The sequence below is a fragment of the Lycium barbarum genome, chromosome 12 (assembly GCF_019175385.1).
Source record: "Lycium barbarum isolate Lr01 chromosome 12, ASM1917538v2, whole genome shotgun sequence".
Lineage (NCBI taxonomy): Eukaryota > Viridiplantae > Streptophyta > Magnoliopsida > Solanales > Solanaceae > Lycium > Lycium barbarum.
In genome coordinates, this window is record NC_083348.1 from 80,895,831 (window position 1) to 80,967,919 (window position 72,089).

Sequence of the window (72,089 nt, forward strand, 5' to 3'; positions counted from 1 at the left end):
AGATCGACTGGAATAGTGTGCACTGCACGTTTATAGAGACTAATTATTATAAAAGTATGAATATAAATGTTGATTGACCAAAATATCCTTTAAATATTGAACGACTTTTTTACCCTTATTAGTTAAAATCCTTTCTAAAAAGTTCATTTCATATTGGATAAAATTGTAATATTAATTATTTCTTAATATCTAGGACTTCCAATCAAATTGAAAACCCAAAATCCTAAAACCAACGTTACTCCCTTACTTCCTTTTCTTTTCGTTTATAAATTTGAGTTAATAGGAAATAAGGACTCTACTTACTCATTATCTTTGAATTTTAAGAAATTAGCAAGTTCCAGCAAAATGAAACTAAGACAAACTTTTTCTCTAGCAATACTTACTACTGTCGTTTTTTGTTTTTTATTATATGTTTCCTTTAAATTTTTCACATGACAACCTTTTGTTTGAATAAAAACTTAAATACAATAATTGAGATCAAGTAACATACGAATGCAACTACCTTTAATTTAATTTTTGGCATTATTGTTCATTTGTTAGTATTACTTTTTCATCCTATCTTCTTATTGGGTATGATAATTTCATTCGTTAGCTTATACCAAATTGAAGTTTATGAAGTTAGATTTGTACACCTTGATACTATTTCCTAGCTCAACTATAAATATTTTCTTAATATTAATGCGATTTGTTTTTTACTATTTTTTTCACACATTTTCTAATAAATAACAATTTTTAAAGCTGACATGGCAACGCACGCCTATAGAGACTAGTTATATTAAAAGTGTGAAGGGCGTTAGAAATGTTGATTGAACATTTTGCCCTTCATTAAAAGGCTCTATAATAGATAAAATTGTCATTTACTATTTTCCTCAAATTATTATTTAATTATTTATTTTTGGAGTCCTTTTTTACTTTGACAAATATAAGTTTAAATCTATAATTAAACTTATGGAAATTAAAGCTTCCTGGTATAACTCAAACCCTAAGCCTATTGTTTTAACGTGACGGACTCCAATAAAAACCCTATTATTCCCTATTATTTAGCAAAATTATATATTTTAGGAGTCCCCAACTTCCACTAAATTATTGTCCTCATAGGATTTTGATCCCTCTTTCTTTGAAGTTCATATACTACTCTTCGTACTTTTTTTTTATTTTTAAAACTTCCAAAAGCAATGAACTGATTTCTTTTGTTGCAAAGATTACTTTTACAAAAAAAACTTGCAAAAGCAATGAACTGATTTCTTTTGTTGCAAATATTATATTACAATTGAGTTTTTACCTCTTCTTTTGATGAACTCGAGTGTTTTCTCACGTTGTAATTTGATATTACTTTGCAATGAATTTGTTGGCATCACCATTTGCTATGGATGAGATTTTGGATAAATTTTTTAGGAGCAGCAGAAGGCTCGAGAAGGTGAAGCAGGACTCCGAGAAGAAAAACAAAATTATATATCATTCAGTAAATCTTCTGGCATACATAATCGTGAGTGCTTCACTACATAAATTCTACATTCGTAGAAACTACAACTAAAATATTTATTAATGCAACTAAATATTGGCATTTATTTTATGTTAAATAAATTATTACTGTTTTTCTTCAATTCTAATTTATTTGATTTATTTTGCAGTCATATGATGGAGACAAAAGTAAGTAGAATCAATAGATTATTCTTTCTTTGTTTATAGATTTTACACTTTTATCAGTTAACAATTGATTTTTTTGCTTCCATATTTAATATTGAATATAACACTTTCATATATACATATTAATTTATCATAATTATAACTCCGCCTGTGTGAGCTCGCTCACATTGCCGGTCCCAAGCCCGGATAAAGGAGGAGGGTTGCCGAGGGTCAATCGGAAACAGCCTCCCTACCCAGGTAGGGGTAAGGCTGCGTACATCTTACCCTCCCCAGACCCCACTATTGTGGGATTACACTGGGTAGTGACCAAGACCAAGACCATATAAATTCTATGGTTTGAGAAAGATTAATGGTTGGTTGTGTTTGATTCAATCTAGAGGTATAAGTAGGGTTTGTGTTGGTGCTAACAGCATTATTTGTAGGGTTTTGGAGAGGCTTTCCCACAACCAGAGGCTGTGGAGAGACGTGGCAGCCATGGCTACCCTAAATTGCCATGGTCATGTTCGGCTTTAGATTATTCGTAATGAAAAGTGGTCAAATATTTTTGGACTTTGTTTAACTGCTGGAGCTAGATGTGGTTTGCACCTCAATTGGGTTGAAAATATTAAATTATGATATTATCTTATGTGAAATCTATTTTTAAAGGGTAAATGCGGCTTCTTCTATTTCTTCGGTTGTCTTCTTATTTTGGTTCTAATTCGAGTTGTCTTCTTGCCGTCATGGTTATCTTCCTTTTTTCCTTGCTTTATTTCTTTTAGTTAATAGCTTTTAAGATTATATATGAGTTATACATCATTAAATAATCGAATTTTTATTGATCGTTATTTGGGTTAGAACTGACGAATAAGAAAACCTTAAGATTTGTGAAGAATGTAAGAGTTCCACATCAATACTTTGAGAACATGTGTTTTCCTTTTCTGTATAAATCTTTTGACTTTTTTACCCTATAAAAATAGTACCATTAGACAAAATTGTCATTTATGTTATAAAATAATAAAGCAAGCAAGAATAATATTGTAGACAAAAAGAAAACAGAGGAATTCTTTTATTTCTCTTGTTAGGGATTCCATACAATGAAGAGAACATCTCTATTTATAGGAGAAGGTTAACTTGGTGCCAAAATTACAAACCCTAAAGTTTCTCCTAAAAATAAACATCCATAATTAAATAATATTTATAACACTCCCCCTTGGATGTCTATTTGGTAGATAATGTGCCTCGTTAAAACCTTACTAGAAAAAATCCAGTGAAAAAAAAAAGTGACAATCTTTATATGAAATCATTTCTCCTATAAAACATAGTGGTATGGTGAAGTACGCTTAATCCTTGATAAGTAGCTATCTCTTAATCCATGCTGCTATAGATATTGAGTAAATTGGTGTATATATGGATTGATGCGGTATACACACGGAACGCACGTATGCTAAAATTAGTACTATATTAAAAGCATGAAGAGCCTTAGAAATATTGTTTGAACTATTTGCCTTTCATTAAAAGACCTTACAATAGACAAAATAGTCATTTCACTATTTATATCAAATTATTATTTGACAATTTTTATAATACTTGACCTATTTTAATTTTTGAAAAAGTAAAAAAAAAAAAAAAATTACCATTATTTTTAGAGTCCTTTTTTACTTTAGCATTGGAAATCCACCTTAATTTTGGAAAAGTAATAATGTCGTGTAATTTTTCCATTACTTTCCATCTAGAATTCTTGCAGTTGGACGTTTTCTTAGGAATTAAAGCCTCTTAATATAACTCAAACCCTAAACCTATTATTTTAAGGGGGGAGTCTCCAATTAAACCCTATTAGTTCCTCTCCTCATAGATGTACCGTAAGGCCACCTCCACATTGGTCTTAGACTTAGAGGTCTGCAAAACGTGGGGTTGTCAGACTAAGACACTGCTCACTTATTTTTTTTTGCTTAATCATTAATATTATTTATTTTTTGTTGAAATTATGGAATGCATATAAGGTCATACAGTATTTGTCCAGTTTCGTTACTGCATAATTTTTTTTCATACTAACAGGTGATATGAAATTGTTAAGTTATAGTTACTCAAAAAGATCGATTATGATAGTTATTTTAGATTAATTGTAACAAGTTTGATTTTTTTTTTAAAGATCTGTTAATCAAGATAAATTCTCTTGAATCCTCATTAAGCCGTCAAGGTATGTGACTTCAACCTACTTTCAAAATTTATTTTCTATTTTCGTAGTTTAATTTTCTCAAAAGAGTTGTATTCGTCCAATTCCATTATTGCAGAATGTTTTCATATCAACAGGTGAGATGAAAGTGTTAAGTTTCAGTTGTTCAAATAGATCGTTCATTATTTTATAATTAGTCGTGACAATTCAATATTTTTTTATATCAATTGCTCAAGGCAAATTCACTTGAATCATCGTCAAGTCATCAAGCTAAGATATGTGATTTCAACCAACTTCCACTATCTATTTTTTTTTATATATCTTTTAGTGTCTCTGGATAGATTAATACTATTCTTCAATAAGTTATTTTTTATGGTGCCCTTTAAATATAGATATATGTTTTTGTTAAATTGCAGTTTATGCGATGCATCTGCTGAAAGCAAATCTTAGATAATAAGTTTCCGTAGATTTTTTAATGTAACATAATCTTCATCCTCTATGCTAGATGAGATTTCGAATCACTAAGAGGCTACAGCCTACAATTATGGTAATATTATAATAAATCTAAATTGTTGCACGGAATTATTGTAATTTTATAATAAATTGGTGCTTTGTGTTTGTCTTGTCATTTACGTCTACTAGTAAAATCTGTTTGGTGTATATAATCTATATGTGTATCTATACACACACATATATTGACGTGATACACGTGCAAGACATATACATTTAATTGAACTTTTTGTCCTTCGTTAAAAGATTCTTCAATAGACAAAATAGACATCTAATATTTTCTTCATTAAAATATACATAAACATTATTACACACACACACACACATATATATATATATAAAGTAAAATAGTCCACTGTTTTTATGGTATATTTTCGTAATATTTAGGAATTGAAAATCAATTTAAATTTGGTTACTGAACAATTCCTTATTTGAATTGATGCAAGTATCTTTTTGCTTTCATGTTTATGAGCCACTGTTATTTCTTAATGAGACATCTAATTACATTAAGAAAATCATGTATTTTCTCCCACTATGGTTCTTTTTTCTTTTGTTTGAGAAAGGTAACAGTCCTTCTCCGGTTCTCCCCCTATGATGTGAAATTTTTTATCATGATTGAGGCATAAGAAACAAAAGGTGGGTGAAGCTCATTCTTTACTTGACAAATGGAAACTGTGGGTCCCACTGTCATTTCCTCATCCACCTCTTTCTGTTTTGGCCTTTCCGAAAACATCTTTGATCTTTCTCTCTCTCTCTTTTCATGTGAAGTTCTTTTCTTCTTTATTTTATTTTGGGATAATTTTAAAGATGTTTTTCAAGTTTAGCTTCATTTCACTCACTTTCTTTCTGGTTTATGATATTACATTTATCTTTTTTTTTTAATAATTTTTTTAACCTATTTATTATTAATATAAAAAATTATGATCTGACCAATTTAACCTTTACAATGTACTTTTTTTATTAAGTTTATTTCTTAAACATATTGTTAAAAAAATTATTTCCATCGATCCCCAATTACATCACTCTGAAAGTACGTAGAAAACACCTTCCATGGCTCCGATGATTTTACCAAAAATGATGATGTGATGCTATTCCCTGGGAATCATTATTTGCTCGAGTTCCTTGATTGTTTCAGTTTCACTTGGTTTCAATATTTTTAAGAGAACTGTCAATCTGATAAAGAAATTAGAACATTGGATACTGTAATGCCAGTAGAATTTCATGGATTTGAGCTTATGACAAACACCAATGCAGGATGAAACTTTTGGAGGTTAATGGGATTACTTATCCTTTACCCTATTAATACAGCAATTTCAAGATTGGTAAATCAACTATTAACTTCTTTTTTCTTTTCAAATTTTTGTTGAATATCAATGCTAATTTTAGAGAATTCTTATTCGGCTTTTTCATTGAAAATAAAGCTGTAGAAATTTAATTGGTGTTGCTCTTGATCCTAAGCATAATGAGAAAAATCTAGCTTTTAATTAACCAAAACGGGATTGCTTTAAAACTGAATGGTGAATTTGTGAATTTTTTTTTTAATCTACCATCTAAGGAAATTTAAAAGATTGTCTACAAAGTTAATTAAACATAAAGTACATTATAAAGGGTAAATTGGTCAGATCATAATTTTTTATATTAATAATATATAAGTTGAAAGAATTGTTACAAAAAAATGAAAATAAGAGAGGTATGTGTATATCGTAAACCCCAAGAGAAGTTAGTGAAACGAAATTAAATTTAGAGGGAGGTATCTGAAATTATCCCTTTTAGTTTTTGTAAGGAGAAGGTATAAACAATCAACTTACTATTAAGAATTAAATGTTCATTGATCTTCTTCAGGTTGTAATTCCTCTCTCACATTTCTCTCTTTCATAAAATTTCTGAGAGGAGTACTGAGCTGCCATTTCTTAGCATCAACGTACTAAGATAATTTAAAAATCACAAAAGTTTAGATTGATCTTTATTAATCGTAATAATGTAAACATTACAAAATTTTAATCTCATATAACTAATACAACACAAGTTATGAATTAGTAATCTTATTAAATAGATTATATAAAAAATTTGCGTAAGAAAACTATCAAGATAATGAGCAATATTCAATAATCAATTATAGAATCGTATATAGTGACTATCTAACTTAAAGTACAATCAGATATTCCAAATATGCAACTAAAAATAATAAGAAGACATCAAGAGGTGGACAATGCAATTCGTTGCGACTTCTCTAGAACTTCCACCCTCTATAGCATTATAACAGTCAAATACTCTTTGGAATCAATTCATATATTATTATATCTCTTAATAATTTATTATAATAAAATCTATTATTTTAACACTATAATCTTTATAAAATTACTTATCTATAATAATATTACTTAAATGTTTATATGTTTATTAATTTCGTAATAACCAAAAAGGAATTTATTAATTTATATTCTATTGGAGACATAACTTTAATATATTTTTGTAAGTTTTAATTAGGAATTTGGAACATCTAAAACTTTAACTTAGAACAGAAGAAGGGATAATACATACCCCAACGTATACTCGGATTAATTATGACGCACTCAACCTTTGCGGACGACCTATTACCCTCCTGGCCTTATTTTTTCTATATATTTGGACCTTTTTCGGCCATTTTCGTGTCAACCAGAAGCAGCAGCGCGTGAGGGTATAGAAGCTGCTTAAAATCCAACCAAATACACCTCAAATCTCAACCAAACAACCCCAAATTTCAAGTTTCGAATTCCTCTCGACGTTTCAGTTCTTTTGAGATATTACCCATTCAAATCGAAGTTCGTTTGTGGCAACCCGAAGCTTCAATGGAGCTCGTCAATGGCAGACTGCTTTACTTTGAATTTTTCACCTTGCCATGGTTATTACGTTCTCTAGTTTCGACGTCCTTCTCCAATAGGTTCAATCCGACAAATGAATCCAAAAAACACTAACTCACCTTTCCGGCTTCTTCAAAATTTCAACAATGGAGGTTTTCAAAACTTTATCACTTCCAAACTTCTCTAATCAGTCACTAAAATGAGTTTTAGCTTCAATCTATCATGACAAGCTGATTTAAACAACACATGGGCAACACCCAGATTTCAATCCGTAGCTTTCAAACAATGAAGAAACCAGCAATGGCGGTTCACGTTTTCAAGCCCACATTCAGTTTTCAAATCTCAAAGTTCACGTAGGTTCAGCTCAAATTCATACTTCAAACAATAACTCCCAATCTAAATCACAAAAATCCAATAGAATTGCATAGATCTAAATCACGTTTTCAACAAAAAAAAAAAATTGAACTTTTAGATCTGTTCGTGACTAATAAAAACTCAAACAATGACACACTACTTCAAGAATTTCACCAACAACCGTGGTTTCTATTTTTAGATTTTCTGTTTTTTTTTTTTTTTTTTGTAGTAATCAATCCAAGAAGACCTGAGCAAACTGGAAAAAAAAAAAATGAAGAAGAAGACTGGGCGCGTGTATTACACCTAACAATTAAAAAGTGGAGGTCGTGTAAAAATGGCCGAAAAAGGGTACAAAAATACAGAAAAAATAAGGGCAGGGGGGTAATAGGTCGCCCGCAAAGGTGGATGCATCATAATTAATCCGAGTATACGTTTGGGGTTGGGGGGGGGGGGGGGGGTGTTTATGTATTTTTCCAACGGAAGAAATAAAAGATGAAGCTGGGAACTTTTGTACTCTGCCATTTTTTCACACGGTCCACCTTATTAATATTGTATTATCTTTTTTCAAATTCTTAATTAATAAATTATGAATATTATTTGAGATTTTAAAATTAAATACTTTTATTATCAATTATAGCATTAACAAATTAAAAAGTGAGTTTTTTTTTCTATAGCAATGAAATAAGATCTAAATATTAGATGTTTTTATTGATGTATAATCATCAATCGCTATAAAAGGCAACAAAAGAAAAGACAAACGAGATTGTTAAAATAATTGTATCACTAAACTCCTAAAGTAGTCAAAACTCTCCATTTAGGCAAGCCCCAAAATATAAGCGCATTTGAGAAACAAATGGCTCTAATAGTCATTGCATTGTTCTCTTGTAGTTAGTTTTGAACTTTTAACATTAACATTATCATTGACAAATTATGAAATCTATATCTATATCTATATAGATAAAATAGGAGAGGTACAAGCAACGTGGTTAAGCCAAGTGGCAAGCTAATAACAAGTTACTTGGAAATTTTAAGACAATAATCTAATATGCTTTGTAATAAACTTTTTTAATTGTTAAATTTGAATTGAAAAATATAATTTTTTTAAAAAAGATTTGAAATGATATGATTAGGCTAAATTAAAGGTAGTATAACCTTTATAATGAAATTTTTTACTACGGCTAAAGAGTCCCTACCTTATTGTTGTCTAATCTATCCCATTAGATATTAAATTTCAAAATGAACTGCAAGTTGAAGTGCTTACAAATTCTAAGACTTAAAAGATTTGAAGCACTCATTGTACTTATCTTATCTAATTAAGAAAAGAATCAACTTTAAAAGATCTCAGCCCATAAAATAATCTATATCTATATATATAAAAAAGGAGAGGTACAAGCAATGTGGTTAAGTCAAGTGGCAAGTTAAAAACAAGCCACTTGGCAATTTTAAGACAATGTCTACTACTATGTAATAAAAATTAATTTGAATTAAAAGATAAGTTTTTTGAATTTATATTTTTTATATAGTAAAGTGGTTAAATTTGAATTAAAATTGTATCCTATATTTTAAATTTGGTGTATGTTTTCAAAATTTGAATCGGAGGATAAGATTTCTTTTGAATTTGAACTGAAAATATCTTTCCAAATCTACATAGTTTGAAGTCAAAGATTGTTATCTTTTAAAAACAAATCATATAATTGTCCTTCATAAATTAAGAAGCAGTCAAATTTCCAAAAAGAAAAAAACTTGAAGCACTTCAAATCAATTTTTCACGTCTAGGTTATACTTCTTTTTCGTTTTTCTTTTTCCTCTGAGCATACTTAACTAGCAGAAACAAATAGACTCTTTTTAACGATTTTGTAGGACTAATATCTAATGTTTTTTTCTTTCAAAATTTTAATTTATATTTAAAATTTAAAATATTTGAATTCAGATTAGAAAAAGTAAATTTAATTAAATTATAAGATAAAAATACTTGAATTGAGATAAAAGAAATTTTAAAGAAAGATAAGAAAATCTGAATTGACATAAAAGAATTCAAATTTAAATTTTAATCCACAAATGAGATTTGATAGGATATCTTATTTAACCATAGAACTTATCAAATCTTATCCTAACTCATTAGATTAGCACAACAGGTCATTCAAATTTTAAATGCATAGCAATACACTTATATAAATACTACAATGCATAGCAATACACTTATTTAAAGTTCTTAACACTGAATTCATTATACTTTTGATATTATGATTTAGAATTTTTGAATTGCTAAATTTGACTTTTAGCTAAATCTTTCAAAGTTAATCCGACGTTCTTATCAAAATATATTCTATTTTGGAATTTGAGTTGCAACACATAATTAGTTGAATAGATAATCATCTAAATTCAAAATTAACTAGATAAGTTTTTTTTTTTAATTTAAATTGGTTTGAATGATTATCATCTGAGGCTTCTTTTAAAATAAGTTATTATTTATTTGGCTTAGTAAAATAATTAAATAAATAAAGATTAAATGGATTATCAACTTTTTAAAGTAGTTGGGTTCCCTAGCATATTTATTACTTAGTAGATTATGTATTAATTAGAGAATTGATTTTAAAAGAATCATATAAATTCTATAAGTTCCTGTTGGGTACTTTTTACCATTTTCTAAAGATAAGTATTAAAATTTATTGTGCATCAACAAAGTAATACATTTAAAACTTATTTGTTATCAGTGAAGTAAACTTTTGGTAATTTGAAAGGAATATTTATAACGTTAATAAATAAAGTTTTTGAATGCATCAATACATTTTTAGGTTTGTTAGTGTATAAGTGTGTTGATAAGTTTTTGTATGGAAATTAAATGGTTAAAAGATTAATATATCCTTGGACCTGATTTTAGGTTTGTTAGCGTATAGGTTTGATTCAAAGTTGCATATCTTTTATATATACGATATTGTGATATTTTGTTGATATTATCAATTCTTCATGATTTTTTTCTCAAAGTTACCGAATTAACACCAATAGTAGAAAATAACTATTATTATTGACAGAAATTATTCAATATATAGATGGTAAGTTAAACATTTAAAGAACGCTAAAAAAATTATTATATCTTTCGACATGTGAAATTGCTATAAATGTTATATGTTTGCTCATATATAAAGATTGTCATTAACTTCTATAATATTTGGATTAACAAGTATGGTGGTAATTATTTAAGAAAATAGTAGGACCATTAGCTTGATTCATACTTTAAAGTTTTCCATATTGGATGAGTTATTTTTCTATTTGTGGTAGAAGAAGGGTTATTTTATTTGACTCTACTCATTACTCCAGAAGCGTTGCTCAAATAAAATTTTATTTTTTGTTTCGGTGTATTTGCTATACTAATTAATTGTATGGCTATTATAAGTGCATGTATATCTTTTTTCTTTATTACTATTTTATATAAGCTTTTCTTTTTAAAAGGGTCGTATTTGTTTTGATTAATATGACATGATTTAATAAAGAAAAAGACAAAATTTGATGCAATTGAAACCTATATATTTTTTAACGCACACGAGTATGTATGATTTTTTTTTGTAATGGTGGTATTTTTTTATTAAAAAAATATATCTTGCACATATGAACACTGTGTGGATTGGCAATCAAAGTCAATGTGTAATTTTGTTTCCATACCTCATTACTCTATTAAAATTGCAAAAAAAAAAAAAGAAAAAAAAAGGATGCCAAATTAGACATGTGAAGAACGTACGGTTGATAAGTTGGTATTTTACCAACTTATTTCTTCTTTAATCTTAGATTTTTGCTATGTTTTGATTGAGAAAATAATGCATTTAATATCGTTTACTTCCATTTTATAGGTTTATGTGATTTAGAAGTGATCGGAAGAAACCAAGTGAAATAAAGTCAAAAAGAGGCCAAATTGGACAAAAACGGGACAGATTTGCAAAAAATGGGCAGAACTGCAAATACAAAAATCTGAGGCATATTTTGTCATTTTTGGAACTTAGAAAAATTAGGGAACTACAAAAGGAAGAGAAGGGAGCAATTATATTGATCTTTGCCATTTTCTTGGAGGCTAGGGTTGTTCTACACCATTGGAGGAGAAGATTAGAAGCACTTCAATGAGATATTTCTTAATCCTTTCTTCAATTCCTTGTTTTGTATTGTATATCTAAGTGTGTAGTTTTCTATTCCATTACTTGAATCTTGTTTATGCAAATATTCATATATTTGGTTTGGATAAATCTCTCATTTTCTTTATGTATTGAATGATTTTAATTTCTAATGAAGTGGGTTTATTGTTTCTCTATTAACTCTTCATGCTTAAATGTCTCTTAATGGTTGCAAACATTATTTGTGCCTAAGTACTTTTACTTTGCTTGAGAAAGAAAGTGAAAGTTAGGCAAAGAGTTTGATAGCAAGGATTTGGGTCATTAAACCCATCTAATAACTTGAGCTAGAGATAGGATAGTTAACTTGAGGTTGAATTGATTGTGTTTAACATCACACTCTAAGGCTTGAGAAAGCTTAGAGTGAAATTCATTGATTTGGTTGGAAGACTTTCAATGAAATTTTAGAAATCATTATCTATTAACATAAACCCGCTCTTAGTTGTAAAATTGTAAAATACATTGGATCGTTATTAGAGAGTAATTTCCCTTGTATCCATGCTTGTGGCTATTGATCATTTTACTTGCTTTCTAGGATAATTTATATTTCCGCATTAGTCATAAATTTCTCAAAAACCCAAAATATCATTTATCGTTTGGCTTTAGCTTAGTTGGTGAAAGTTCCTTACTTTCTTAATCGCCTAGCATATTGTTCCCTGTGGGATCGACCCCGACTCATAGTTGGGTAAATATATTGCATACGACCGTGTGCACTTTCTCTTTGAGGAGTGTATTTGGACGTTATCAACGGTCCTTTATTCGGGGAAGTGATACAAGTTAGAATTCACTACTTGGTTCATTGTTGTAAGAGAATAAGTGAAATAGTATTAGAACGTTGAGAGATCACGCATATTGGATGGTGAGGGGGGGGGGGGGGTTATATAATGTTATTTATTGAGAAAAGGATAAAAAAAAATAAAAAAAAAAGGGGGGGGGGGGGGAGGTGGGGTGGATGAGTTGTTTTTTATACTTCACTCAAAATGTTTGCCTTAGTACTTTTAACAAGTAACTTCTTAGAGTATAAAGTTTATTAGCATTTAAAATTAAAAAATATTTTAAACTACGGAGTATTATTATTATAATAAGAAAATTATATTATAAATAAGATCTTATAACAAAAGACTTAATAAATATAACCAGAATTAAAAATATCGGATATAAATAAACCCGGTACCACATTAAAAAATTGAATATATAAACTAATTTCTCATATGGATAACTCTAAAACATAGCATTCATGAGTTCTTTTGCTTTCAAAATCACATTTAGAGTGAGTTACTAATTATAGTTGTGTCAAATAAATCTTTTCTTTTGTAATGATATGACTTTTATATGTCATAGACTTAAAAATTAATCAGGATTGTATGAGAGCAAAGTTAAACCTATTAAGATTTGAATTTTTGTTAAATTAATGTAATCTGATGTGTTAAAATAAGTAAAATTAATAATTTAATATTTTACAAATTTATTTAAATATGTCAATGATAAATAATGATTTTTTAGTTATATCAAATAAATAAGATAATAATTTTTTATGATTAGTTTCATTTGATACCCGCCGCACATCACGCGGGTACGAATACTAGTCTATATATATAAAAAAGGAGAGGTACAAACAATATGGTTAAGCCAAGTGGCAAGCTAATAACAAGCCACTTGACAATTTTAAGACAAAGTTAATTAAATTATGTAATAACATTATATTCAAATTAAAGGATAAAAATTTTAAATTTAAAAAATTAAATTAGAATCCATATCAAGTATAACAGAAAATGAAATCTCTAATCTCTTAGGATATTGAGTTGAAATATAATATAATTTAATCTGTCCAGTCACCAGTCACCAACAAGTTCTTAATATACACAATTACTTTTAAAAAAATGAAACTGTATGGCAGTGAATTAAATAACACATTTCAAGCAAATGATGAAAAGAACAAAGAGAAATTAATGAAAAAAAAACATTCTTTTGGCCTTTAAAAGAAGTGATGATTATTTAAATGAAAGAAAAGTTGGATATTAAAAGTTAGTTTTTATATTTCATAAATTTATCGTTTTTAAAAATTTCATATGGAAGACTACTACTGTTGTTGTTGCTGCTGCTGCTACTGCAAATAATAATAATAATAATAATAATAATGTTTTTACATTTTCAGAGAAGAAGTAACACACCAAAATCGTTTTTTCCCCTACAAAGTAGGGTAAAGCAAGCAGCCAATAGGATAGAAATAAGTACCATTTTTCTTTTCCTGTGGGAGGAAATATTATAATTATTACTCAAATAAAAGAATTAGTAAACACGTAATATATATAAATACACACACTCCTGTAATCCCCATTCATTTTATATATATAGATTATCTAGATAGCTAGCAGCCATAATCGGATAACGATGAATGGGATTTCGGAGCCTATCTAGATAATTTTCAAATTAGTAAAGCATTATCAGTTGGTATTATCTTTGATTTCAAATTCAAACTCCTTAACCTCTTATATATATATATATATATTCTCAAGTCTCAAGTAATGCACAAGTCTAATTAGTTTTTTTTCTTTTCTTAAAGCTATTTCTCCTGCTACCATGTCTTTACTCAACGTTATTTTTTCTCCCTCTTTCCCTTTTAATAGAAGTATCTATCATTTTATCCATACATTGATTGAAAGGGTTACCATTTGTTTCAAAGTTATTTTTTGGTTTTAATTTCGTCATATTTTATGACTTTTATGTGAGAGCCGGATGAATGATTGAATGTGGTTATATCATGTGATGTAATAATTTATGCTCTAATTTGTGTTATTTTCTCCACCATTTTGTTGCATAGGTTATAACTTCTCTGTCTTGAGCTTTTCATCGATATCTCCGCTATCCGATAAATCATATAGTAAGTTCTCTTCTTTGTAAATCTTCTATTTCAATTTTCAGTGCAAGTCATATTGCTTAATTATTTCTCCTATTATACTAGCAGGAAAGAAAAAGAGACTTTATGCTTAATTTTATCCTTATTAATCCTTAATTACTATATTTAAGAAGCCTCCAATACGTAAGCTTTTAATATTCGAATTGTGTTCTAAATGCTGCTTTGAATTTGATTTATTCTGTATTTTTTAAATTGGGGTTCAAGCAGAAACTCCATAGACTTATCATCTAAGCATGTCGTCAAGAAAGCCTACGAGAATATTCATATGGTTGAAGATTTTACTTGGTTAGTTTATAAATAAAATCGTGTTATCCCTTAAATGGCTAGATCTACTTCATGACAAAGATTTAGTTCTTAAAAGATTAAAACTGATTAGAATGAACAAAAAAAAGAAGTTTTGTGATTGTGCAGCAAGGAGTATTAGATAACGTGATTGCTTTCATGTGAAGTGGCAAACTTTTAATCATAAAAACTGGATGTGTAAGATTTATTGTAATTATCCTTTATATTAAAAGGGATTACCTAATTGAAAATTAAATTGAGAAAGCTAAAAGGACAACAAATAACGATACAATTTATTACAATTGAAATTTAGATAAGACTAAAGATTCTCAAAGCTTTCTGCAATATCTACCTAATATTATTTGGAAAAAAACTCCCATTTTAGAATCATATGTTATAGCTTATCTTCTATAATTATCTAAATGTTGTAGTCTAATTATAGTGGAAACTCCAAATACAATTAATAGTTATTGTATTAAACTATTTATATTAATATTTAAAAATTAATTATACTAAAGGTAATTATTTTTGTATTTCATAAATTATTAAAAACAATTATAGAATTCCAAGTGATCAGGTAACTAAAATTTTAGAAAGCGAGCCAAAAATAAAATGTTGAATAATGAAAATAAAATGGGAATAATATAAATGTAATTACACTTTCAATTAATCTTTAAAAAAATGTGAAGAAAAATACTAAACATGTTTATTGATAAAAAATAGGCTGATATATATAGATTTTAGAACTTTCAATGTGATATTTTTTAATTTATGAAACTCATTTAAAGTATAATATTTAATCATTAAACAGTTGTTATAAATCTTTATTTATAATAATTATTCTTTTTGTATTACATGCATTAGGTATATGTTTAAAAGATTTTTGTCCTCTTTCATTCTTATTAGGAAAATAAAATTTTGAGTTTTGGTTATTATTATCAAAAAATATTTATACGAAAAAATTATTATAATTAAAATGTTAGTGTGCCCTATTATTTTATTTTTCCAACATTATATATGTTTGGAAATTGTGAGTGGTGAGGAAGGGAGAGAGGGTGTCAACTATTCAAAAAAATTATGATGTAATTCTGAGAAATGAATTAAATTAAATAATAAATATTATAAGAAGAGTAAAAGAAATTCAATATCTATTTAAGGAACTAATAAAATATTCTAGCAGTATATACAAGTCGTTTTGCATTTAATTAAGTATATTACATTAAGAAACAAGATGACAATTGAAATTTTATTAAACAACACGACTGATTACTTATATATTCTTTAATATTTTTTGAGCTTCGCGCGAATACGAAAGATAAAAGTATTTGAATTGAGATGAAAGAACTTTGAATTAAAAGATTAAAATATTCAAATTTGAGATAATGGGATAGTGTGGTTAACACTATTTAATTGGAAAAATAAAAGAGTAAAGCTCAAATCTGCATGATTTTCTTTTTCTAAATCACCATTTGAAAATACTATTGAAGCCAAAATAGTTTGTAGTTGATAAATAGGTCGCTTAAAATATTTGTTTAATAAAGTATTTAATAATAGCAATTCACAGGAGGTGAAAAGATGATTATCTACCCATAAGCTGTAATTTGACAGGTCCGATTATATTAATGTCATATGAATTTTTAGATTCTAATTACTCTTATCCCAGTTTTTTTTTCTATAGGATTGCTTATATAGCCATATCGGCTTAGGATAAGCTTTTTGAATTTGAAAAAAATATTGAATTATCTATATATATACAAATAATAGAACTGAGATTAAAAATATTTGAATTGATAATAACTATTTTTCAAATTGAGATAAAAACAAGTAACATATTTTGTTAAAATTAAACTGAAAGATAAAGTTTTTTGATTTGGATCCAGATTTTAAACTTTTTTAAATTTGAATTTCAAGATAAACGTTTTGTTTTAGAAATACAAGGAAGATATATATATGTAATTGAAGAAAAATACTGTTGTATTTATCTATTTTCTGTATTTGTTTTAATAAAAAGTAAAGAAGAAAATTAAACAAGGTTGGTAAGCCTTAGAAGTCTTTACAACTTGAAAATACACACACAATATATATATATATATATATATATATATATATATATATATATATATATATATATATATATATATATAAGAGTGTAAGTAACGTGATCCAGTCAAGTGGCAAGCTAATAATAAGTCACTTGGCAATTTTGAGACAAGGTTATCTAAAATATGTAACAAACTTTTTATAATGAAATAGAAATATTTTTAGTTGGGAGATGAGATTTGAAATTTGAATTTAGAACACAAATATTTAAATATCTAAGCAGTCCCTGCAGAGTGTTTTAGATGCTAACCGTATTATGAAACCATGTTATATAAAATACAAACCTCATCTTTAAGTTACCAACGTTATTTGCCTTCTGCAATTTGACTTTTTTTTTTTTTTAATTTCGACTTATCCAAATTCATATTAAATAGGTTTCAAATATTTATTTCAAGTCAAATATATGAAAAAAAAAGATAGGAATGTCTTAGAATCTTATCTTTTCAAATATACATTGTGTTATTTAAATTTGAGAAGTTTAGGCTGATTATCCGCTAATAAAACAATAAAATAACTTTTCAAAATCATATTCAATTTAGATTTGATCCCATCTAAATGTGCAAAGATACCACATTAGTAGAAGAGAAGTAAAGAAAAAAGAAGGGGGAAAAAGAAGTATATGGTTGCAGTTTACATAACATTTATTTCTCAATTACAATTTTGCGTGCACTTTACATAGTATTATAATAATAATACTTTAATGTGACAAGGAATATGCGATAACCATATTGATTAATTATAAGAAAATCTAATAAGTTTCATTCATATATGCGTGTGGAGTGGGTAATAATATTTAGGCAAGTGGCTTATTATAAAATACATGGCAAGTTTCGAAAAATATTAACGGCAATACGAGTGTTATTTATTTTTTAATTGAGTGTTTTTATATTTTGAATTTGACGTGAAATATAAGCTTTTAAGATTGAGTGTAGTTAGTTTTTGTTTAATTGAAAAGAATTAAAAAAAAAATCAAATTTTAGTATAAAGAAGACATAATAGGAGTAACAATTTGTAAAAACATAAATATTAATTTTTTTCAAAGAATATTAATATAGATTGGGACGGGTAAATAATTGAAAATAATATTCCTGATATAAAATCAATTTGTAAATTAGCTTTCAAAGCGTTTGTTTTTTCTAATTTAAAAACCTGACAATGAATCATTTTACCAACATTTAATTTATTTTTTCACGTAGAGGATGAATATTAGAAATTGATTTATAAGGAGTAAATAAATGAAAAAAAAATGCTAATTTGAATATTGAAGCAATTAAATGATGTGATATTTTAAATAAGATATGACTGCTAATAACGAGCCACTTGACAATTTTAAAATTGAAGAGGTACAAGCAACGTGGTTAAGCCAAGTGACAAGCTAATAACGAGCCACTTGACAATTTTAAAACAATAATCTAATATGCTTTGTAATAAACTTTTTGAATTGTTAAATTTGAATTGGAAAATATAATTTTTTTTAAAAAGATTTGAAATGATATGATTAGGCTAAATTAAAGGTAGTATAACCTTTATAATGAAAATTTTTACTACGGCTAAAGAGTCCCTACCTTATTGTTGTCTAATCTATCCCATTAGATATTAAATTTCAAAATGAACTGCAAGTTGAAGTGCTTACAAATTCTAAGACTTAAAAGATTTGAAGCACTCATTGTACTTATCTTATCTAATTAAGAAAAGAATCGACTTTAAAAGATCTCAGCCCATAAAATAAATAAATAGGCAGATCAAGCAGGCGTTGGATTCAAATATACTGTTATTTATAAGTGGATTTGAGTTGAGATAAAAGTTTATGAATTTGAATTTTGAATTGAGAGATAAATTTTGTTTGAATTAGTTTAAAAATCAAAATATATTATTCTCCTTTCTCCTATTTAATCCCCTAGATCATTGTCAAATCACACAAATTTTGCAACGTCATACTCTTTTTTTGAATTGAGCCGAAGAATTCTCTGCTTACAACTAATTAACATTTATTTTGGCTTTTTTTTGCAGGCGAATTATCGCAATCTCACTTTCAAAGAAACTTATTACGTTCGTATATTTTTCATTGCTATTAGCGGTTGGAGACTTTTCTCCCCCCCCCCCCCCCCCCCCCCAATATATGCAACCAAGCAGTAATGGTAAGTTTATCTAATTTTGAAATTATCAATTATCTATATGACTAGATGTATGTTAAATCTACTATTCCCTCTTCCTACATAAATGTATTTACTCTTCTTTTTGTTGTTTTCTTAAACTTATTTTATATAAATAATTATTTTAAGTAGAGGTATAGGGGCACAATAAAATGAAGCGAAGAGTACTCTTCTTTCAGAATAGGAGATCCAACAAAAGGAGATGAGACAAACTAAGATGATGGTATTTTCCTTTTATATATAGAATTTATTATTTATAACTATGTAATTTTTATTAACATTTGAGAAAAAAGAAATATATTGCTTCCCATGTATATTGTCTATATGGTCTTCTAATTATTTTGTTTAGATTAATTGTTGAATAAATATATGTGTATCATTAGTGATACCAGAATACTACAATGATGATTTCATGGGAATTTTCAATTCAATTTTCTCGGTATAAATCATCATAAAATTGTTGATACGTTAAACCTTTATTATGTTAATTAGTTGTTTCTAACTACTTATAAATATGTCAATTAGATATGGTAGAAAAGATTAATTTTATTCGATCAAACCGTACTTATTGTTAATATTTTATTAATTAATTATGTATAAATATATTAATGATATATGATAAACATGTTAACTTTATTATATCAAAACATCTAACGTAATTATTATCTTGATATTAAATAAGTCAATGAGATAATGATCATTGTTCAAAATTAGTGTTGGAGTCCAATTTTTTAAAGAGGGAGACTTTTCCTAATGAATACAATAATTAAAGTTTTTTGAAAAGAAATTCAGATTTAATTTTTATTTTTAAGTCCTAATCCTAAACTTTTATTATTATTAATGATAAACACATCTTCGGCTCCTTCTCTCTATAGTAATAACTCACAAATCCAAAAAGTTAATATAAAATATAGATCAAATATTATTGCAAAATGTGGCTACAAAAGACTGATTTTATCTCTTTCATTTTGCACTTGAGTACGTTTGTTTGATGTTTAGTTTCGTTTATAGACAATCAGTATGCATTACTATTTGTGCAAATTCTAATGTGTGATGCTCTAAATTATGTCCTGATGAAATTTTTTAGAGTGGATAAAGAGGTATATTGCTATTCTTTTTTTTTTTTCAAGTTTCTTAAAGTATAATACTTGTATTTTTTTGTGTTCTTCAAAAATTGATTTCATTTTAATTCTCTTAAAATTTTGGGTCGACATAAGTTGGTGTATACCGAGGAGCACAAGGTTAGATGTTCTTTTGGCACCTTTATTTCTTTTCTCATTGTTCTTAAAAGCTTCTTTTGTACTCGTGTACTCACAACAATTTTTTTCTTTTTAATCAAATTTCTTTATCTTTGAACTTCGGCTTTATTTTCATGTTTTCAGGAATTTGAGGAGCTGTTAAATAAATATAATTCAGAAAACATTCTCAATATATTATGTACTGAGATCTTTGGAATTCAAGATTAACCTTTATCATCTTCAACTCTCTTCGTAAATTCAGCACTAAAACGAACAATTAAAGAGAAGAAAATAATGTAGAAGAGTTTGAATAAGAAGTAAATTTTAGGATTTTGGCAAGAACTGCAATGATACTATCAAAGATATATGGGTAGAGAACGGGAAAATATTGTGTTGAGTTGTGAATTATTATATGAGTTAAAGAAAAAAATCACAAGTGCAACATATAAGGAAATAATTTAAGACATTGGGAATAAACATTGTCTATCTTTGATTTTTCTATCATTTTCCAATATAGAACTCATGCTCGAGTGGTAGATATGTGTAGCGGGAAATAATATTTATCCAAGTAACAAATTATTAGAAATTCACATGGCAAACTTTGGACTATATTAATAGGCAATAAAATAACATGGAATGTAGTTTATTTTTTAATCGAGTGCGCTTATATTTTGAATTTGATTTGAACTATTAACTTATTTCAGTTGAGTGTTGTTATTTTTTTTTTTAATTTAGATGAAATATCGTAAATTCATTTTTAGTATAAAGAGAATTAAGATAGGAGTAATAATTAAGAAAAACTTCAATATTAATATAATTTTTTCCAATGAATATTTAACATGAATTGGAGCGGGTAAAGAATTGCCTGAACCAAATAAATAAAAAAAAAGGTGGGGTGTTGGGTGGGGGTGGGTGATATGCTCAAATTACACCTATTAATGATGTAAAGCGGACGTTGTCAAATATAATAACTCAACAAGGTTGGGGTCGAATCCCACATGGAATATGGAGAGAAAAGAGTACTAATCGTATGCGATACCAGTCTTTAGATGCTTTAATCCTATTCCGGATAGTTTGAATTGATAGTTGAATAATGTAATTGAATACTTTGACTTAAAATGTAATTAATGTGAGAGAGAGAGACTAAGGTTGTGTTCTCCAATTTAATTAGATATTATGTTTCAGGTTTCAATGTGATATACTTCTAATGGTTGTTCTATAAATATGCACTTGGTCTCTTAAAGACTTCTTAATGTTTCCCAACAGTTAAGTCGCATTTCCTCTTTATGATTCTTCTGAACATAAAAGAGTTACAATTGAAGAGCGACCAATAATGCCAATTTAGACTTATTCTTATTCCTAAGTTAGTCTATTAAACGAGGGTTAACGCCTCGAGTTATTGTCATTCAATCTTACCAATACTAACTTTCTTTCCCAAGAACAGTTAATATAATGGCTTAGGATAATGCTTGCAATCATCACCCAACACTAAAGTATAAAAACTGAATGAATACCAACAATCATTATGCATATATCAATGATAGAAACCCATTCACATAATATCCATCATGGGTTTCACAACCTTAGCTTTAAAATTAGCTACACGTGATTTTGGATAACAAAGAAAACTTACAAGTAAACATAATGAACTTACAATGCAATTGCAAGATGGAATGAGAGTGAAGTTGTTGTCTTAAATGCTTCAACCACTTCTAAGATTAAGGACCTAGGGTTTGTGCCTCCAAAACAAAATCTGAATGATGAATTAAAACCCTACATTAAGTATTTATAGAGCCAAAAATAGTGCCAAGTTTCTGGACAAAAATACCCTTACGCCGCATTGTTACGGACCGTAACTCAGGTTACGGTCCGTCCTTCAGTTCGTCATTTGTCAGCTTTGATGTTACGGTCACCATGCGACGGACCGTAACCTGTGTTACGATCCGTCCTTCTAAGGCGTAACTTGTGACTTTACTTGACAACTCTCTGGAAATTTGGCTGATGTTACGGTGCTATGTTACGGACCGTTGATAACGTCCAAATACACTCCTCAAAGAGAAATTGTACACGGTCGTATGCAATATATTTACCCAACTATAAGTCGGGGTCGATCCCACAGGGAACAATATGCTAGGCGATTAAGAAAGTAAGGAACTTTCACCAACTAAGCTAAAGCCAAACGATAGATAATATTTTGGGGTTTTGAGAAAGATTATAGCTAATGCAGAAATGTAAACTAACCTAGAAAGCGAGTAAAATGATCAATGGCCACAATCATGGATAATAGGAGATTACACTCAAGTAACGATCCAACGTATTTTACGATTTTACAACTAAGAGCGGATTTGTGTTGATAGATAATGATATCTAAAATCTCATTGAAAGTCTTCCAACCAAATCAATGAATTTACTCTAAGCTTTTCCAAGTCTTAGAGTGTGATATTAGGTACAATCAATTTAACCTCAAGTAACTATCCTCTTCCGAGCTCAAGTTATTAGATGAGTATAATGACCCAAATTTTTGTTAATTAATCTTTCCCAACCTAGATTTCCTCTTCCAAGCTCAATCTAAGTAAATGGGTGAGTCCTAGGGTTAGCTAATCCCTTTGGAAACATTCAAGAACGAGATTAATTAAATCAACAAAGACCCACTTCAATAGCAATAAGAATCATTCAATACATAAGCATAACAAGAGTTTCAATCCAAACTTTAATCAAGAATAGTTTCACAATCAAGATTCAAGTCTAGAAATTAAATACTACACACTTAAATATTCAATACAAAACAAGGAATTGAAGAAAGGTTTAAGAATTATCTCATTAAAGTGCTCCAATCTTCTCCTCCAACAGTGTAGGTGAAACCCTAGCCTCCAAAACTTGCAAAATGACCAAAGATGATCTGATTTCCCCCCAAGTATTCCTTTTATGTTTTCCAATTTTTCCAAGTCCAAACAATGACAAAATAAACCCCAAAGTTTCAGTTTTGCAAATCTGTCCCGTTTTTGCAAAACTGTCCAGTTTTAACAGTTTTGAAAAAATGTCCAGTTTGGCCTCTTTTTGACTTTCTTTTCACTTGGTTTCTTCCGATCACTTCTAGATCACATAAAACTGGATAGAGCACCAATATCTCATAAATCACCCGAGGTGCAGCATCTGCGACACAGGATGCGACTCGCGGGTTCCACATGCGAGTCGCATGTGGGTTTGGCCTCTTTTTGACTTTCCTTTCACTTGGTTTCTTCCGATCACTTCTAGATCACATAAAACTGGATAGAGCACCAATATCTCATAAAACAGCCGAGGTGCAGCATCTGCGACACAGGATGCGACTCGCGGGTTCCACATGCGAGTCGCATATGGTGTCGCATGTGTTGTATCATTGTCTTATTTTATTTGGCCATTCTCTGTCGACAGATGCTGCACCACCTGCGACTCGCATGCAATACCTGCGATTCGCAGGTGATGCTCTGGTTCATTTCAGCTATCTTAGCTTGTTTTGCTCTATTTTGTTCCATTTTGGTCCATTTTGATCCATTTTGCTCTTTTATGCTCTCCGGGCATCTTTTCCTACAAAACAACATAAAAACACAAAAAGTAACAACAAAAGTGCTTAAAGAGTCACAAAAACTTAAGGAATTAGCATCGAATATCGCTTAATTTCACGACTCATCATTCCCCTAATATCTGCAATAGTCCACTGATAACGTCCAAATACACTCCTTAAAGAGAAAGTGTACACGGTCGTATGCAATATATTTACCCAACTATGAGTCAGGGTCGATCCCACAGGGAACAATATGCTAGGCGATTAAGAAAGTAAGGAATTTTCACCAACTACGCTAAAGCCAAACGATGGATAATATTTTGGGTTTTTGAGAGAATTATAACTAATGCGGAAATGTAAACTAACCTAGAAAGCAAGTAAAATGATCAATGGCCACAAGCATGGATAATAGGAGATTACACTCAAATAACGATCCAACGTATGTTACGATTTTACAACTAAGAGCGGGTTTGTGTTGATAGATAATGATATCTAAAATCTCATTGAAAGTCTTCCAACCAAATCAATGAATTTACTCTAAGCTTTTCCAAGCCTTAGAGTGTGATATTAGGCACAATCAATTTAACCTCAAGTAACTCTCCTCTTCCGAGCTCAAGTTATTAGATGAGTTTAATGACCCAAATTCTTGTTAATTAATCTTTCCCAACCTAGATTTCCTCTTCCAAGCTCAATCTAAGTAAATGGGTGAGTCCTAGGGTTAGCTAATCCCTTTGGAAACATTCAAGAACGAGATTAATTAAATCAACAAAGACCCACTTCAATAGCAATAAGAATCATTCAATACATAAGCATAACAAGAGTTTCAATCCAAACTTTAATCAAGAATAGTTTCACAATCAAGATTCAAGTCTAGAAATTAAATACTACACACTTAAATATTCAATACAAAACAAGGAATTGAAGAAAGGTTTAAGAATTATCTCATTAAAGTGCTCCAATCTTCTCCTCCAACAGTGTAGGTGAAACCCTAGCCTCCAAAACTTGCAAAATGACCAAAGATGATCTGATTTCCCCCCAAGTATTCCTTTTATGTTTTCCAATTTTTCCAAGTCCAAACAATGACAAAATAAACCCCAAAGTTTCAGTTTTGCAAATCTGTCCCATTTTTTGCAAAACTGTCCAGTTTTGACAGTTTTGCAAAAATGTCCAGTTTGGCCTCTTTTTGACTTTCTTTTCACTTGGTTTCTTCCGATCACTTCTAGATCACATAAAACTGGATAGAGCACCAATATCTCATAAATCAGCCGAGGTGCAGCATCTGCGACATAGGATGCGACTCGCGGGTTCCACATGCGAGTCACATGTGTTGCATCATTGTTTGGCCATTCTCTGTCAACAGATGTTGCACCACCTGCGACTCGCATGCAGTACCTGCGATTCCCAGGTGATGCTCTGGTTCATTTCATCTATCTTAGCTTGTTTTGCTCTATTTTGTTCCATTTTGATCCATTTTGCTCTTTTATGCTCTCCGGGCATCTTTTCCTACAAAACAACATAAAAACACAAAAAGTAACAATAAAAGTGCTTAAAGAGTCACAAAAACTTAAGGAATTAGCATCGAATATCGCGTAATTTCACGACTGATCATCCACCCGATGGATCTGCGATACACCCGCAATACTTCAAGCACCTTTTGAGTTTGATCCTCATTCAGCAAAGATGAAAGAATAACCGGTAAAGTATTATTTGGGCAAAGAAAAGCATACTTCAAATGAGAAGGAAGTAGCTTGAGCTCAAGTTTTGGAGGCTCAATAATCGAAGGCTTAGCTGGAGGAGTGGTTCTTTTATCAAGATCGAGAGATAATTTCTTCGGCTCATTAGAATACGAACCCCTGCCAATGAGAGAATTAACTGTTTCGATATATCCCATCATGTCATCCGCCTCAAAGTTCACCAAAATAGCTGCAAGTGTCTTATCAAAGTGCTCCTCTTCTAGGTGATGCTCCACCGCTTCGTCTATCTCATCGAATGAATCGATGATAGAAATGCTTTCATAAGCACTAGGAAACTTTAACCCTTTGCTAGCTTGGAAGGTTACTTCTTCATCATTGACCCGGAATTTTATTTCATTCCTTTCCGAGTCCATTAAGGCTCTTCCGGTAACAAGAAATGGCCCCCCAAAATAATTGGGACTTCTTTGTCAACCGCACAATCAAGGATGACAAAATCTGCGGGTAATAAGAATTTCCCCACTCTAACAAGGATATCATCAACAACCCCCACCGGTCTTTTAATTGTTCTGTCGGCCATTTGGAGACGCATGCTTGTTGGTTTAGGTGTTCCTAACTCGGATTGCTTATATATGGCTAGTGGCATCAAATTAATACTAGCTCCATTGTCACATAAAGCACGAGCAAAATTATGATGACTGATGGTGCAAGGGATCGTGAAAGCCCCAGGATCTCCCTTCTTCTCAACATTTGATGACGAAATAATAGAACTCACACGGTGGGTGACTCCCACCATATCATGCTTGACTAGCTTTTTCTTTGTCAACAAATCTTTCAAGTATTTGGCAAATCCCGGCATCTCCTGGAATGCGTCTAGGAATGGAACATTCATTGACAACCCCTTCAATTGGTCGTAGAATCGTTGGCAATTGGCATCCTCCGTTCTTTTCATCAATCTTTGTGGGAACGGAGGAGGAGACTTATAAGTTTGAGTCAAGGGTTTGATTTCCCCCGCGACCTTACTCTTTTGAAAGCTCTCTCCGGTGGCTTTTTCAACACTTTGCTCCTCGTCACCCTTTTGAACACTAAGGTGTGCTTCCTTCTCTTTTTCCACAACAAAAGGCACTTCAACTGGTGCCTCTATTTCTTCCCCAACCTTTTCTTCAATAATCTCATCAATAGTCAGCTCGACACTGATAGGTTCAACCATTTTCTATTTTACCGCATCAAGGATCTTTCCGCTTCTAGTGGAAATAGCTTTGCATGAGGCAATGTGATCGCCTCCACTACCCCTTGGGTTCGGAACTGTGTCGCTAGGAAGGCCTCCTATTTGCGGTGGATGTTGTTCACGAGACAGATCTCTCATTTGTGACTCGAGTTTATGAATCGAAGCGGTGTGAGAGCCTACCACTTCAGTCAAATTTTCCATCTTCTTGTCACTTTTGTGCTAATTTTCCAATATCTTTTCAAGCATGGTTTCCATCCGAGAGGTTCCTTGATCATTGGATGGACTTTCTATCCAATTCTGAGAGTTTGATGTACGACCTTTTGGTGGAACATAGGCATTTGAATTCTGATTACCATAATTGTTATTGTTGTAATCCCTTCTGTCCGAGCCTCCATATTCATTTCGACCATATTGATTGCTTTGTTGTTGGGGTCTCCATGGATTTTGATAACCCTCTTGAGAGTGATCGATATAATTTGCATCCTCGCGTTGTGGCTGCCCCTCTAGATAAGCTTCCTCCGAGACTTGGTACATTCCGGGAGCATGAGGTGGCATCTCCTCAATAACATTCACACTTTTTACTTCTTTCTCCATAAGCCTCTTCGATAATAAATCCACAGTAATTTGCAATTGAGCAAAAGCATGATCTCGCTCATGATTTTCTTTGGCCACCGCGGCAGCAGAGGGACTACCATAAGATAGGATTTCACTATCACTAGAATGCCAAGATTGGTTGTGGGTAGTAAGCTTGTCGAGCAACCTGGTGATGTTGACAAATGATTTGTCCATGAAGCATCCCCCAGCTGCAGTGTTGACAACAATTTGATTCATGGTATCTAACCCCTTGTAGAATTTTTCGGTGAGGATAGCATCCGGAAATCCATGAGTCGGAGATTGAGCTAGATAATATTTGAAACGCTCTCATGCTTCATATAATTGTTCCTTGTTTGAACTCAAAGATCTTGTCCCTAAGCTCAGCCTTTTTGCTTGGTGGAACCACTTTTTCAAGAATATATTGGCTAACTCGTTCCAGGTATGAATAGTATTGCTGAGGAGCTTTTCATACCATTCCCTTGCTTGGCCAGCCAAGGAATATTTGAAAACCCGTAACCGCAGTGCATCAACAGGAACAACACCTTCAGATTGTTGAGAACATACATGCACGAAATTCTTCAGGTGTCGAAGTGGACAATCCTCCGGAGAATTTTGGAAATAGCCTTCAAGTTTCAATAGCTGATAGATAGAACTATCAATTTTGAAATTATCATTTCCCGTTCTAGGAGGAACTACAGCAGAAGCATAATCAGCTTCGTCGATGAATTCCGCAAATACATTCTCATCCTCCTCTTCTTCTGGTGCAGGATGGTTCACTTGGATTCCCCCTTGGTTTCCTTGATTGCGATCGTGTCTTCCTACCATGTTCACCTAGTTCACTATAACAGCAAACAAGGTGTGATGGAATAGAAAAAGTTTTAAAGAAGAGTACACAACAATCAGTAATTTCTCAACCGTATTCCCCGGCAACGGCGCCAAAATTTGATACGCTCAAATTACACCAATTAATGATGTAAAGTGGACGTTTTCAAATATAGTAACCCAACAAGGTTAGGGTCGAATCCCACAGGGAATATGGAGAGAAAAGAGTACTAATCGTATGCGATACCAGTCTTTAAATGCTTTAATCCTATTCCGGATAGTTTGAATTGATAGTTGAATAATGTAATTGAATACTTTGACTTAAAATGTAATTAATGTGAGAGAGAGACTAAGGTTGTGTTCCCCAATTTGATTTGATATTATGCTTCAGGTTTCAATGTGATATACTTCTAATGGTTGTTCTATAAATATACACTTGGTCTCTTAAAGACTTCTTAATGTTTCCCAACAGTTAAGTCGTATTTCCTCTTTATGATTCTTCCGAATATAAAAGAGTTACAATCGAAGAGCGACCAATAATGCCAATTTAGACTTATTCTTATTTCTAAGTTAGTCTATTAAACGAGGGTTAACGCCTCGAGTTATTGTCATTCAATCTTACCAATACTAACTTTCTTTCTCAAGAACAGTTAATATAATGGCTTAGGATAATGCTTGCAATCATCACCCAACACTAAAGTATAAAAATTGAATGAATACCAACAACCATTATGCATATATCAATGATAGAAACCCATTCACATAATATCCATCATGGGTTCCACAACCTTAGCTTTAAAATTAGCTACACGTGATTTTGGATAACAAAGAAAACTTACAAGTAAACATAATGAACTTACAATGCAATTACAAGATGGAATGAGAGTGAAGTTGTTGTCTTAAATGCTTCAACCACTTCTAAGATTAAGGACCTAGGGTTTGTGCCTCCAAAATAAAATCTGAATGATGAATTAAAACCCTACATTAAGTATTTATAGAGCCAAAAGTCGCGCCAAGTTTCTGGATAAAAATGCCCTTACGCCGTATTGTTACGGACCGTAACTCAGGTTACGGTCCGTCCTTTAGTTCGTCATTTGTCAGCTTTGATGTTACGGTCACCATGCGACGGACCGTAACCTGTGTTACGGTCCGTCCTTCTGAGGCGTAACTTGTGACTTTACTTGGCAACTCTCTGTAAATTTGACTGATGATACGGTGCTATGTTACGGACGGTAACATGATTTACGGACCGTAACACTACACCGTAACACTGATGGTTTCATTGAAAACTTTCTAGAAATTTAGCCGATGTTACGGTGATATGTTACGGACCGTAACACTGATGGTTTCAATGAAAGCTTTCTGGAAATTTAGGCCCTGTTACAGTTCGATGGTACGAACCGTAACATGAGTTACTGATCCCGTTACGGTCCGTAACATATGTTACGGACCGTCATTTAGCTCCAATTTGTCCGTTTTTCAGCGTTTCATCTCATTTCCAATCCTTAGTTAATCAACCCTATAAAACACAAAAATATCATAAGAAACAATGTAAAAACACTTAAAAACACGCAACACTTCTAGTTACAAAGGCATAAAATGTGCCAAAATTCACGGCACATCAGTGGGGGTGGGGGTAGGGGGGGTTAAGCAAATTAAAATATTATGTGTAAGGGATAATTATAAAACTTAGATATCAAAACTTTCTTATTCTTTTTTTCCTTTTTAACTTAAAAGGATGTTAAAGAATTATTTTTAATCCTTTAATCAACTCTTCACGTGTAAGAGCATTAGAAATTGACTTATAAAGAGAAAATAAATGATTTGCAATTTTCACATGGATGACAGTTTATAAGTAATTAGATTTGATATGATGATATTATAAATTAGATATGATAATTTATTACTATTAGTTTCTTTTGATATTGAGCGCGTGCACCGCGCGGGTACGAAAATTAGTTAGTATATAAAATAGGAGAGGTATAAGCAATGTGGTTAAGTGAAGCGGCAAACTAATAACAAGCCATTTGACAATTTTAGGACAAAGTTAATGAGAATTAGGACAAAATTAAATTCAAACGAAAATTAATAAATTAATATTTCAAAGATGATAATATTTGAATTGAGATAAGAAAGTTTGAATTTGACTTGGAATATGTAAAATTTTGAATTGAGATAAAAGAAATTGGAACTTGGATTGAATTGAATCTCTTTTCAATTATCCTGTTATACCTAGATGGGTAGATAGTTACATAAAAATTGTAATCCCTTAGACTTCGTATTTCTTCAAAAAAGTTGTAATCTTTTCCTATGATAATTATCATCTTAAAAAAAAGATTTTTAATTTAAATAAGATGATATATGTGCATGATAAATTAAAAAACATGATATACACTCCACTTTACCAACCAAAAAAATCGTGTGCTATTATCCATTTTATAATATTAATCATGTCATAATTAAAAGATATTTTCCCAATTCAAATAGGTCTTATCCTTTTATATAGTTAATTCAAATAGGTTACCTAACGTGTATTAGCTCAATTGCTGTCATTTAACTATTTATGAAGTAACCCGCTATGAATACGTTATAGGTGTTACAAAAATTGCACCCATTAATTTGTTATTTGCTTTATACCTAGAAATACTAACGTTTTTTGTGTTGTGGGTTTTCCTTTTGCAGAGGTTTCTTCTCACTTAGGCTATGATACATTGGATGCAGTTGCCAAAGATAATATAATTTAGAGGTAAAATAAAAAAATTCATAAATTCTCTTATTTTATGGTGATTTTAGACACTGAAGAAGCTGAAGAGATTGCAATGAGTAAAGAATTGACGGAATTAGCTGCAAGACCATTTTAGTCTCTATCACCACCAATTGCAATAATCTTGGTCAGTTTTTATCAATATTGTTCACATGAATGTTGATGATTTGTTTTAATTTCATTATGCTAATTAACAATACTAGAGATTCATATGTTAGTTACTTATTTAGAAAAGCTTATTCTTTAGGTTTTATACTTCTTGCTATCAAGGGCGCATCTAGGATTTAAACTCTATGGATCTTAATTTTTTTTTAGCATTGAACCATTGTATTTTGAAGTTATAGTTTTATATCTACTATTATTATAATTTTAGTCATTTTATCCACATAAATATATGCTCCAAATTGAAAGTTATGGATTCAATTGAACCCCCACATATAATTTAAATGTGTCTCTGCTTGCTGTTTTTAAATGAAGACAAACCGAGACAATCAAATTAAACTATATATCAAGTTACTTTATCAAATTATTAACTTTGATTTCCTTCATAAATTTCAAGCTTTGCATTGTTGATTTTTACATGAATAGCAATGACAACAGTCTTGAACGTATTAGCAACAACTCAAGCTGAATCCTTTCCTGCAACAACACTAGCCAGGATTTCATACTTTGAAGTTGAAAGGGCAACTCAAGGGTTCGACCAATGCAACTTGCTAGGCTGTGCAGGTTATGGCTCTGTTTACAAGGGCATCTTTGCAAATGGGATGGTTAGGGCAATCAAAGTGTTTAATTTACAGATAGAAGGTGCATTCAAGAGTTTTGATTCTGAATGCGAAGTTCTACCCAACCTTCGCCATAGGAATCTTACCAAAGTTATCACCAGTTGTACAAACTTGGATTTTAAAGCTTTACTTCTAGAGTACATGCCCAATGAAAGCCTGGAGCAGTGGTTACATTCTGATGGTTACTTCTTGAACATGATCCAAGGATTAGACATAATGATCGATGTTGCATCTACTTTGGAATATCTCCATCATGGTTATGTAACAGTTGTTGTACATAGTGACTTAAAGCCTAGAAATGTCTTGCTAGATGAAAGACAGGTTGGACATGTGAGTGACTTTTGCCAGGCGAAGTTATTAGGAGAAGGGGAATCTATTGCTCATACTAAAACACTTGCAACGATGGGCTACATCGCACGGGGTAACTTTCTTTTTGGTCTCTCATTATCGAATATAAAGTGTTATTGTACATTAACTAGTACTTATGCGAGTTTTGATGTAATATATCACAGATTTTGCATGAAAATGATGGTGCTGAGAACATCGAAATATAACTGTCAAACTCTATATTTATGCATACGACCATAAAGAAAAAGAAACTTGCAGTAATATCGTTTCAGTTAATTTCCTTACACTTGTTTCATTCCTGTTGTACCTTCATTTATTTTATTTTTATCTATTTAAGGTAGATTCAACTGTTTTTATATCTTCCAAATATATGCCTATTATTTTCGTTTATTTATTTGGCACATTAAGAAACTAATTACTCCAGTAACATTGGATCAGAGTACGGAACAGTAGGATTAGTTTCTAGAAGATGTGATGTGTATAGCTATGGGATAATGGTCATGGAGACTTTCACAAGAAAAAAGCCATATGATGAAATGTTTAAAGAAAATTTGAGCATGAGGAGTTGGGTCTATAATTTGCTACATGCAGCACTAGAGGAGATTATTGATGTCACATTAATGGAACCAGAAGAGATTGATTTCCAGAAAAAGTTGCATTGTGTGTCCTCTATTTTGGAGTTGGCATTGCATTGTACAACTGAAACTCCCAATGAAAGATTGAACATGAAAGAAGTCCTGGCAAATATCAAGAAGACCAAACTGGAATTCCTTCGCAAATGATGTAGCAAGGTTCATGTGAAGGTAAATATCCAACTTTCTCAGATATTCGATGAATTTTTTCCTTATTTAGGAATAGAATGGATTATTGTCTTGTTTGTACCATATATAAATGTTGAACTGGGTAATTTTTTTCATACAAATATATACCCCTGAAGTAAAAAGAGAAAAGAAGAAGAAGAAGAGGAGAATTGGATTGGAGGACAACTTCTTTAAGAGTCTAGTTTAAGAAGGAGAATAAATGGAAAACAAAGACCAGTGAAATTGAAAAAGAAACTTTAGTTCAATAAATTCAAGAGTTCAAAAGAACAAGGGAAAATAAGAAAAGAAATTGAGGTCTAATGCAAATGGTGTAGGGAAATAGGTATCTTGATATATTATACTGATAGACTCAGGTCTTTTCCTATTTCTCAATTGGTCTTCTGCTCAAGGCCAACTCAAGTTTGATCCCAATTAATATTTTTAAAGGTAGGGATGCCTCTTCCACCTGGTGTTAGGAAATTTGGATGACCCCAATTGAGATGACAACCACCATTTGGTCCGAGATTTAAACTTTTATTATTTATTGTGCTCTCATCTCGTGTACGATTTCAAGTTTGAGTATATGTGTGTGTCAAATAACTTTTATATAAAGATGTGTACTAATGGTATGGCAGGATGCCTAGTATAATGTTATTAATGATCATTATTCCTAGATATCAAGTTTAGGAGTCCTTTAATTTAATACTGTGGTTCAGTATATTCGTGGATAATTCAAAAACCTAATATTCTCACTGAGAGGAGACTGCACCTCTTTTTTCTTGAAATCTTGTGACAACTAATAGTAGAAGAAGAATTGGTACTTATCTCTTGTGAATGTTTCAACTGTATATGTCTGTCAAATGAATTCAACTCATAAGGATCATATTAAAGTTTTAATTAATTAAGGAATCCCTAATATAATATTAATGATTGCAATCATGTGGATGTCAACTTCAAGAGCCTGCTAAGAGACCGGCAAAATGTTTAGCCTAGAAAACACCTTGACTTTGTTTTCTTTTTGTCCTTTTTCCTCATTGGAGACTTTAGCTCTCACATATAATGAATTACAATATGCCACCGTCTTCAAAGACAAGATCATATCAATAGATTAGAAGGTGAAATTCCAAATAAAGGAGAAGCAAAGTGCGGCGATTTGCTTTTCCAGCCTTGTATGACTATGTCTTTTCATCATTCAAGGAGAAGTAAAGTGCTTCTCATAATACTTGTCCTGTTGGGAGCTTCACTAATGGTAGTTGGATCAATCGTTGTGTTTATGTTAAGGAGACGTCGGAATAGAAATGTTCCAACTCAAGCTGAATCCTTACCTACAACAATGATATTAGCCAGGATTTCATATATTTAAATTGAAAGGGCAACTCGAGGGTTCGACCAATGCAACTTGCTAGGTCGTGGAGGTTTTGGCTCTGTTTACAAGAGCATCTTTTCAAATGGGATGACTTTGGGAATCAAAGAGTTTAATTGACAGGTTGAAGGTGCATTCAAAAGTTCTGATTTACGCAACCTTCGGCAGAGAAATATTACCAAAGTTATCAGCAGTTGTGCTAACATGGATTTTAAAGCACGACTTCTAGAGTACATGCCCAATGGAAGCCCGGAGCAATGGTCACATTCTGATGATTACTTCTTGAATATGACCCAAAGATTAGACATAATGATCGATGTTGCATTTGCTTTGGAATATCTCCACCATGGTTATGCAACAGTTGTTGTACATAGTGACTTGAAGCCTAGCAATGTCTTGCTAGACGAAAGTTGGTTGGACATGTGAGTGACTTTAGCCAGACCAAATTATTAGGAGACGGGGAATCAATTGCTCATACTAATACACTTGCTACAGTGAGCTATATTGCACCAGGTAATTTTCTTTTAGTCCTTTTATTATCGCATATGATGTGTTATTTTACATCAAATAATACTTAATAATTAGTTTACTAGATCTAATGTAATATTTCACATTAGAACTGGGTGAAAGCCTGAATGGATAGCTTAATTAAAGAAAATGTAATATATCACAAATTAAGCGTGAAAAAAATGGTATTGAAAACATACAAAAAGGAAGCAAAGAAGACAGCCAAGTTAAAGAATAAAGTTGCCTCTCTCTTCACTCAGATTCTAATGTTAGGCTTGCCAATTACATCATTCTTCAATGTGGATATAATCTTAAAAGGAAGATTTGTAGCCTCAGTAAAGAGGATAGTTATTTTGCACTGTTCGGCCAAGTTAGCAAGCATGTAAGCAGGAGTGTTACTTTTTCTTAAGGTAAGTGTGAAAGTGAAATGGCCAAGTGAGCTCATAGATTGAATCTGTCTAATATCATCATTAATCTGCAAGAAGTCATATTGTTTCAATTGATTGCCTCATTCTTGTTTCATTCCCATTATACCTTCAGTTTTTAAAGTTTTTATCTACTCAAGGTAGATTCACTATTTTTAATATCTAGCAATTATATAGTATTATTTTCATTTATTTATGGCTCGCCAAGAAATTAATTATTTGGTGGAGGTTTATAACCTCCGTTAATTGCATTTTTAACCTCCGCAAATTATCTATTTTTTTTTAGTGAATTGACATAGCTGGTGGTATGAAAATTGTTTCTGGTAAAATAAACCTTGAGATGAAATAGAACCTTGTTGCAGATTGTAGTGACAGTTGTTCTTTTGTTACCATATCTAAATGCAGACCTAGCCTTCCAAAGTTTCCAACAGATAAAAGCAGGTATAGCTTGAGTAGCAGTCCTTATAGCACCTGGAGACAATTAAAAGACCTAAGTTAGTTTTTATTTCATTTTTTATTCTTCTTTGAAATGGCTAATGCAGCCATGATGGATGCGCATATATCTTCATCTGAATTCATGGCAAAAACATCCAAGTTAGGTGTTATTTCATGATACCACATTGTGGTAGACCAAAGTTAGTTGATATATCATCTATAGGGATTTTCCCTTTTAGGAGTTCTTCATAGAAGGAAGTAAATCATAAAAGGAATTTTTTCCCTCCAAACATCAGTCCATAGATTCTGTTTTTCTCTACTTTGTCTAAGAAGATCATAAGCAGGAGACCAGCAGAAAAGACCGTAATTGGTAGTCTCCCAAATAGATTTATCATTGGTATCCCTGTTACCAATTGTGATCTTTCTGGGTTTGTGCATAACTTTCTGAGTATCCTAGGTTATTGTTACTTTCTGAGTTCGAAGAGAACTTCTTTAGTGAGTAAATAAATGAAAAATTTATAAGGAGAAGGACCAACATTCTTGCCTATTGAAATTTAATTGTGGTGAAAGTTGAAAAATATGCTTTATGTTGAAAAGTTAAGAAAGCAACTCAAGTGTCCATTACTATTATAGTATAGTATATTTTTGGGTGTGCTTAGTTTGTATTCATAATATTTGTGCCAACTTAAATTTGATCCCATTTAAACTTCTGTACAGGTAGTGCTGCCTTCTCTTCCTGGCGTTAGCAAATTTGGGTGACCCCAAGTGAGATGATAACCAACACTTGGTCCGAGATTAGGACGTTCTTGTTTCTCTTGTGCTTTTCTCTTGTGCATATTTTGAGTGTGGTGTGTGTGTGTGTCAAATAATTTTTACATATAAGATATGTACTAAAGTTGGCATGGAGAATGCCTTGTATAATATTGATGATCATTATTATGTAGATATCAGCTTCAAAAATCAATGGAGAGTAGTAGTGTAAAATGCTCAACTACCAGCTAGGCTCTTTTGGTTACCAAGATGAATGGAGGTGTCCCAGTGACTGTAGATTTAAAGCAGAACTATAATTCACATATTTCACTCACACACAAGTCACAATTGAGATGATAGTGTATATCATTATCTATACATGGATGCAAAATTTGAAAACTTGAGCAGTCAGACAAACTCTTTCGGAGGGTTTTCACTGAAGTTAGAAAAAGCATTATGGATCTTTCTTTATCTCTATAATTTGGCAGGAATTATACCCAGAGAGGTTGGGAGTCTTCAGAAATTAGAGAGACTCTATTTGCAGTATAATAAATTAAGTTCTTCCAAATCGGATGAGCTCTTCCAATATCTCTACGCTAAGATGGATGTCACTTGCTTTCAATAACCTTTAGGGAATACAAATCTCTGTATTGCCTTCCCTCCAAGTTCCATTCTCATCTTGTATTCTTTGAATTGCCAATATCCTTCTTCTCCTTTTGATCATACTGTGAAAGTATGCGATGTTTTTGTCCCCATCGTCTAGCCATTTAGCCTAAGCTTTTTGCCTCAAAACTGCATCCTGTAGCTTTTGGGAGTGAAAATACTCTGTCTTTGCTTTGTTTAGCTCAGTTTCACTTAAAAGAAGTAGGAGTACAGTAAAAAAAATCATAGACACCGTAAAGGTTCACGATCTGAACACACCCTAGCAAGGTGAAAAACTGAGGTTGATTAAGATGCTATCCAACCTCACCAACATATAGCTGAACTGAAATAAAGATAGCAATGCCCACACTAAAATTATCATAGTTTACTTAGTGAAAAGGCTTAATGGCTTGCCTCATGATGGTCTAAAATTTGTAATTGAGCCCCTATACGTATTAAGAATATTGATCAATTTTATTTGCACTTGTCACAGTTACTTGATGATATACAAGATGCATGGTGAGATTTCTAAATATTTTCTGCAATATATCTGCAATATTTAGAGGATGGAAGCATATTAGTTAAACTGCAGTTGGTGAGTTTAGACTACTTGTTAAATAAGATTGGCAAGTCAGTTTTGTCAAGTAAAGCTTTCAGCTCAAGTGTTGGTCGCATCTTGCTGTAGGTGTTATCACTCTACTCTTTTGGAATTCGAGACCATACCATAAACTCATTTGAATAAGGAACGGATTTCAATATTATTAATTTTGGGTAGAACTAAGACCATCTGCAATTTCGTGTAGAATTCCATCATCTAATTTCTCACATGTTACTCTAAATATATAAGGACCATATGCAGCCTTCTCGATATTGTATTTATTTTGCCCGCTTTTAATCTATCTTTCGCCTAACACGGAATGGTACATCTAAGGATGAGTGGAGGTGGGACTTGTGTAAGAAATGTAGATGGAGATCTTGTGTTTGTTGCTGAAAAATACATAAAATAGCCTTGGACTTGTGTTTAGCAATGATCTTTTAAGTTATTCCCTTTATTTTATACAACTGGATTTATTTTGTCATTTTAAACTGGTTTTTTGCTTCTTCGGTTAGGTGACAAAATCGCGGGGTTAATCATGCAAATGGTCATCTAATTTATACTCCCTCCGTCTATGTTACTTGTTCATCTTTGACTTAGGTACATTCTTAAAAATAATAAATAAAATGATAATTTTACTATATCAACCCTAATTATTATAAGTCATCAATGTTAGGAAATGAATTGGAGTATTTCATAATAAGGATAAAATAGGTATGAAATAGTAAATTAAATTATCTCTTAATTTTTAAAACTGGACAAGTAGAAGTGTATAGTAGATTGAGGAAGTAGCATTTTTGCAGGAAAGTCCGTTAATTGAATTTTATAACTTAAAAAATGACTGAACTTTGTCTAATTTGTTTAGAAAATGAGTTTGGCCTGAAAACCCACCGGACCATATATAACTGAAATCCTACTTGGCATTCCACTTCATTTAAGATGCCAAGTGTCTTTCCGTGTCAGCCCACGTCATAATACATCAGCATCACAAGACTTACTACCCCATAAAAAGAGAAATAATTCCCATTGACTTTAAAGTCATAAAATCAACTTATAATTATCTCCAAGACTAAAAAAAGATAAGCTGATAAATGTGGAAAAAGGACCCGACAATGAATTTGGGTTTGGGTTTCTGCCTCTCATCAAATCATTCTCAGGTAAGTGCTTCAACTCGAACCCAAGCTGCAAGTGTCAATGTGCTCTTCTTGATCAAACTTGGTTAATAGTTTTTCATCTTGATTTTTAACATCGCTATGTGTTTCTTCTGTTATAATTTAAATAATCAAAGTGATATTTATTTTGTGGACCAAGATCAGTATGCTATTGGACAACATGAGAAAAGCTTCATGATATGCCAAAGATGGACAGTCGGGTCACACATCAAAGGAAAATAAGAAAAGAACATGTTACAGACTCCATGGAATCTAACGCCGTGATTGGGGCAAACTTTCAGAAGACTTTTAAGTCAAGTCCCCATCCCTCTGGAAAATTTATAACCCCTCATCTATGGCACTGCTTTTGTAACGACTCATTTGGTCGTTTAGCATTTTTAGGCTTAATATTCCTAAAATATCTTTTTCGTGATCTAATTTTTGGTGTCTATAGCTTGCGATAACGGATGATTCAGCTATTTAATTGACGGGTAAATTTTAGAAATATTATTGGCACACATATAAGGTGTAAGTGGGTAAATATGATATTTGACGGAGTGGATAATTTTTAAATAAAACAAAATGGTTGAGTTAAAAAATTATTTTGGACAATAATTTTAGTTGGGGAGTAATAGGACAAACCCATAATTAATTGTTTGAGTAATTGATGAAGTGGTGGACATGGGCCAAATAAAGCCAAGTGTAAAGTGGATTCCATCATATTCTTTATTTCCACGTTTTTAGGCATAGTGAAAGGAAAAGTGGCCACCTTGTATTTTTTTTTTAGAGCCACAAAGTGTTGTATTTTGTTGGCAGTCTTAAGTGATTATAATTTAAGAGATTGTGGATAAGGAATTATTTAATAATTGTAGTAGGATGACAAATGACTCATATATATGTGTGGCAGCAACTAGTGGCATATGTGTCATATACATGTAGGTGACATATTTAGATGAGAGGGTTATTATTGAAGTTAATTATGGAAGTGGACCCCAAGGTCCACTATAGGAGGATTCATATTTATGAAAGTAAGGTCATTTACTTATGAAAAGAATATGCAGCAACGTTTTTGTCTTCATTTTAATGGAACAAAGTTCCACAAAGTGGGGATCACTTTCCACTAAGGTAAAGGAGAGCAACAGCAAAAAAAAAAAAAAAGGATACATGGTTGGATGATATATTTCTATCTATAGGGAAAGAATTAATATGACCTGCCAAGCCAATTGCCTATAGCAGCCACTAACGTCCTTGCTCTTTCTTTTTTTTCGAGAATTCATTTTCTTTTCTTTCTACTTCTAGGAAAAACATGGGTGCTGCACGTTGGTATTTATATATAGATACTTATACAGATTTCAAAAAATATGTAATAGGGGTTCTTTTGAATTCTCATTGCAAATAAAACAATCTGTCCCTTGAAGAGGAACAAGGGCAGTAATAGCAGCGAGCAAGCAGCCAAGGAACAACTTGCACCTTATGAATTAATTTAAGTAGTGCTTAGTAAGCGATCAAGAACACTTTATTTTTTTTTAGGAAAGTTGAGAAAAACATTTTTACACTTCATTTTGAGAAAGAAATTGGGCAGCAACGTTCAAGTGATTATGGTGAAGCTTTTGCTTCAATTGAAAAATGGAGGCAGCAACGTTCAAGTGTTGTAAGCCAACTAAAGCAGCTTGTTTTAATTTTAAGGTAAGATTCCATTTCCATCTTTGTTTTGTCTTAGTTTGTTTAGTCCTTAATCAACTAGTTGGGGACGGAAAATTATGGAAGAGAAACTCAAACTTGTGTTAAGACTTGATGATCTAGCGGGCTGCCTTGGAGCATAATATTGTGGTGCTATGCTTCATGCATTTTAACGAAGAAAGTGTATAAGGATATTGTATACAAACGTATATTGGATTGTTTTGGTATGTACTCTCATGTGATGATGATTTAAGTTCAAAAAGGATTAAAGAAGATTGTAGTTGTTTATATGAAATTGTTGAGATATGAATTGGATTTTGTAGAATTATGAGGATTGTTATGATGCTATGTTCTTATGGATTAGATGTACATAAGGTTGTTAGTGTTGTTGTTGTGATTTGGAACTAATTTGGAGTTCGCATGGGGTGAATTATTTAGAGGAGATGCCGCCCGAATTATATGATCCATAGATAATGGGTGAAATTATTTTTCAATAAAATTCCAAATCTGCCCTTGTGGGCCTAAGGCCATTTTTTGGAGTGCATTTTTGGGTTTCGAATATAGGTATAGCAATATGGGCGCCCTTAGATTCATATTCTAACGTAGATTATATATTTGATAGACTCTGTCCGTTCGGAAACACTTCAGAAGGAAAAAGCTTTGGCGTGAAAGTTCGTGACACCTGTTCGGCATTGAGGTAGGTTACGACTTACTTTATGTCTAGACTCCGGTTAGAAAAACGTATGTAGATAGTAGTGGTTAATGGGAAAAACATGATAGGTCTTCAGGCATGGTGTGGAGGTGAATTCCATCTAGGTTGGTATCGTCAGTTGTTATGTGGGCTTGTAGCCATTATTGCAATATTGTTATGTGGGCTTGTTACCATATTGTGATTGCATGTACTTGATATAATTCCCTCTCTCTTGTTATCTCACTTGTCATATGGAAGAGGAAGGTTAGTACTGAGAAATTGAATATTGAATTGCGCTTCCTAGTATGAATCTATGGAACCTATGACTGCGATGATTATTGAGGTTGATTTCATGCGAGGCATGCACCCCATATTTTATGTGCTATTTGATGTAATTATCACCTAGTTGTATCTTTATCACATACTAGCTCACTCACCTTATGAAAGGGGAGGGTAATATTGATGATGGATCCATGGACAATAATATGACTTGTACTTGTTATTGTATATTAATGATATAGTTGAAACTGATATCATGCATGACATGCTTCCATATTACTTTTATGTTGTCCTAATGGTGAGGAGAGTGATTGAGAGACTCCGAGGTCTTTTTCGGAGATTGAGAGTGACAGAGAGACTCCGAGGTCTTTGCCGGAGATTGAATATAATTGAGAGACTCCGAGGTCTTTGCCGGAGATTGAGAGTAATTGATAGCCTCCGAGGTTTCTGCCGGAGAGCATGAGTGGTACATGGACTTCGCGGGTCCCCCATAGGTCATGACTATGAGGCATTGCCATAGCATTTGTGTACGAGAATGGAGTGTGAGAGGTGACTACTGCATTGCATAACATTTACATAGCACGACATTGCATTGCATAGCACTTCATTTGAATTGTTATTCATGTCATTGCATGACACATTGTCTGATTGATTTTTGATTTGTGAATTATTGAGTTGTTGTTTGTAAGTATTTATTTTAGAGGCTTGATGGACTCGAAGTTTATAGATTTCCCCCTAGGCTTATAACCTGAGATATTGAAATCCCTTGTGACTATCGTTACTGCAAGACTTTCATATGTGCTAGAGTTGTGACTGTGTTTGATTACTTATCCGCTTACTTGTTAGTTGCTTCTTGTTTATATGCGTGAACTAACCATTGTCGGCCTATGATACCTACGAGCCTTGTGTTGTGCTCATACTACTCTTGCTACACTCCTTGTGGAGTGTAGAGTTATTTTCAGGTGATGTTCGGAGTCTCACGACCTCTTCGAGGTATTCGTCAAAGGCGTTTGGGTGAGCTATTTGAGATCTTGCAACCCAGAGTCTCTCCTTAGATTTATGTTGTTCTCTATCCTTAAACAGAAGTCGTATCCAGTTTGAGTCTGTTATCTACTTCAAATTGTAAACTTCTTAGAAGCTCTTGTATGAGTCTAGACCAGGTTTTGGGAATTTCTTGTAATAAAAGTATTTATTTCGCATGTTGTATCAAATTAAGGTAGTTACCTGAAGGGTTCGCCCACCAGAGAGGGTTAGTGTGGGTGCCCGCATGATCCATGATTTGGGTCGTGACAGCTTTGGCCCCAATAGCCTCTTTCCTTGATAATAAGGTACTCATTGCTTAACAACCTTTTATCCCTATTTATAGTGAATACTTTATTCCTTATTTAATCTACACAAATTCTAATACTACTATACCAATCACTTGTACACATGGAGAGAGCATACTATTTCTTTCTTTCAGTAGTAGTCTTGCAACTCTACTTCTTAGATACATGCATTAACAAAAACATAAGCACTGATCAATCAGCTCTTTTTGATGTCAAAGTCAGCTTTACTTTAAACTCTTCTCATCCCTTAACCCAAAATTGGTCTTCTCAAGCTTCAGTTTGCCATTAAATTGGAGTCACTTGCGCCTCTCGCCACCGTAGGGTGAGAGCGCTAAATATATCCAACATGGACATTGTTGGAACCATTCCGCCACACTTGGGAAACTTCTCATTTCTTGTTTCTCTCGATGTGAGCAGAAATCATCTATATGGTGAGATTCCCAAAGATATTGGCAACCTTCGGAATCTAAAGGAGTTGATTTTAGTCGGTAACCAGCTTACTGGCTCTATCCATTCTCCATTTTCAACATTTCCTCATTGGAGACTTTGTCTCTCGCATATAATCAATTATCAAGAAGTCTTCCAGTAGATATATGCCACCGTCTTCGAAGAATCAAGAGCATTTTAATAATTTCCAACCAATTGAGTGGTCACATTCCAATAGGTTAGTCTAACTGCACAGATCTGTATGACTTGTCATTGTCATACAATCACTTTGATGGGACCATTCCACTAGAAATTGTGAACTTGGAGAGGCTTGAGAGATTAAACCTTGGGGGAAAACACTTGCAAGGTACATACTTTTCTCAATTTCCCTTTAGCATGCTTTGTGTTAGTATTCATAAACATGTGTTCTATATTCTATATAAAATTATTGATTTTAATTCAATAAATCATGTTGCCCTCGTAATTAGAGGTGGGCGTTCGGTTCTTCCGTTCGGTTTTATCAAATTTTGGTTTGACTATTTCGGTTTCGGTTTTTTGAAGGTGGACACCGAACACCGAACCCAACTAGTTCGGTTCGGTTCTTTCAGTTTCGGTTTTTTGAAGTTTGGTTCGGTTCGGTTCGATTTCGATTTTTTCAATTCGGTTTTTTTGATATGATATTAGAAGCGATTCCATTTACACTAATTCATATTCTCAAAAGCAACAAAACATAAAACTAACAAATTAAAATCAAAATCAAAATCAAACAAACAGGATACACAAGAACAGAAAACCATAATCATAATATAGGATTACTAGGTGTTATATACCTACAGTAAGAATAATTAAGAAAACTCATAAAGGACATACATTAATCCTAAAGACACATCCTAGTCACCTTTCTTTGTTAAGGATATTTGATTTTCTCAACTGAAGTAGAAAATTAGGGATATAAAAGCAAAAGAGAGCTTATGATAATTGGGTTTTTTTTTAGCTTAAACTTAATGGATCTGGACTGTTTTAATTTTTTTTGGGTAATGTATAAATTTCGATTATTCAATTCGGTTTCATCAAAGTTCAGTTCGACTATTTCAATTTTGGTTTTTTCAAGGTGAACACCAAATACCGAACCAAACTAGTTCGGTTCGGTTCTTTCGGTTTCAGTTTCTTGAAGTTCGATTCGATTCGGTCCGGTTTTCCGATTTTCGATATTTATGCCCGCCCTACTCATAATAATAGCGCCAGCCCTGCTCTATTTACAATGCTACGTCGGCGATCAGACGTGTACATGATGTTCTATTGGATTTATTTTCTAAAAACGTTTTCGAGAAAAAAAGGAGAAATATGTTCAAAATAACCACTATGGGAGCACCAGCTTTTGCAACAACCACTCAGCCTCACAACGTCCCAAACTAGTTGAAATCAACTATATGACTCATCATTGACCATGTCAATATTAAAACTCATCTCACGTGGAATAACTTTTTCTTTTAGATTCTATGAACTTGAACCAAGGCTATGAGTGTGTTCGGTACATAGGAAAATATTTTTTAATTTTATCATGTTCAGTTGGTCAAAATTTTTGAAAAATATTTTATTTGGAAATTAAGTTCCTTGAAAATAAGGGAAAAAAATGACTTCCTTAATGGAAGTAAGGAAAACAGATCCCACAAATGATATTTCATATTAATTGTTTTCTCCCCACATTGAACTCACCCCCACCCCCCAACCACCACCCTCGAACGCACCTCATCTTCACCCACCCCCACAAACCAATCCAACCCAATTGACCCCACCACCACCCCACACAACCCCAACCCCGCCACCCATGTACCACTCCAACTCCACCAACCAACCCACTACTCCACCAACCCCACCCACCATGCCCCCCGCCCTCACAGATCTTGAATTTTCTATTTCATATATTTTATTTTACTTTTATAAAAAACAATGGTAGATATTTTCTTACCCTGCCCCCTACCCTCCCCTCCACCCTGCCCCTCTTCCCCTAAAATTTTCTAATTAGAAAGGGCCAAATATACCCCTTTACTGCGAGAAAACATTTAAATATATCCCTCGTTATACTTTGGGTCCAATATACCCCTATCATTATACTATTCATATAAATATACCCCTCCTCCGTTAAATTTGTCCAAGGTGATCATTTAATCCTACGTGACACTGACATTTGATGAGATGGATGCCACGTGACATGACACCTCAGTTCTCCTAATCTATTTTGCCCCTTTTCTCTATTTGTTCTTCCACCACTAAAATTTTCTTTCCCTTCACCACCATTGCCTCTAAAATTTAATAATCAAAGGTTGTTAAACATTTGATAAAAAATTAAAAATCACTATTCCAGGTTACTCTTGAACAAACATATAAAATTGCCAGAACATAGAGAAAATGGTCCTTCCTGTTTAATTACTGTGGAAGAAAGTCAAAAGTTTGCTAAATCTATTTGATTTAACATATCCATCGACAATATATTTATAAAAAACCTTAATATTCGATCTGCAAATTCTCTTATCCTCAAATGCTAGATGCACTATATACGTAATTGTGGCAGATGATAACTTATCTCATTGTTAATTGATTCAATTTCTCGGTAAATCATGCTGGGTGTTCGAAGAAAATTGGGCCAATTTTATAGACAAGTTGAGACGTTGTCTTGTGATTTCCCTAGTGAGACGTTGAAGAAAAAGGTTGGTGAGTCGAAGGAGAAGAAGAAACGAAAGGATCCTCGGAAGAATAAGTTATTTACAAAGTAATGGTGGAAATAGTGATGGAGGGGAAAGAAATTTTAGTGATAGAAAAACAAATAGAAAAGACAAAATGGTTAGGGGACCAAAGTATAACGAGGGTATGTTTAAACTTTTTTTCATAATACAGAGGTATATTTGGTCCTTTTCTGTTTTCTAGGTCATATATTTTATTTAACTTCTATAAAAAATGAGAATTTTTTTCCTACCCCTAGGTGGTGGGGTGGGGGTGCGGTAGGTGGGTAGTGGGAGTGGTGGGTGGGTGGTGGGGTGGTGGGGTGGAGGTGGTATTGGGGAGTATGGATGTTTTTTGAAAAATGATTTCCACCAACCAACCGAACATGAGAAAATAAATTTAAAATTCACTTATTTTTCAATAACTCATTTTCCTTGATTTTCTGCTCTCTTTGGCTTTGTTCCAAAATTAAACCTTGAACGCATGTAATCATCTACTTTATAAACCCATACTCAGCTGTTTCACTTCTTCTTCTTCTTCTATATATATATATATATATATATATATATATATATATTATTTTTTACTTTTTGGGGAATCACATTATTTTGATGCTGAACGTTAGATGTGGTATTTTACTAGTATCATAAAGAATAACAAAGAATAATGCAACACATGCACAATCTTATTATATACTCCCCATGTCTCAATTTGTGTGGGACATTTTTTTTAGTCTGTAAAAAAAGAATGTCACATTTTTATATTTATAAACAATTTAACTTTATGAGATAATTTAACATCAACACAAATATCTAAGTCTTTTGGACCACAAATTTCAATAGTCTTTTTTTTCCCCTTAAACTCCGTGTTAAGTCAAATTATGTCACATAAATTTGAACAGATGGAGTACATATTATATGTATGAGTGAAGCAGTGGCTCCGCCACATATAGCAACCCCCTTGGCGAAAAAAAAACACTGTTTTTACAAGATTAAGATTATTTTTTATGTATATATAGTAGATACGAACTCCCTCGGTGGAAAAAAATACTGTTTTTACAAGGTTAAGATTTTTTTTTTATGTATATATAGTAGATGTTGAACCCCATAGGCTTCTTCGTATATTTAATTTTTTATATTTTGAACCCCCTCGGCGGAATCCTGGCTCCGCCACTGGAGTGAAGGTCCTGAGATTTCACTGAGTATGTTGTTGTTGTTGTTGTTGTATAGATGAGCGAGGAGCCCTTGATTTGCAAAATAAAAATAAAGAAATTATGAAAATGAAAGCTACACTGTGTGAAAAGTGTAAATAAGTTATATATATATATATAATTGTAAATAAGTCAAGTAAAAGGTAGCAAGGGAATGTAGAGCATATCCATATTCCAAAAAACCAATCTAAGGTAGCAAAGGCAAGTCTCAAAGCTTCTAACTGAGAATTAACAATTTGTGCGACAAAATAAGTAGGCAATTATTTAGTTCTTCAAGTTGGTTGCCTTATGCCAAAATTACTTTGCAGGCACAATTCCAGCAAAGATTGGTAATTTACGAAACTTGCAGCAATTGCAACTGGAGCACAATCAAATTGTGGGTTCAATACCGCGCACCATATCCAACTTGTCATTGCTATGGATACTTAATTTCGACACCAACAACTTAACAGGTGATTTTCAATCAACATTTCTTGTTTGGCCATCCAGATATACTCTTTCTGAGTTGTCTCGTGGAAGTTAGAACCAAAAAACAAAGTAGCATTAATTTGGATCTTTTTGCTCTTTATATCTTCATGTTAACAAATTGTGTGGCCCGATTCCTAACTCATTGGGGGATTTAAGATAGCTTGAATATTTGAATTTGGCTAACGATAATTTAACAGGTTATTCATCTATGGAAGTTCTTGATTATTGATTGCAGTATTATCTATATATATTGATGCAGCACTGCTACATTTGAGCAATCAAATAAACTTATTAAGTCCATATATACTCTTTCTTAGCGGTTGCATAGAAGTTAGAGTAAAATTAAAGGTTAATTACACTAACACTCATGTAATATGACTCAGTTTCGGATATATTTAAAATCAAACACTTACACCATCTGTACTATCAAAATTTTACTCCCTATGTGATACATTTGTAACTAAGTATATAATAATATAAGTACTAATAGACAAACTAAAATTATAAATTAATTCTTTTTAAGTATTTATTTTTATAAAATTTAAAAAGAAGTTAAATATTCTTGTTGAAAGAGAACAAAAGATACATATTTCAATAAATGTCTATTTTTTTTTATAATCAAAGGCTGAACAAATATTTTCAACAAACATATATATATTTTCTTTTTCAAATCTTATAAAATATAAATACATCAAAAAGGAGTGTATTCCAAACTGAATTCATATTACAGACGTTTAATGTAATTAACCGTAAAATTAAAATATAACATTAATCTGAATCTTCTTGCTCTATATGATGTGGCGGGTGTTATATTTAAGAAAGATTGGAATCTTCACAAATTGGATGAACTATTCATGCAATATAATAAATTAAGTGGTTCCATACCGGAAGAGCTCTTCAATATCTCTACGCTAAGAGAGATGACACTTGCTTTCAATAACCTTTCAGGTAGTCTTTCATCTTCTCCAGACCACTGGCGAACGAATCTATAGCTTTTGAATGTTGGTGCAAACAACATACGTGGAGTTATACCCAGCTCAATCTCCAACTCCTCAAATCTAAAGACATTATATCTTTATGATAACAAATTGAGTGGCAAAATTCCGAATTCATTGGGGGATTTGAGACAGCTTGAATATTTGGCTTTGTCGCGCAATAATTTAACAGGTAATTCTCAAGCAAAATGTTTTTGTTTGATAATCTAGGCTAGTCTTGCATCATCTATGGAAGTTCTTGATTATCGATTGCACTGTTATCTATCTATATTGATGCAGTGCTGGTACATTTGAGCAATCAAATAAACTTATTAAGAGCCCGTTTGGATTGGCTTATAAGTTGCTTATAAGTTACTTATAAGCTGTTTTCAGCCTTTTTGAGTGTTTGGCTGGCCAGCTTAAAGTCATTTTGTGCTTAAAATAAGCTCAAAAAAATAATTGGGCCTATTTGACTTAGTTTATCTAAAACAGCTTATAAGCTGAAAACAACTTATAAGCCAAAAAAAAAAAAAGTTAGATTATCCCAACTTATTTTTTATAGCTTATAAGCTGTTTGCAGCTTGTTGACACCCAATTTTGTCCCGCCGCTCCTCCAAAATATCTATTTACACTTCTAATATTTTTGGCAACTTAAGAAATAATTATTTATATTTTACTATAATTATTAACTTTTATTTATACCGGCATTTCATTATTCTATTGCAGTCGCTAGCTATTATTATTTTTGTTACTTATCCTTATCATTATTATTATTATTATTATTATTATTATTATTATTATTATTACTATTATTATTATTATCATTATTACCAGTATTATTACAATTTGCAATGTAACCATTTCAGCATTATTATCATCTTATGCACACGCATCGCATCAATTTTGCGCAGTTGAATAATAACGTTTATTTACTGATATTATCGCATGACCATTACAACGTCATATAATTTTATTTTTATCCGAGCATTGATAAATACATACTTTTATAATAGGTAATATTTAATTAAAATAGATCTTTTATGCAAATTTAGAAGCCCAAATTGCTTCTTTCATTCAGCCAAATTTTGAGCCCATCCGTCCCAATTAACCCACAAACCTTTTGGACCAGTCCATTAATGACCAACCCATATTTTTAATCATCAACCCGGCCGGCCCATGTTTTAATTTGCCCAGCCCGCTACCCATCATCTTACCCTACCCGACTCGTTCAATGAAATGAACATTAGGGTTATTCATTCTTTTTCCTTCAGCGCCGCATCCCCCTTTTTCTTTCTCTTCCCCCTCTCTCTCTCTCTCTCTCTTCTCTTCTTCTTCTTCAACAAAAACAGCAACATCATAGTCGCCTTTCACCTCCCCCAGGCCATGCATGACCAAATTCGGGAATGAAATTAATGCCCTGTACCCTCCCCATCTGGATTCAACCATGGAAAAAGGTTAAATTTTTTGTTTTCTTTTGCATCTAAAAAACATTAATGAGTTTTGTTCGTTCATGAACCCATCGTTTTCTTATCAGTTCCCTTTTCACTTTCGGGTACAAGATTCTAATGGGTTTCGTTCGCTTGTAGGTTTGAATCTGTTCCATTTTTGTATTTTCCGTAGTACGATCTTAAGGGGATTTGTCTTCTTCATCTATTTTCTGATCGAGGACAGAAAAGGCTCCGAACGTTGTTGACTAAAATAAAACCCGCCCAAAATTTGAACCCCAGGAAACCCTAGTAATCCCCTATAAATAATCGGTTTTCGGAAGTAGAACGGGACAAGTTTTTAGCCGCCTGTAATTCTCCCCTTCAAAAGAAAAAAAATAAGAGTTCTTCAGCCGCAAAAATCCCCCTACAAACACATAATTTTTGGGAGCCGCCTGGAAAATTCCATAGAAATTAGAAGCTTTTTCTTTTAGCCGCTCGAAATTCTCCGAAAAAGTTTTAAGTGTTCAGCAGTTGTAACAGTTTCTGATATCGAGTCAAAAAATCTAATCACCATCTTTTGTTTTCGTTTGCCTGGTATTGCTTCGAATCTGAGTACGCACAAGTTCGGATTTGGTGGTGTTTCGAGGTAAATCGGAGACTCGAAGCCTCACTTCGCTGCACCTGAAGAAGGTAATTCCCCTTTCCCTTTTATTTCGCATTTTATGTGTTTAATTTGTGGAAATTGGTTGTTTTTTTTTTCGTTGTTTTGATTAGCTTATCATGTTTAGATTATGTTGGTTGGTTTCCTGTTTTGTTAAAGTTTACTAGGCACAACTTGTGGTAATTAGTCCCCTGTTTGTTCAGTCTCTTTTCTGGTAGTTACCTTCTTGTTTTGGTTCAGTTCAATATGCTTTAGTTTGGTTGCATTTTTTGTTGTTCAGTAGATTTAAGGCATTTAATTTGTTTAGCATGACCGGTTGTTAGCCTGGTCTGTTTTAAGTGTGTCTTTGGGCATTATATGATTATGACTTATCCAGTTTAAACGCGCGTCCTTTGTTAATATACTACCATGGTAAGAGTAGTTAGTTGATTATTATGTAGTAAGGTCTAGGCATGATTGGATTCGGTTTGGTTAGGCATGATAGCGTAATTAGCCTGCCTTTATCTTGCTGCTTATTTGAGTAAAATGGATTAAAGGACATAAGAAATAAACCTGTTTCAAGCTTAGGTGTGAATTTTGTTAACCTGAGAATTCGGAGTATATGTATGAATTGTAGAATATGGTATAATGAATTAGTCCTCTGTATTTGAACCTGGCATCCTATCTCTGTGTCTGTTAAATATGTCCATTTGCAAATATGAATATCCTTGTCGAATACCACTGTTGTGTGTGAATCTGTGTTGAGATAACTGACCCAGTCAAGCTTATCATGCATTAATTCAGTTTGTTAATTTGAAACTGCCTTGCATAAGTTTGGACCGTTGAGTTGAAAATGATAACATGGTATTTTTGTCATTCATGTATGTTATGTGTCCTGTGCTGATGCATTTCTTGAATCAGATTGATTGATTGTTGTCTGTTGTATTCTAGACATTTTAAATCTTACAAAACAGCCTACCTTGACTTAAATAATTCTGTATAAACTCTGGGCCTGTGATTTGAATTAGTTAATGAGTACTGGAAATGTCATATTTTGATCCAAAGATGCGTATGTCCTGCATAGTTTGTGTTTTTTGTTGGAATATCCTATAATATGTTAGATAACGTGCTCAAAATGATGCATTATGTTGATTGGAATTAGAATTAGTATCACTAGGCTGAAAATCTGTTTCTTGAAGATGAAAGGGGCTTCATTTTTTTTTTTTTTCGTTTTAAAGCTAAGTTGGGTACAGCCTTGTCCTAAGCGTGAAGTCCGTTATTTGACACTATTCTGGATCTTGGACTGCTGCATTCATTGAAGTTTTCGTTATTGATTTGTTTGGAAGCTGTTAATACGTTAACTATAGGCAGTCCCCTGTTTGAATTAAGAGTTATTAAGTTGTTAATGGATTGCTATATTTAGCAAACACTCTACGGAGTACTGGATTGCTGTTTCCTTGTCCCTAAACTGCCCCATGAAAGATTTAGGAGTATAGGATCAGAACTGTAGAGTTTGTTGTGTCTCTATTTGCTCAATCTTTACGATTCTTGCATTGCAAACATGTTATGTTTGGTTATGTATATGTATGTATACGACTAGTATATCTTTGTAGATACATTTATAGGGAGATTAGTGGGTCACTATGGATTAAGCTTGAACCCTCCCCGGTGTTAGTCATGCCTGGGATTCGTGAAATCCCTTGGAACTTGTGCAACATCGGGAAGACGGGAGCAAAAGCTTTCCAATATTAACCTCCTAAGTATCCGTATGAATGTGTGTACACGAAATATACTCAAATATATATATTATATACGTACTCCACTGGTCCGTTTTATTTACATTATATGTGTTTAGCCTTATTTATCGATTAGATACTAATCCTTTTCCTTTAATTTTATGCATGACCATCGTATACGAGTCCGAGGGACTCGTCTTCTTCCGCATCCGGTGTTGGGCTAAAAGCCCAACGTAATTTCCCTCGAGTCAGCCCCGTCAGCCCATCCGCAGCAATATATTAAAATTTGTTGGGCCGAAGCCCAACAGCAAACAGGACCCAGCAGTCCCAAAACGGGCTGAGCCCATTTAATATTATTTGCTCCTTTATTTTATTTTGTGCATTTAATTTGTATTATGCAACTAACCCTTTGTTTTGTTTTGTTTTCCTAGTTTAGATGAATCCTAATAAATTAGTAGGGTTAGTTTTAGTGTAATGGGTAATTAATTAAAGGGAACACTGATAATTAATTCTGTAAGATTCATTTTCTTCTTTTTATGTTAAATTATTTATAGTATCTACAATATTTATTTTGCTAAAACAGTTGATTTTCAATAGCATATTTGGAGTAAAAGGAATCATGTTTTACTATCTTATAAATTTGAAAAAACGTCACTAATATCGCAAATATGAGTTCAAGTATATTGGACAAACAATTTTTCAAGAGTTATCCAATTATGCATCTTTGTAGCCAAGTATAGTTAGATAATAAAAGGAGAAAGAAAACTCACATCTTGTCTATATTCCTAAACTGTAAAAATCAATTAATATCTCACCATTTAAGTTATTTCAAACATTTATAAAAAACGCTGCACAAACTCACATTTTCTTTTACTTATATGCAAATCATTATATTTTGCAAATCTTATATTTAAATAGCATTATTATTTAGAGCCTTAGCAATATTTATAAGTTTATTTTAAATAGCATTTGAAGTCTCCTTTTATGTAAATTATTCTACGAGTTTTATTTTAAACAACATTTTATTTAAAGTCCTAGGAATATTTATAAGTTTTATTTTAAACAACATTATTATATTTCCTTTAAAATTTTAGTAACATTTACAAGTCATTTTTTTTAAATTTAAATGCTACATTTGCATTTTTAGCCTTAATCAATTAACCTAAGTTTGACCGGATAACCGTAGTTAACGGATTCTAAAGGATCTCTAAACCCTTCTCTCTAGGATAATCTAGAATTCTTATCTAGAATCACGCTGATTAAGCAGACCATTAACAGAGGTTTAGTTTGACTTTGCCTTAGTTAATGTTTAGGTGTCCTAATTCACAAATAAACTAATTAGGTGGCGACTCCTTATAATAAACAAATAGGAATCACCAATATGTTATATTCGAATTTAACCCGTTTAAAATGGGGTATAACACAACTTATAGGCATAAGCCCATCCAAACAGGCTCTAAGTCCATATATACTCTTTCTTAGCTGTTGCATAGAAGTTAGAGTAGAATTAAAGGTTAACTACACTACCTCCCATGTAATATGATTCAGTTTCGTATATATTTAAAATCAAACACTTACACCATTTGTACTATCGAAATTTTACTCCCTGTGGTACACATTTGTAACTAAGTATTAAAAACACTTACACCATTTGTACTATCGAAATTTTACTCCCTATGATATACATTTGTAACTAAGTATATAATTATATAAGTATTAAAAGACAAACTAAAATTATAAATTAATTCTTTTGAAGTACTTATATTTAAATAAAATTTAATAAAGAAGTTAAATATTCTTGTTGAAAAATTATACTCACGCCTTTGATTGAAAAACAACACAAAAGATACTTATTTCAATAAATTAGTAATGGACACGTACAACATAAATTGACATTAGAATTTTTTTTATTTAAAGACAATTATTTTTTCACTACATATATATTTTATGAAATAAATTGAGTTATAAAATATAATTAAATCCAAATAATCATGTCGAATTAATATGATATATTGCATTACAAACTTCATCAATACTTTAAAAATATAATAGAAATATATAAAAAAAATACTAACATGACATGAAGAAATACAATATTATAAATGTATTTTGTTTTTGTTACGTCCCAAAAAATTCTGATAGGAAAACAGAACCACAGAGAAAGTATACCAAATATTGCTATCAAAGAGGAATGCTTTTTAAAGCTATCTATTTTAGCTAAATAACAAAGTGCAAGAATAAAAGATATATCAATATTACGGAGGGGCCGGTGAAAATAGAGAAAATTGTTATAGACGACAGGAGGATGGGCGAGGTTAAATTTTTTGTGTGATAACGCCTCACCCTCCTTGTCTTGCTACATCCCACTCCGTCTATCATTTACATTAAAAGCAATCTTATAATCTTCATAATAATTAAGCTAGAATGATCAAACACCGATTGTCAATACAAAATTTGTTCAAGATTCTTTGCTTCACCAACATCCTAATGTCATCCTCTTATATCCATGCTTCTATGGTCTTGGTATAGGCATATAGCATATCCACCAACTATATGTGCATAGTGCAATGTCTAAAACTATTCCAAAAGTAATGTCAAGAGTCAAGACTTAAGCAACACCTCTTGGGTAGTGATGAAGGAGAAGTTTCATCTTGCTTGGCCTTTTATAGCAGTAAGAATAATGTACTTTATTAGATAAATCTGGTTTGTATTAAATTAGTCAAATGAATCTAGTCTCAATTAACTTATTTAATGCAACTTTTCAATTCTCTTAATTTATACGAAAAGAAAATTGGTTCGTGTGATTTTGGTTCATGTACTGTTTTGAATGAACAATTTATAAAAGATCATGCTTGATCAAAATTGATTATTAAATTTAAAATTAATATTTTAAAAATATTTGCCTTTAAATGATATTAAATTAGTCATGTAATGACACATTATTTCTTGAAAAAATATTAATTAATAATCATATATTTGTAACTAATATTGAAAAAAATAATTGATATATATATTTCAAATTAATAATATTTAATTTTAATTAATTATAAAACTTAAAAGAAGAGGATTTTTGTGAGAACGTCATGGATTGGATGTTTGACAAAAAAAAAATATTTATAGATATAATGCCATAACATTATTCAAATGTTTGACACAAAAAATCCATTAAATGTAAGTGAAAAATAAACAACATGTAATGTGAAAGCAAATAACTTAAAAATGAAAACATAACCTAAATTCAAAATCCAAAATAAAAAGTTTAACATAATACTGTTATGTCAAATTCTAACATTACATAAGTAAGTTCCAACGTAACTTAAGTAAATAATTCAAAAGAAAGGAAAAATATAAGTCTATAACCTCATTCAGAATGAAATTCTATTTTATAAGGTCACTTGTTATATGCCAAGTTTGTTAATGACTTATTCTTTCCAACATTAAGAGGTGTAGTTTCAAGAATTAGAATAATAACATGGTTATGCCAAATGAATAAAAACAATACAAGCAATTACATGGAACCATAAAAAGTAAAGGTTGGGAATGAGAAGAAAGTAAATAAAAAATAAATAATAAAAAAAGAAAAATACATTTAAAAAATAAAAAAGAAATAAAAATAATAGAAATAAAAAATAAATTTAAAATCAAAAGAATTAAAATAATAGAAATAAAAAGAAATTAAAATAAACAAAAAAGAAACAAACAAAAAAGTAACTCGTGTACTTACACTCAATTCTCAATCCCCCCCCCCCCCCCCCCCCCCGGAGAATTGGAGAGTGTGATTACACCCTCTCAATTACACCCAATTTTCACCTAACTGTGTAATTACTTAGTCAAACAAACCGGCCAAACTGTGTAATTACACCCAATTCCAATTACCTTGGTGGCTTTCCAAACAGACCCTAATTGTGTATAGTATGGTTTCCCATGGATTGAAGGGACGATTAAGTTTAGTTTGAATAATAAATTCTCTAATTACTACAATTTATAAGGTCTCTAAATTACTACTATATAGAAGCATGGGTGTATATTCATGCTTCGTTGTCCGTTTCCCTAAAAAAATAAGGTGGGCCGCATACTAAAAACACCAATCAATATTATAAAAAAAAAAGTAAAAGGAAAAAAAGTAGACCCTACCATCTCCAAACTCATGAAAAAAAAGTGGACTCCATATTAAAAAAATCAAGCAATATAAAAAAAAGATGGATCCCGTATTAAAAAATCAATCAATATTCATGTAATTCCCAAAGTATCCCCATTAAGTCAATAATGGTGGATTCATTGCCACATGCATATCAACCTATTAGTAGGAGCAAATGAAATTATTGTACAACAAAAAATATGGACCCCATATTATTGCTTTTCTTCAAAAGGTTAAGTAGCCAAACCATACAATTTCCTTTCTTTTCTTATATTAATCGTGTTTTGAACATAGTGTGTGCGTATATATCACCCCATATTATTGCTTTTCTTCAAAGGGTTAAGTAGTCAAACCATACAATTTTCTTTCTTTTCTTATATTAACCGTGTTTTGAACATAGTGTGTGTGTGTGTATATATGCATAAAAACAGTGCAAACTTATGCATATTTATTAGCAATATAAAATATATATATTATCACTACCCAAAGTGACAATACACTATAATCCAAAGTGTTCGGCCCGTGCTGCATGCTTCGTCGTCAGTCACTCTTTAAAAGTAAAAAAAAAAAAAGATGAGTCCCATACTAAAAACACCAAGCAATATTAAAAAAAAAAGTGAACTCTATATTAAAAAATAAACAATATTCATGTAATTCCCAAAGTATCTCCATTAAGTCAATAATGGTAGATTCATTGCCACATGCGTATCAACTCATTAGTGTGAGCAAATAAAATTATTGTACAGTAAAAAACATGGACCTCATATTATTACTTTTCTTAGCCAAACCATATAATTTTTTTTCTTTTTTTATATTAGCCTGAGATCTAATCTAGATATTTAACTGCTGTATTTGCTATTCCGCCATGTCATTTATTTGCTATGTTTACTAAAATAAATATACTTAAAATATTTATATTTTAAAATAAGATAAAATTTAACTACTTTTTCATTTTTTCCTTACTCTAATAAATGTGAAAAAAGATTAATATCGTAAAAGAAAAAATAATATTAAATGGAGATCAAATGATTAATAAGTTAAATTAGTCAAATTATAATTCTAATTGACGTTTCCTTAAAAAATCGTGTAAAAGACAACATGACAAGTAAAATGAGCTAAACCAAGAAATGGTTTACCAAAAATTAAAAAATAGTAGTTCTTCGTTTAAATAAAAAATTAAATTTCTACTTTGTTTCGTTTTAAACATGTAAAATTAATTTAATAATTTGAATTAGAATTAGAATTATCCAAATCAAAATTTGATAAAAAATAATAAGTATTGTTTAGGTCCAATCTACATACATTAACAATAGAATATTTTACACCTTTAAATTAATCGAATTAAAATTCAAAGTATCAACTGATGCTTAAATATTGCTATTGTTTTATCTCAAAGAGAGGAAAATAGTTTCCTTTTAAACAAGTTTTCTCTTTTAAAAAGTACTAATAAATTTTTGCCTACTTTGTATTCGTAAACACTAATATAATAAAATTTTGGATACGGAGCACAAACTACAATGTTATATTAATCGTGTTTTGGACATAATATATATATATATATATATTATCTATACCCAAATATAATTACATACATATAGATACATTATAATTTAAAGTATTGGAGCCATATGCAGCACGGCTATACGCCATCTGGTATGATATAAAGCCTACCATCGTCATCCATTACTGATGAAATATATTTGCTTTAAGCTAAGCTTATTCTTGGGGAAACCAAAAGCCTGCCTAAAGCTGAATATTTATTATGATTATAATTATATTTGTGTTTGTTTGAAGGAGAAAAGTGTCATTCAACTTTACAATGGCATTTTAACGTGAGAAGTGAATGAGGAGCATTAAAATAGAACTGCTCAACTTCATTTTCACTCACACTTAAATATTACTCTTTTCGGATAAAAAAAATATCCACTTAGCCTTTTTTTCTTGTATAAAAATAGAGTTCACTTAGCAAATCAAACAAGAATTAACTTTGTTTTTTCATATTTACCCCTGTTAAGTATTATATGATCAAATCCCAATGCATATTTAATTAGGGATAGTTTAGTTAAATTATCTATTTTTGCTTAGGAGCTAATATTTTATTAAAAGGTGTGCAAATGGCTAAGTGAACTCTTTTTTTTATCCGGAGGAAGTATTATTTAATTACGAATTACCTTACACACGTTTAGATAAGTTAATGTGGAGCATTCAAATAAGATTTATGAGCTTCTTATTCACTCATGATTTCATTCATTACGGAAAATAACTTAATGCTCCCGGACATGATTGAGCCTTCATGTAATGATAATATTAGTATTTAATATTTATTATATTAGATGTTTTATGTTTTATTATATTATAATTTACAGTCGGGGTAAAACGGTAATCCAACTTTGATGATACGAGCTTCCATTTTTAGTATAATATAAAATATATAATATAATATAATATAATATAATATAATGTCTATTTTCTTTTATAATCAAAGGCTTAATAAAGATTTTCAACAAACATATATATTCTCTTTTTCAAATTCTATAAATATTAAACACATAAATAATTGTGTGTATTCGAAACTGAATCATATTACAGACCGTTTAATGTAATTAACCTTAAAATTAATCTGGATCTTTTTGTTCTCTGTGATGTGACAGGTATTATACCTTGGAAATCTTTATAAATTGAAGAAACTATTTAAGCATTTTAATAAATTAAGTGGTTCCATACCCGACGAGATCTTCAATATCTCTGTACTTCAATGAAATAACCTTTCGGGTTGTCTTCCATCTGCTTCAATTAGAGCTTTTGAATCTAAAGCTCAATCTCCACAAAACAACATTGGTGGAGTTATACCCAGCTCAATCTCCAATTTCTCAAATCTAAAGGGATTATATCTCGGTGATAACAAATTCAGCGGCCCCATTCCTAACTCGTTGGGGGATTTGAGACAGCTTGAAGTTCTGGGTTTGTTCAAGAATAACGTATGGTCTTTAACATATATAGCATTAGGGGATAATCCTCTGAATGGTGTTCTTCCAGATTCCATTGGTAATCTCTCCACTTCTCTTAAACGGTTTTATTTATATCATTGTGAAATTAGGGGACAGATACCGTTAGGAATTGGGAATTTAAGTAACTTAATCACTTTGTCCCTATTCGGCAATGAATTGACGAGATCAGTGCCAAGAACATTATGTAATTTACACAATTTTCAACGTTTAGGGCTTTTTGATAATAGGTTAAGTGGACCCTTGCCGGAGTGCCTTTGCAAATTGCCGGAGTTGGGAGCAGTTGGTTTGTCATATAATCAAATTTCGGGTTAGATACCGTATTGCATCGGTAGCATTACCTCTTTGAGATATATTTATCTAAATTCAATATGATCCAAAGATTAGACATAATGATCGATGTTGCATCTGCTTTGGAATACCTCCATCATGGTTATGTGACAATTGTTGTACATAGTGCCTTGAAGCCTAGCAATGACTTGCTAGATGAAAGGCTGGTTGGACATGTGAGTGACTTTGGCCTGGCGAAGTTATTAGGAGAAGGGGAATCTATTGCTCATACTAAAACACTTGCAACGATGGGCTACATCGCACCAGGTAACTTTCTTTTTGGTTTTTTACTATCGAATATAAAGTGTTATTGTACATCAAATAGTATTTATGTGAGTGTTGATGTAATAAATCACAGATTTTGCATGAAAAAGATGGTATTGAAAACATTGAAATATAACTGTAAAACTCTCTATTCATGTATGCGGCGATAAAGAAAAAGAAAGTTGCAGAATATCGTTTCAATTAATTTTCTTACTCCTGTCTCATTCTTGTTGTACCTTTTTTTTTATCTATTCAAGGTAGATTCAACTGTTTTTAATATTTTTCAAATATATATATATAAAGGAACGTTATATATATATATATATATATATATATATATGATTTTCGTTTATTTATTTGGCACGTTAAGAAACTAATTACTATAGTAACATTGGATCAGAGTATGGATCAGTAGGATTAGTTTCTAGAAGATGTGATGTGTACAGCTATGGCATGCTCATGGAGACTTTCACAAGAAAAATGCCATATGATGAAATGTTCAAAGAAAATTTGAGCATGAGGAGTTGGGATCTGTAATTCACTACTTGCAGCACCAGAGGAGATTATTGATGTCACATTAGTGGAACCAGAAGAGACTGATTTTCAGAAAAAGTTGCATTGTGTGTCCTGTATTTTGGAGTTGGCATTGCATTGTACAACTGAATCTCCCAATGAAAGATTCAACATGAAAGAAGTCCTGGCAACTATCAAGAAGATTAAACTGGACTTCCTTCGCAAATGATGTAGCAAGGTTCACGTGATGGTAAATATCCAACTTTCTCAAGTATTCCAGAAATTATTACCCTTTTCAAGAATAGAAATGATTATTGTCTTGTCCGCATCATATATAAACATTGAGTTGGGTATTTGTTTTCATACAAATATATCCCCCTGTAGTAAAAGAGAGAAAAAAAAAATAGAGAATTGGATTGAAGGACAACTTCTTTAAGAGTCTAGTTTAAGAAGGAAAATAATAGGAAAACAAAGACCAGTGAAATTAAAAATGAAACTTTAAGTTCAAAAAATTCTGGACTTCAATATGACAAAGGAAAAATATGAAAAGAAATTGAGTTCTAATGCAAATGGTGTAGGGAAATAGGTATCTTGATAGATATAAATGATAGACTCAGGTCTTTTCCTATTGTTCAATTGGTCTTCTGCTCAAGGACAACTCAAGTTTGATCCCAATTAATAATTTTACAGATAGTGCCGCCTCTTCCTCCTGGTGTTAACAAATTTGGATGACCCCAATTGAGATGACAACCACCATTTGGTCCGGGATTTGAACTTTTCTTGTTTCTTGTGCTTTTCTCTTGTGTCCTATTTCAAGTTTGAGTGTATGTGCGTGTCAAATAACTTTTATATATAAGATGTGCACTAATAAAGTTGGTATAGAAGGATGCCTTGTGTAATATTAACGATCGTAATGAAGAGATTTGGAGAAAGCCCATATCAAATCCCCATTTCTGTTTCTAGCAGCTACCACTATTACGACTACCACCAGTGTTGAGCTTAATCCAATTTTCAGCTGGTTTTAACCATTTACTGGGGTAAAGCTTAACTGTGGTCTATACTCATCAATAAATTGACATAGCTGGTGTCAAGAATTCCGAGTTGCTATGAAAATTGTTTCTAGTAAAATAAACCTTGAGATGACACAGAACCTCATTGTAGATTGTAGTGACAGTTGTTCTTTTGTTACCATATCTGAGTGCACACCCAGCCTTCCAAAGTTTCCAAAAGATAAAAGACCAAAGTTAGTTAATATATCATCTGTAGGGATTTTCCTTTTAAAAATTCTCCATGGAAGGAAGGAAATCTTAAAAGGATTTTTTTTTCCCTCTAAACATCAACCCATAGATTCTGTTTTTCTCTACTTTGTCTAAGAAGATCATAAGCAGATGAGCAGGACAAAAGACCATCATTGGTAGGCTCTAGGCTTCTTATCATTAGTATCCCTGTTACCGTGGTGATCTTTCTGAGGTCGAGGAAAACTTTCTGAGTATCCCAGGTTTATCATTACTTTCTAAGTTTGAGGAGAACTTCTTTAGTGAGTAAAAAACAAAATCAAGAATTTATAAGGATAAGGACCAACATTTTTGCCTATGGAAATTTAATTATAGTGAAATTCTGTACATGTAGTGCTGCCTTTTACTCCTGGCATTAGCAAATTTTGGTGACCCCCACTGAGATGATAACCAACACCTGGTCTGAGATTCGAACGTACTTTTTTATTTCTCCTGTGCATATTTCAAGTTTGGAGTGTGTGTGTGTCAAATAACTTTAATATATAAGATGTGTACTAAAGTTGGCATGGTGAATGTCCTGTATAATATTAATGATCATTATTATGTAAATAGCAGCTTCAAGAGTCGATGGAGAGTAGTGTAAAATGCTGAAGGCAACTACAAGCGAGGCCTTTGCTTACCAAATTGAATGGAGTTGTCCCAATGACTATAGATTGAAAGCACAAATACAATCCACATTTTCACTCACTAACAAGTCACGGTTGAGATTGAGACTTAAAACCCTAACCATTTAGCTTGTCATCACTGTGAGGTTGAGACTTAAAACCCCAAACATTTAACTTGTCATCACTGTGGTTGATTAGTATCAACACCAACAACTTAACAGTTATGTTTCCAGCAACTTGTTATTGTTTGGTAATCTACACTAGTCTTGCATCCAGGGGCGGAGCTAGAAGGTTTTCGGCCGAATCAAAAAGTTTAGTCCAAATTCTGTATTAGGAAATCCACTAAATATGAAACAAAATTAAATTTAGAATGCAGTTACTAATGCCTGATGTCGCTATCCTAGAATTTGAAATACATATATTTCAAATCCTAGTTGCTCCTCTGCCTGCATCATGCATGAAGTTGCTGACTGTTGATATGTGAAGTCTGTAGAATTTAAATATGATCAACCATATTGTATATCATTATATATATATATATATGGATGCAACATTGGTAAAGTTGAGCGGTCAGACAAACTTAATCCACATACTCTTTCTGAGGGTTTTACTGAAGTTAGAAAAAAAACATTAATGAATCTTGTTTTGTCTCTACAATTTGGAAGGAATTATACCCTAAGAGATTGGGAGTCTTCAGAAATTGGAGATACTTTATTTGCAGTATAATAAATTAAGCTCTTCCATATCGGAATAGCTCTTCCAATGTCTCTACGCTAAGATGGATGTCACTTGCTTTCAATAACCTTTAGGGAATACAAACATGCTCTTAATCCAATTGATATATTGTTTCATTTCATGAACGTTAGAACCAACATACAATTGCACTAATTTAGATGTTTTTTCTTTATAATGTGGCAGGTGTTATACTCGGAGAGATCGGGAACCTTCACAAATTGGAAAGGCTTTATTTGCACTATAACAAATTCAGTGGCCCGATTCCAAACTCATTAGGGGATTTGAGGCAACTTGAATATTTGAGATTGTCCAACAATAATTTAACAGGTAATTCACAATCATCGTCTTTTTGTTTGATAATCCAGGCTAGTCTTGCATCATCTACGGAAGTTGCTGATTATTGATTGCACCATTATCTATATTTTTTTTATGACATGAGAACCCGCGGGCGCTATTCTTGCTGGTAAATTTGAGCAATAAAGTAAATATATTATGTCCAGATATACTCTTTCTTAGCGGTTGCATAAAAGTTGGAGTAAAAATAAGGGTTAATTACACTAAACACTCATGTAATATTATTCAGTTTCGGATATATTTAAAATCAAACACTTACACGACATATACTATAAAAATTTTACTCCCTATGAGATATAATCGTAACTAAGTATATTAAACTATAACTATTAAAAGACAAATTAAAATTATAAATTAATTCTTTTACGTATTTATTTTATAAAATTTAAAAAAGAAGTTTAATATTTTTGTTGAAAAAATGTATTCACATCTTTGATTGAAAAAGAGAAAAATAAGTATACATATTTCAATAAACGTCTGTTTTTTTTTTATAATCAAAGGCTGAACAAAGATTAAGCAGTTCAATATCTCTACGCTAAGAGCGATGTTACTTACTTTCCATAACCTTTCAGGTAGTCTTCCATCTGCTCCAGGCTACTGGCCAACAAATCTAGGGTTTTTGCATCTGGGTGTAAACAATATAGTTGGAGTCATACGCAGCTCAATCTCCAATTCCTCAAATCTAAAGGGATTATATCTCAATGATTACAAACTCAGTGGCCCGATACCTAACTCATTGGGAGATCTGAGACAACTTGAAAATCTGCAGTTGTTCAATAATAACTTATCATCTCTGCATCTGAGTATCTTAATTTCATTGGTGAACTACAGATCTTTGAGAGTTATAGTATTAGTGGGTAATCCTCTGAATGGTTTTCTTCCAGATTCCATTGTCAATCTCTCCACTTCTATTGAACAATTGTATTTAGATAGTTCTGAAATTAGTGGTCAGATACCATTAGGAATTGGGAATTTAACTAACTTAATCACTTTGTCCCTACACAGGAATGACTTGACTGGAGCAATGCCAAGAACGTTGGGTAATTTACACAACCTTCAAAGTTTAGAACTTTCTAGGTTAAGTGGAACCTTGCCAGAGTGCCTTTGCAAATTGATGGAGTTGGTCTTCGTTCTTTTGTCTTGTAATCAAATTTTGGGTTAGATACCGTATTGCATCAGTAACGTTACCTCTTTGAGAAAGATTCATCTAAATTCAAATAATCTCACTAACATAACCATGAGTCTATTGAGCCTCAAAGATCTTTCGGAGCTTAACTTGTAAAATAATTCTTTGGTTGGTTTTATATTTGCTAGTTTTGGAAAGTTGAATGCCATAACATTCATAGTTCTGTCAAGGAATCACCTTTCAGGAAGTATTCCCTCCAAAGTTGGAGACTTGCAGAATCTACTTTTTCTTTCTTTGGCTTATAATGAGTTACAAGGATCTATTCCGGAGTCACTTGGGAAAATGATAAGTTTGGAATTGGTGAATCTATCCAATAACATTCTTTCAGGTACGGTTCCAAAATCATTAGAGGCACTTCAATATCTGAAGTATTTCGGTGTATCATTCAATAGATTAGAAGGTGAAATCCCAAGTAAAGGACCTTTTCTTAATTTCACCTCTCAATCTTTTATGGGAAATGAAGAGTTATGCGGCGATTTTCTTTCCGGCCTTGTATGACTAGGTCATTTCATCAGTCAAGAAGAAGCAAATTGCTACTGATTATACTTGTCCCATTAGGAGCTTCACTGATGGTTCTTGCTTCAATAGTTGTGTTTATGTTAAGGAGACGTGGGAACAGAAACGTTCCAACTCAAGCCGAATCCTTACCTGCAAGAACAACATTAGCAAGGATTTCATACATTGAAGTTGAAAGGGCAACTCAAGGGTTCGACCAATGCAACTTGCTAGGCTTTGGAGGTTATGGCTCTGTTTACAAGGGAATCTTTGCAAATGGGATGGTCTTGGCAATCAAAGTGTTTAATTTACAGATTGAAGGTGCATTCAAGAGTTTTGATTCTGAATGTGAAGTTTTACGGAACCTTTGCCATAGGAATCTTACCAAAGTTATCACCAGTTGTACTAACTTGGATTTTAAAGCTTTACTTCTAGAGTACATGCCCAATGGAAGCCTTGAGCAGTGGTTACATTCTGATGGTTACTTCTTGAATATGATCCAAAGATTAGACATAATGATCGATGTTGCATCTGCTTTGGAATATCTCTATCATGGTTATGCCACAGTCGCTGTACATAGTGACTTGAAGCCTAGCAACGTCTTGCTAGACGAAAGGCTGATTGGACATGTGAGTGACTTTGGCCTGGCCAAGTTATTGGGAGAAGGGGAATCTATTGCTCATACTAAAACACTTGCTACAGTGGGCTACATTTCACCAGGTAAATTTCTTTTCATCCTTTCATAATTGCATATTAGTTTACTGGTTCTAATGTTCTGTATCACAGTAGAATTGGGTAAAAGCTTGAGTGGATAGATTAATTTAAGAAAATATAACATATCACAGATTAAGCATGAAAAAAACGTTATTGAAAACATCAAAATATGACTATGTCAAACTCTATATTCATGCATCGACGAAGATAAAGAAAAAGAAACTTGTGGTCATATCGTATCAATCTTTTTTTTTTAATCAAAAGTTTCCCCAGAGGAGATTAAATAGATAAGCCAAAGGAACATAGAGGGGGCTATTCCTGACCTCTGCAATACAAATATACAATACTAGGAATGACGAATTCATCCTTACACTCTAGCTTACCAGAGAAAAGAAGAAAATGAAAAAAAAAGGGTTGCTCCTCATCAATGAAGCATACAAAAAGATATCTAGATTCTTGGATTTTTAAAGCAAACAGAGACTCTAGTGATTTTGGAATCGTACCTGAAAGAATGTTATTGGATAGATTCGCAGATACCAAACTTATCATTTTCCCGAGTGACTCTGGAATTGATCATTGCAACTCATTAGCCAGGATTTCATACATTGAAGTTGAAAGGGCAACTCAAGGGTTCGACCAATGCAACTTGCTAGGTTGTGGAGGTTATGGCTCTGTTTACAAGGGCATCTTTGAAAATGGGATGGTTTGGGCAATCAAAGTGTTTAATTTACAGATTGAAGATGCATTCAAGAGTTTTGATTCCGAATGCGAAGTTTTATGCAACCTTCGCGATAAGAATCTTATCAAAGTTATCACCAGTTGTACTAACTTGGATTTTAAAGCTTAACTTTTGGAGTACATGCCCAATGGAAGCCTGGAGCAGTGGTTACATTCTGATGGTTACTTCTTGAATATGATCCAAAGATTAAACATAATGATCGATGTTGCATTTGCTTTGGAATATCTCCATCATGGTTATGTAACAGTTGTTGTACATAGTGACCTGAAGCCTAGCAATGTCTTTCTAGATGTAAGGCTGGTTGGACATGTGAGTGACTTTGGCCTGGCGAAGTTATTAGGAGAAGGGGAATCTATTGCTCATACTAAAACACTTGCAACGATGGGCTACATCGCACCAGTTAACTTTCTTTTTGGTTTTTTATTATGGAATATAAAGTGTTATTGTACATCAAATGGTATTTATGTGAGTGTTGATGTAATAAATCACAGATTTTGCATGAAAAAGTGACGATAAAGAAAAAGAAAGTTGCAGTAATATCATTTCAATTAATTTACTTACTCTAGTTTCATTCTTGTTGTTCCTTCATTTATTTTTTTAATCTATTCAAGGTAGATTCAACTGTTTTTAATATTTTTCAAATATATATATATATATATATATATATATATATATATATATTATTTTCGTTTATTTATTTGGCACGTTAAGAAACTGATTACTCTAGTAACATTGGATCAGAGTATGGATCAGTAGGATTAGCTTCTGGAAGGTGTGATGTGTACAACTATGGCATCATGCTCATGGAGACTTTCACAAGAAAAAGGCCATATGATGATGTTTAAAGAAAATTTGAGCATGAGGAGTTGGGATCTGTAATTCACTACTTGCAACACCAGAGGAGATTATTTATGTCACATTAGTGGAACCAGAAGAGACTGATTTTCAGAAAAAGTTGCATTGCGTGTCCTGTATTTTGGAGTTGTCATTGCATTGTACAACTGAATCTCCCAATGAAAGATTCAACATGAAAGAAGTCCTGGCAACTATCAAGAAGATTAAACTGGACTTCCTTCGCAAATGATGTAGCAAGGTTCATGTGATGGTAAATATCCAACTTTCTCAAATATTCGAGAAATTATTACCCTTTTCAGGAATAGAAATTATTATTGTCTTGTCCGCACCATATATAAACATTGAGTTAGGTATTTGTTTTCATACAAATATATCCCCCTGTAGTAAAAGAGAGAAAAAAAAAATAGAGAATTGGATTGAAGGACAACTTCTTTAAGAGTCTAGTTTAAGAAGGAAAATAATAGGAAAACAAAGACCAGTGAAATTAAAAATGAAACTTTAAGTTCAAAAAATTCTGGAGTTCAATATAACAAGGGAAAAATATGAAAAGAAATTGAGTTCTAATGCAAATGGTGTAGGGAGATAGGTATCTTGATAGATATAAATGATGGTCTTTTCCTATTGCTCTATTGGTCTTCGGCTTAAGGACAACTCAAGTTTGATCCCAATTAATAATCTTACAGGTAGTGCCGCCTCTTCCTCCTGGTGTTAGCAAATTTGGATGACCCCAATTGAGATGACAACCACCATTTGGTCCGGGATTTGAACTTTTATTGCTTCTTGTGCTTTTCTCTTGTGTACTATTTCAAGTTTTGAGTGTATGTGTGTGTCAAATAACTTTTATATATAAGATGTGTACTAATAAAGTTGGTATAGAAGGATGCCTTGTGTAATATTAACGATCGTAATGAAGAGATTTGGAGAAAGCCCATATCAAATCCCCATTTCTGTTTCTAGCAGCTCCCTCTATCCCAGTTGTGTAATAATCACTATTACGACTACCACCAGTGTTGAGCTTAATCCAGTTTTTAGCTAGTTATAACCATTTACTGGGGTTAAGCTTAATTGTGGTCTATACTCATCAATAAATTGACATAGCTGGTGCCAAGAATTCTGAGTTGTTATGAAAATTGTTTCTAGCAAAATAAACCTTGAGATAAAATAGAACCTCATTGTAGATTGTAGTGATAGTTGTTCTTTTGTTACCAGCCTTCCAAAGTTTCCAACAGACAAAAGCTGGTATAGCTTGAGTAGCAGTCTTTATAGCACCTGGAGACAATTAAAAGACCAAAGTTAGTTAATATATCATCTATAGGGTTTTTCTTTTTAAAAGTTCTCCATAGAAGGAAGGAATCTTAAAAGGATTTTTTTCCTCCAAACATCAGCCCATAGATTCTGTTTTTCTCTACTTTGTCTAAGAAGATCATAAGCAGATGAGCAGGAGAAAAGGCCATCGTTGGTAGTCTCCCAAATAGGTTTATCATTAGTATCCATGTTACTGGTGGTGATCTTTCTGAGGTCGAGGAAAACTTTCTGAGTATCCCAGGTTTATCATTACTTTCTTGAGTTCGAGGAGAACTTCTTTAGTGAGTAAAAAACAAAATCAAGAATATATAAGGAGAAGGACCAACATTTTTGCCTATGGAAATTTAATTATGGTGAAAAATATACTATGTTGAAAATTTAAGTAAACAAATCAAAGTCTCCATTACTATCACAGTATAGTATAGTTTTGCGCGTGCTGATTTCGTATTCATATTGACTGTCAACTAAAGTTTGATCCCACTGAGATGATAACCAACACCTGGTCTGAGATTAGAACGTACTTTCTTGTTTCTCTTGTGCATATTTCAAGTTTGAAGTGTGTGTATGTGTGTCAAATAACTTTAATATATAAGATGTGTACTAAAGTTGGCATGGTGAATGCCCTATACAATATTAATGATCATTATTATGTAAATAGCAGCTTCAAGAGTCGATGAAGAGTAGTGTAAAAGGTAACTTGAGATGATAACCAACACCTGGTCTGAGATTAGAACGTACTTTCTTGTTTCTCTTGTGCATATTTCAAGTTTGAAGTGTGTGTATGTGTGTCAAATAGCTTTAATATATAAGATGTGTACTAAAGTTGGCATGGTGAATGCCCTGTACAATATTAATGATCATTATTATGTAAATAGCAGCTTCAATAGTCGATGGAGAGTAGTGTAAAAGGTAACTACAAGCTAGGCGTTTGCTTACCAAATTGAATGGAGTTGTCCCAATGACTATAGATTGAAAGCACAAATACAATCCATGTTTTCACTCACTAACAAGTCACAGTTGAGATTGAGACTTAAAACATTTAACTTGTCATCACTGTGGTTGATTAATTTCAACACCAACAACTTAACAGGTAAGTTTCAAGCAATTTGTTATTTTTTGGTAATCTACACTAGTGTTGCATCCAGGGGCGGAGCTAGAAGGTTACCTACGGTTTTCGGCTGGATCCAGTAAGTTTAGTCCCAGTTCTGTATTAAGAAGTCCACTAAATATGAAACAAAATTAAATTTAGAATGCATTTACTTACGCCTGATATCGCTATCCTAGAACTTGAAATACATAAAGTTCAAATCCTAATTGCTTCTCTGTTTGAACCATGCATGAAGTTGCTAACTGTTGATATATGAAGTCCGTAGAATTTAAATTGGATCAACGATAGTGTATATCATTATCTATATATATGGATGCAACATTGGTAAAGTTGAGCGGTTAGACAAACTTAATCCAGATACTCTTTCTGAGGGTTTTCACTGAAGTTAGAAAAAAACATTAATGGATCTTTTTTTATCTCTACAATTTGGAAGGAATTATACCCAAAGAGATTGGGAGTCTTCAGAAATTGGTCATACTTTATTTGCAGTATATAAATTTAGTTCTTTCACATCGGAAGAGCTCTTCCAGTAACTCTTTGCTAAAATGATTGTCACTTGCTTTAATTAACCTTTAGGGAATACATACAAATCTCTGTATTGCCTTCCCTTCAAGTTCCATTCTCATCTTGTATTCTTTAAATTGCCAATATCCTTTCCTTTTGATCACACTGTGAAAGTATGCAGTGTTTTTGTCCCTATGATCTAGCCATTTAGCCTAAGCTTTTTGCCTCAAAACTGCATCCTGTAGCTTTCTCGAGTACTACATCTGAAGCCATATGCGATTAACTTGTTCCCGAGTACTACATCTGAAGCCATATGTGACTAGCTTGTTCCCAAGTACTACAACTGAAGCCACTAGGCACAGGAGCGGGTAACCCATATGGGTTTTTTATTTAGTTAGGTCGGGTTTAAATGGAGCAGGTTTGAAAATGAAATCGGGTTATATAGGGGATTTCTGTTAAGACAGGGGTATATTTGAAAACTGTAATGACGGGAGGGATATTTTTTATCCAAATTTGTCATGGAGGATATTTTTAGCCCTTTTCCCAAAGTAGATGGGTATTTTTGACCCTTTTCCCTTAAGAACATTGATCAGTTTTATTTGCACCTGTCACAGTTACTTGATGATAAACAAGATGCATGGTAGGATTTCTAAATATTTTATGCAATATTTAGAGTATGGAAGCATATTACTTAAACTGCAGTTGGTGAGTTTAGATTAGTTGTTAAATAAGATTGGCAAGTCAGTTTTGTCAAGTAAAACTTTCAGCTCTCAGTGTTGGTCGTATCTTGTTGTAGGTGTTATCACTCTACTCTTTTGGAATTCAAGACCATACCATAAACTCATTAGGAAAAGGGACGGATTTCAAGATTCTTAATTTTGGGTAGAACTAAGACCATTTGTGATTTCGTGCAGAATTCCATCACCTAATTTTTCACATGTTACTCTGAATAAGGACCATATGCAGCCGTCTCGATATTGCACTTATTTTGCCCGCTTTTAATCTATTTTTCGCTTCACACGGAATGGTACATCTACGGATGAGCGGAGTTGGGATTGTGCAAGAAATGTAGATGGAGAGCTTGTGTTTGTTGCTGAAAAATACATAAAGAGCTCGGACTTGTGTTTAGCAATGATCTTTTAAGTTAGTCACTCTAGTATTATCATGATTCCCTTTATTTTATACAACTGGATTTATTTTGTCATTTTAAACTGATTTTTTCCAGCTGGACAAGTAAAAGTGTATAGTAGATCGAGGGAGTAGCATTTTGGCCGGAAAGTCCGTTACTTAAATTTTATGACTTAAAAAATCACTAAACGTTGTCTAATTTGTTCAGAAATGAATTTGGCCTGAAAACCCACTGGACCATATATAACTGAAATCCTAGTTGGCATTCCACTTCATTAAAGATGCCAAGTGGCTTTCCATGTCAGCCTCACGTCATAATACCTCAGCATCTCAAGACTTTCCACTGCATAAAAAGAGAAATGGCCAAATCCATCGACAAACACTTGTGGTAGTCCACTTCTTTCATTTGAGCACTTAAAGTGACCCTTGTTCCATTTAGACACTT

At 32.2% G+C, this 72,089-nt stretch overlaps 3 protein-coding genes, 1 long non-coding RNA gene and 1 pseudogene across 18 annotated transcripts; all 5 read left to right on the plus strand.

The window, feature by feature from the left end:
- The first annotated feature begins 27,690 nt into the window (after window positions 1–27,690).
- Window positions 27,691–27,789, plus strand: LOC132625330 (small nucleolar RNA R71; annotated as a pseudogene).
- A 2,865-nt stretch (window positions 27,790–30,654) lies between these two features.
- LOC132621523 (receptor kinase-like protein Xa21) lies at window positions 30,655–36,707 on the plus strand. Of its 8 annotated transcripts, XR_009575548.1 has the most exons (5): window positions 30,655–30,822; window positions 30,912–30,975; window positions 31,582–32,196; window positions 32,562–34,799; window positions 36,371–36,707. XR_009575548.1 is itself a non-coding variant. In XM_060335829.1 (3 exons), exons 1-2 carry the CDS (start codon window positions 31,584–31,586, stop codon window positions 32,903–32,905), a joined length of 957 nt encoding a protein of 318 aa, XP_060191812.1. In that variant the 5' UTR covers window positions 30,655–31,583; the 3' UTR covers window positions 32,906–32,926; window positions 36,371–36,707. The 8 variants fall into 8 exon arrangements, 1 of the variants encoding a protein (XP_060191812.1); XR_009575546.1 differs by having other exon boundaries at window positions 30,655–32,196; window positions 32,562–32,926; window positions 34,205–34,799; XR_009575545.1 differs by having other exon boundaries at window positions 30,655–31,120.
- On the plus strand, window positions 34,491–37,028 carry LOC132624513 (receptor kinase-like protein Xa21). Its single transcript, XM_060339280.1, has 5 exons — window positions 34,491–34,695; window positions 34,740–34,799; window positions 35,624–35,659; window positions 35,761–35,817; window positions 36,892–37,028. Exons 1-5 carry the CDS (start codon window positions 34,491–34,493, stop codon window positions 37,026–37,028), a joined length of 495 nt encoding a protein of 164 aa, XP_060195263.1.
- Window positions 37,029–38,663: 1,635 nt separating this feature from the next.
- On the plus strand, window positions 38,664–42,670 carry LOC132621524 (uncharacterized). The gene is made up of 3 exons (XR_009575549.1): window positions 38,664–38,797; window positions 41,094–41,168; window positions 42,392–42,670. It is a non-coding gene; the product is annotated as an uncharacterized LOC132621524 (long non-coding RNA).
- Window positions 42,671–59,226: 16,556 nt separating this feature from the next.
- On the plus strand, window positions 59,227–68,530 carry LOC132621521 (probable LRR receptor-like serine/threonine-protein kinase At3g47570). 8 transcript variants are annotated; one of them, XR_009575540.1, is made up of 7 exons: window positions 59,227–60,111; window positions 60,509–60,871; window positions 63,440–63,583; window positions 64,183–64,467; window positions 64,616–64,650; window positions 67,486–67,849; window positions 68,283–68,530. XR_009575540.1 is itself a non-coding variant. In XM_060335826.1 (7 exons), the coding sequence occupies exons 6-7, from the start codon at window positions 65,264–65,266 to the stop codon at window positions 66,850–66,852; spliced, it is 1,062 nt and encodes a 353-aa protein (XP_060191809.1). In that variant the 5' UTR covers window positions 59,227–59,554; window positions 59,729–60,111; window positions 60,509–60,871; window positions 63,440–63,583; window positions 64,183–64,467; window positions 64,616–65,263; the 3' UTR covers window positions 66,853–67,250. The 8 variants fall into 8 exon arrangements, 5 of the variants coding, with proteins under 5 accessions (XP_060191809.1, XP_060191810.1, XP_060191807.1 ...); XM_060335826.1 differs by lacking the exons at window positions 67,486–67,849; window positions 68,283–68,530 and adding an exon at window positions 66,539–67,250 and having other exon boundaries at window positions 59,227–59,554; window positions 59,729–60,111; window positions 64,616–66,011; XM_060335827.1 differs by lacking the exons at window positions 67,486–67,849; window positions 68,283–68,530 and adding an exon at window positions 66,539–67,250 and having other exon boundaries at window positions 59,227–59,554; window positions 59,745–60,111; window positions 64,616–66,011.
- The last annotated feature ends 3,559 nt before the right edge of the window (window positions 68,531–72,089 follow it).

Excerpts from the sequence above, each read along its gene's own strand:
- LOC132621523 (XM_060335829.1), top strand. The coding sequence starts at position 31,584 with ATGACAACAGTCTTGAACGTATTAGCAACAACTCAAGCTGAATCCTTT. Across the intron at positions 32,197-32,561 it reads GATGGGCTACATCGCACGGG|AGTACGGAACAGTAGGATTA; the intron begins GTAACTTTCTTT and ends ACATTGGATCAG.
- LOC132624513 (XM_060339280.1), top strand. The coding sequence starts at position 34,491 with ATGGATTTTAAAGCACGACTTCTAGAGTACATGCCCAATGGAAGCCCG. Across the intron at positions 34,696-34,739 it reads CAATGTCTTGCTAGACGAAA|GAGACGGGGAATCAATTGCT; the intron begins GTTGGTTGGACA and ends CCAAATTATTAG. Across the intron at positions 35,660-35,760 it reads TTTCCAACAGATAAAAGCAG|CCATGATGGATGCGCATATA; the intron begins GTATAGCTTGAG and ends TGGCTAATGCAG.
- LOC132621521 (XM_060335824.1), top strand. The coding sequence starts at position 65,264 with ATGCGGCGATTTTCTTTCCGGCCTTGTATGACTAGGTCATTTCATCAG. Across the intron at positions 66,012-66,538 it reads AGTGGGCTACATTTCACCAG|ATACCAAACTTATCATTTTC; the intron begins GTAAATTTCTTT and ends ATAGATTCGCAG.